A 72,089-nucleotide genomic window follows, 5' to 3' on the forward strand; every position below is an offset into this window, starting at 1 on the left:
AACAGGTTTTTAAGGCAACGGGGTCCCTGTGAGTTCAAACTTCTGCTTTCCAATGTTCTTACAAGATGCACAATTGGCACCGACTTACAGGAAATATTTAATTGGAATCGGAAGGCGCTGGCTCCATGGGCCTGGTTTTATATTGTCTACAGGCTTCTGCTGAAATGATTTTGGTGTGTAAGCACCAGTCCCTCACTTATTTATATTTGCCAAGGGGGAGTAAACCCAAAACATAGTCCAAGGGTGTTTCTGGGGCACAAGTGCAATCTGCACAGGGTTAGGAAAAGAGGCGGGGAGAAAAATTGCCATGCAAAAATTCCTCTTAAAAAAGAGAAGGGCTGGGACTGAACTCGGAGTGACATATTTATGAGCTCAGTATCAGTTGCTTGAGCTGATAAGCGTTGGTCATTAAAGGAAGGAAAAGTCACCTTTGTGTATATAAAATATACAAGATTCATAGTCTGAAAAGACTGAACAGGAAAGCATTGGGTAAATAGAGGATATCCCTTAAAGTATAATGTGAAAATCAAATTACTTCAAGAAGGAAGAATGTAGGTGTTTCTTTGTGAGAGGTTGAGAAAATGAATGACTCCCTAATTTGAAATCAGCATTAACTGGCTGCCAGCCTTTTGTGGCTCAATTCTGAGAATGTAGTTCAAAGAAATGCCTCCTTCCCAAAAAGCCCTTTCGTCCCCCTTTTATGTGTCCCCTGCCTGGACTCCACACTGGCTGAAAGGACAGGTTATAGAGTCAATTGCATGGAGGTCAGGCACTCAGATCTGCCTCTCACTGGCTCAGTGAGATTGGGCAAATTACCTGTTTCTTCAAGTCATCTTCTCTTTAAAAAAAAAAAAAAAACTATTTTATTTACTTGTTTGTTTATTATTTGTTTGTTTTAGACACAGAGTCTCACTCTGTCATCCAGGCTGACATGCAGTAACATGATCATAGCTGACTGCAGCCTCAAACTTCTGGGCTTAATCAATCCTCCCACCTCAGCCTCCCAAGTAGCTGGGACTACAGGGGCATGCCACTGTACCTGGTTCTCTATTTCTTTATTTGCAAAATATGGATAATAATAGTACTTGTCTCCTGAGATTGTGTGAGGATTACATTGGAAATGCACTTTCGCTGCTTGCCCTGAGCCTGGTCTATAACAAGCATTCTGTAAAGGTAGTTCTTTTTATCATTATACCAAAGACCACTGGTCTTCCCAGAGATTTCCAAACCTGAGGGGAGTTTTGCAATTATCCCAACAAAGTGTCAAGGAATGAATTCTTTCAATACCCTCAAAGAGGTTAATTTAATTTTAACAACAATATGACAGTCTAGAGCACCTTGGTAGGTGAGGGTGGGAGTGGGGACAGAAGAAGAGCATTTCCTGGAAATCCTATAATGATTCCATTTTCTAATCCCCAAACAACCTTGGTCCATAGGGATGCTGGCCCTCCCTCCCTCACCCCAGGCCTTGGTTTTTTGCAGTCTTCATCTGTGGTGTCATCAGTGGCCCTAGATTAGGCCTCCCAGAGTAGACAACAGTACCCCCCACCTCCTGTCCCCCTTCAGAGACCACCACTAACTCTTCCTTATCCCTTTATTTCTACTTCCTCTGGAAACCTGCAGGATTCCGGTCTGATAAGCATATCTGCATTAGAAGCCAGACTTTGCATATCTCAGGATCCACCCTCACCCTCGGAATATTCACTTCCATAATCCACTAACTGGCCTGTCCCCATTCAGTCACAATTGTAGGTTCCTACAGAATGATGATTTGTGACAAATGTTCTTCCCTCTGGCTAGGTTTTCTCAAGGCTAGGTTCTTCTCTGGCTAGATTTTCTCTGGCTCGATTCTTCCTCTGGCTAGATTTTCTCAAGAAGAAAACAGATGAGAAAAATACCTTATTTTTGTAGCATGTTCTATCACACAGGATAAACTTTTGTTCCTTTGCAGCCACCATGTACACTGTTGGACGTGTGCCTTCAGGAGCTCCTGCTTGTCAGGGAGTTGACTGCATGGGTAAAAGTTAAAAGTTGCTCAAGGAAGTCTCAGTTTTCATTTCTTTTTTAAAAAATTGACATATAAGAGTTGTACTGGCTGATCACACTGGTTCACTCCTGTAATCCCTGCACTTTGGGAGGCCAAGGCAGGTCGATTACTTGAGCCCAGGAGTTGGACACCATCCTGGGTAACATGGTGAAACCCCTCTCTACAAAAAATTAACCGAGCATAGTGGCCACACTTGTAGTCCCAGCTACTTGGGAGGCTGAGGTGGGAGGATCACCTGAGTCTGGGAAGTCGAGGCTGCAGTGAGCTGTGATGGCATCACTGCACTCCAGTCTGGTGAGAGAATGAGGCTCTGTCTCCAAAAAAAAAAAAAAAAAGAGCACATGGGGGGCACATGTGATATTTTGATACCTGCATACAATGCGTAATGAACATATTAAGGCAACTGGTATATCCATCACCTCAAACATTTATCTTTTCATCGTGTTGAGAATTTCCTAAAAGCTGATTTTTCAGACTGATTAGAAATAGAAGTGTGGGTGTTCTGTCTCCCCTGTTCCCTTCTCAAGCCTCTGTGATCTTTTCCTCAGTAAAATACATTCCTAGTTTGATTTTAAGTCATTCCTCATAACCCCTGTCCTAGATTCACCTAAAATGAAAACCTCAGAGACATTGTAATACCCCTCTCCACCTCACACCTCACAAATCCATTAGCAAATTTGAGGCTGCTTCTATTTATTTTCTGAACCCAACTACTCCTCATCCCTTGCAGCATTCCTGGTCTGGTCTAAGACCCACTAGCTCCTACCTGGTTTTCTGCAAGTCTCCTAACTGGCCTCCTGGCTTCTGCTCTGTCCCTCTGGTGTCCATCTCCACACAGCAGCCAGAGCGATCCTTTTAAAACTTAGGTTAGGCCAGGCACAGGGGCTCACACCTGTGATCCCAGCACTTTGGGAGGCCAAGGCAGATCACCTGAGGTCAGGAGTTCGAGACCAGCCTGGACAACATGGTGAAACCCCGACTTTAGTAAAAATACACAAATTAACTGGGCGTGGTGGTGCACACCTGTAATCCCAGTTACTAGGGAGGCTGAGGCAGGAGAATGGCTTGAACCCAGGAGTTGGAGGTTGCAGTGAGCCAAGATCGTGCCATTGCACTCCAGCCTGAGCAACAAGAGTGAAACTCCATCTCAGAAAAATAAATAAATAAATAAATAAATAAATAAATAAAACTTAGGCCAGATCATGTCACTTCTCTGCTCAAAACCCTCCAATCCCCCGACCCTATCCTGAGAAAAGGTGCAGCCTCTATAAGGCCTACAAGGCAAGGCTCTGTACTCTCAAGCCTCTCTCTGCTCATCTGTTGTGCTGCTCCTTGCTTGGTCCTTCTGCAGCCACCTGGTCTCCTCGTGGTTCCTCCAACACGCCAAGCATAGCTCTATCCCAGGGCCTTTGCATGTTCTATCTGCCCTGGATGGTTCTGCCCCCAGATAGCCATATGGCTCACTCCCTCACCTCCTTCAGTTCTTTCTTGGACTCTCACCTTCTTAATGAAGCCTCCCTGGACAGCCATATTTAAAATTGCAGCCCCTGCTCACATACCCTGTATGTTCACTTCTTTATTTTTCGCCATATCATCTCCACCATTCAGTTGATATTTAGTTGATTTTTGTTTTGTTGAGTTTAGATCTCATCTCACTAGACCTCACTAGAATGTAAGCTCCACCAGGGCAGGGGTTTTGTCTGCTTTCTCCCAGTATCTCCAGTGCTTAGAACAATACTCAATTCCAGTAGACGCTCTATTACATTTTATATTCAAGCTCAACAGATGAACGAATAAGACGGATGTGCTTCACAACTGAGTCACAATTGATGTATTCATTCAATCAAGGGAGTAAGAACTGTTTAAATCCCACCTTCCACTGTTTATCAGCTGTATGACCTGTAACAAGACACAACCTCAGAGTCTCAGGTTCTGATGAGTAAAATGAGAATGACAACGGTTCCTACCTCATAAGATTGTGTGGCTAAATAAGTTTATAAAGGCCAGGCTCAGTGGCTCATGCCTGTAATCCCAGCACTTTGGGAGGCCGAGGCAGGCAGATCACTTGACGCCAAGAGTTCAAGACCAGCCTTGCCAACATGGTGAATCCCCGTCTCTACTAAAAATACAGAAATTAGCCAGGCACGGTGGCAGGTGCCTGTAATCCCAGCTACTCAGAGGCTAGGCAGGAGAACTGCTTGAATCCAGGAGGCGGAGGTTTCAGTGAGCTGAGATGATGCCACTGCACTCCAGAGTGAGTCTCTGTCTTAAAAAAATAAAGTTTTAAAAAGTGCTTTCTCTGGCACGTCGATATGTATTAGATGTATTGGTTAGTATTATTGTTTTTGTTATTACTACCGTTGTTGTTATTCTCAGATATCGTAATACCCCAAATAAAACTCTTCAGCCACTGGGTAGAAGAAAAAAGAACACGGAATCCTTTTATAACCAGCTACCAAATAGGAGGGTGGCTGCAACCTAGGAATCTGTTGGATTTCTCATTAGAAGTTGCTGCATTCTAATACTGTAAAGTGCACCATTAACAACTTCCTTAGAGAAGCCAAAAAAGGGCAAGGTAGGAAGTAGGAAAATAGTTTCCAACCACTGCAAATTACAAAATAGACTCCCTGCATTCATCAAGTGTTTTCTTCTTCCAGCGGGGTAATCTCAAGTACATGACACAAGATAAACACAGAGCCATGCTCCATTAAATTTATGAAAGGATGTTGTTTATTTTTATCACATTTATTGGACTTGAAAGATATCCTTTAGTTCTCAAATCAACATCGGCGTGCGTGTTTATTTCTGGGTTGCTGAGTGCTTTAACACATCACAAAGGTCTGATCTTTCACCTCCTGAAACGCAGGCCAGTCACATGCCAGAGGGGCAGAGGGTTGAAGATGGTTTGGGTGGTTGTGAGCAGCAGTGATAGATCGAGGTTTTACAGCAGCTTTTTCTGGCAGTTCAAGGCAATCAGAAACTCTGAAAGATTCAGAAAATGGGAATGGGACTGGGCACTGTGGCTCATGCCTGTAATCCCAGCTCTTTGAGGCTGAGGCAGGAGGATTACTTAAAGTCAGGAGTTGGAGACCAGCCTGGGCAACAGAGAGAGATTCTCATCTCTGCAAAAAATAAAATAAAATACATTAGCCAGGCACGGTGACATGTGCCTGTGGTCCCAGCTACTCAGGAGGCTGAGGTGGGAGGATTGCTTGAGCCCGGGAATTTGAGGCTGCAGTGAGCTATGATCACGCCACTGCATTCCAGCCTGGGTGACAGAGTGAGTCCCCATCTCTCAAGAAAGAATGAAAAGAAAGAAAATTGGAGTGGTTCTATCTGCCAGGAGAGTCAATCAACTCCAGTTAGGCTATTTGGATCCTCACATAAGCCTCTAATGAATGGTAACAGCTCGATCCATACTTCAGAGCAATTTCATGCTCTTGCCACGGCCTGTGCTAGGAGTGTCCAAGAAATAGCCCTCATAACCCCTTCCCTAACTGCCCCTTGACCTCCCCTCAGCCCTTCCCACTACTGCTGTTTTCCTTTCTGGAGAAGTCTGAGGAATGAAGAGGTCAAGGCTAGGATGATGAACGGACAGTCACGCATGAGTCCCCTCCAGCTCTGTGATTCTGCCTGGCAGCGCCAGTACACACTCACCCATTTCCCTGTCTTGGGGTCCCTCTACTCTGCTTCTGAGGCAAAAGGGGGTCTGGGAATTGGGAGGAAGCATACTTCTCCATCTTTTATTCTTTACTATCCTCTTAATATCAAAAGTATCAAAATTATTTTTAACTGCAAATAAAAGTAAAATTGGGATCTCTGATATTTTATCATTTTTTGATGAGAGAGAATAGTAAAGAATAAAAGATGGGGAAGTCTTCATGGCCTAACAACCCCTGTACCCCTTTTATCTCAGAAACAGAGGAGAAGGACCCCGGGACAAGGAAATGCATAAGTGTGCACTGCCAGACAGAACAGTGAGAAGTAGATCAATGTTCTAGGAGGACTCAAGATATACTCCAAATCATGGGCAGCAAGCATGCTGTGACTAAAGTACTGAGGGCTGAGTGGGGCAGCCCTAGGGACTTGATTTCTGAGGCTTGTCAGCTCAAAGAACTCCCGCTATTAGGTAATTCTGCAAGCTCCCATGCATCCCACTAACATTTCCAATAAATGTCCTTCCCAAAGATTTAGTCTAGGGCCAGGCCAGTATCCTCCTCCCTACTCTCCACTAAACACACACACAATCACACAAACACACACACACACATACTGCACCCTCATTAGTATTATTAAGCCTCCCAATCAATTGCATATTCAAAAATTAACCTTGGCTGGGCACGGTGGCTCACGTCTATAGTTCTAGCACTTTGGGAGTCTGAAGTAGGAGGACCACTTGAGCCCAGGAGCCTGAGAACAGCTTGGGCTACATTAAGAGACCTTGTCTCTGCAAAAAATACAAAAATTAGCTGGGTATGGTGGCACATACCTGTAGTCCCAGCTACTTGGGAGGTTGAGGTAGGAGGATCACTTGAGTCCGGGAGTTCAAAGCTATGGTGAGCTATGATTGTACCACTGTACTCCAGCCTGGGCAACAGAGTGAGACTCCATTTCAAAAAAAAAAAAAACCAAACAAAACAAAAAAACCAACATTTCTGGACACTCACACACCATAGTGATAGTTGACACTGATGCCTACGGTCAGGTCCTCAGGAAAGCTGTTGCTCCCATTAAAATATCAATAGTGAGCAAAATATACCCAGTCTGTTTCCAGAAAAGGTTCCCTCTGCAGTGGGATGAGGACCAGCTTCCAGTTTTCCTTTTGGGTCACCTGCCCCCCAGTGCCCAGAATGATGAGAGGAGAACCATGGCCAGCAGAGAATCCTGAAGCCTGATTCTACCACTCCTTTGGAGGTGAGACCATAGCAAGGTGATAACCAAAGTCAGGAAAAGATGCTCTTCATCATTTACCCTTCTAAGAAAAGGCGAGGTCCTTGCATTTTACCTGAAAGAAAAGGTCACCCTAGAGGAGGAGGATGGTAAAATCGGCATTCCTCACTAGTACAAGGAAGACTCATTCCTCAGTGAAAGATGGGTCATGATTAAAACAACTTTGAAGACTGATAAAAGGATGCTTGGAACTTCCTGACCAGGCTAGGAACACAATGACTTGGGGAACTATGTGAGGCAGGGTTTCTAACTTTCCCTTTTATTTATTTACTTTTTTGAGACAGAGTCTCTCTCTGTCACCCAGACTGGAGTGCGGTGGCACAATCTTGGCTCACTGCAACCTCCACCCCCCAGGTTCAAGCAATTCTCCTGCCTCAGCCTCCCAAGTAGCTGGGGATTACAGGCACGCGCCACCACACCCAGCTAATTTTAGGATTTTTAGTAGAAACGGGGTTTCACCATGTTGACCAGGCTGATCTCGAACTCCTGATCTCAAGCGACCCACCCACCTCGGCCTCCCAAAGTGGTGGGATTACAGGCATGAGCCACTGAACCTGGCCTCTTTCCCTTTTGTTTTCTAACATTCCTGGGCCCTATAACACTTTTGTTTCTTCTGAGAAGGGGTCTCACTATGTTGTCCAAGCGAGCATCAAACTCCTGGGCTCAAGAGATCTTCCCACCTCAGCCTCCCAAAGTATCGGGAATACAGGCGTGAGCCGCTGTGCCTGGCCAGTGGAGCCTGCCACCTATGGGGACTTGCACTGTGGTGTGCTGCGAGGTGTATTAGACTCATTCAGCTGACTTGTGGTTCCACCTTGGGAAAGTCACTTAGGTGGCTCCAGCCTCAGCTTCCTCACCTGTAAAATGGAGACACTGGGCTTGACGAGCTTTGAGATCCTTCCCAGTTTCCAAGTTTAGTGATTCTGGAAAGCAATGACTTCCCTGTCTACTTTCTATCCTGCAGTAAGGGCATCGATGTGGTAGCTGGTGGCCTCCTGAATCTAAAAGATCTTCTGCAGAGTTTCATGTCTGCCCATGAGTCAATGCTGAGCAAGAGTCAGTGCTGAGGCCGGGCGTGGTGTCTCACACCTGTAATCCCAGCACTTTGGGAGTCTGAGGCAGGCCGATCACCTGAGGTCAGGAGTTCGAGACCAGCCTGGCCAACATGGTGAAACCCCATCTCTGCTAAAAACACAAAAATAAGCCGGGCGTGGTAGTGGTGCACACTTGTAATCCTACCTACTTGGAAGGCTGAGGCAGGAGAATCGCTTGAACCCGGGGAGCGGAAGTTGCAGTGAGCCAAGATCCTGCCATTGCACTCCAGCCTGGGTGAGAGAACAAGGTTCCATCTCAAAAAACAAACAAACAAACAAGCAACAAAAAGAGGCATTGCTGAGGGGCCCACCCGGGAATCCCTCAGGGACGGGCGGGAGCTTCTAGAGTGTTCACAACTCCAGCCTGGAATGAGAATCCTGTGAGGTCCCCATGGTATCACTGCTGGTTTTACTGATTACAGAATCCCTGAGATTGGTCCTCCCTTGTCTAACAGCTCAGTCATTTAATCACACACTTAAAAAAAATGCCAAGTTCTTTCCCCTGAAACTGAACGTGAGAAGTAGCTATGGGTCAGAGGCAAAAGAACAAAGGACACCCGCCCCCAGAGAGGAAATACAGAAAGGATTAACCTTTTTCAAAGGTGAAATAATGAAATACTTTTCTTCCCCTGGACAGGCAATTTTGTCAGGGCTCACTGCAAGGGGAACAAGATGCTATTGTCTTGACTTAATTGGCATAATATCTCCCCCTCCTCCAAATGATCAGTCAGACGGCTGCTAAATGCTTTTTGCTTAAGGATGAAATCCCTTTTGAACATCGGACCCTTCCTCTGGCAAATACCCCCAGAGCCTTCACAAGGCCCTACTTTTGCTAACAACTCCCTCCTTCACTGAGCTGCGAGCTGCTGTTTCCGAGGGCTCTGGGGGATTCTCTCCAGCCCTATTATCTTTGCCCCTCACCTCCACCCAGCACGGGTATTAGACTTGTCAACAAGGGAGGCAGTCTCTACAAGGGAGGCGGTCCCTAGAAAAGTCATAAACTTGGAATCCAGACGGAACATCTCTCGGGGTCTTCATGGAGACTCCACAGCTGTATAAAGGGGACCTGGGGGTAGAGACCAACTGGAGGGGAACATTGTGATGAAAAGCCTAAACTTTTTGTCCCTTGGAGTGGAAGAAAGGGAAGAGTTGAGCAATCAGTAAAGAGTTCTGCAGGTCAGAGCTTGCACGACCTGATTGATCTACCTCTTCCTTATTGTTCTTGCCAGACACCGGCCAGCTGTCCCCTCAGCCAACAAAGTCTGGCCGGCTCCACAAGGCAGGGCTGGGTGGGTGGCCACTGCTCTTATCTCCACCACCTTCTGGTAGGGAGAACGTGGAGGCAAGCAATCCAGACATGGTAGCTGCTGCCTGCCTGTTCCTCCGGGAACCTCATTTCCAGAGGAATTTGAGAACAGAGAAACTTAAAAGTGATCTGGGATGGGCAACAAGGTGTAATCTCACAAGGAGAACAATAGAAAGTCCAAATGTCAGGCAGACAGATAGCAGAAGACACTTACATACAGAGCCCCATTCTGTTCCCTGCCCAATTCTGAGCTTTCTTGATAACTGAATCGGATGACTAATGGAGCTCCCACCTCACCCGCCTCCAAATCATGCATGTTATTGAAGAAGACTCTTAGATCTCAGGTTAGAACTTCAACCCAATAACAAGTTAATAAATTCCCAAAGGTCAAATTAAACTTACTCGTTAGATACCCACACATTCCTCACTATTATACCTTTTTCCCACCCATAGGCCCACACCTTTCCATGAAAAAAAGAGAATTTAAATCTCAAGCATTTTTTGTTGTTCGCTTTTTTTAACCAGGACTTGCTGCTCCACAGCTTCTCCAACCCAACTTGTCTACAATTGTGTTTCAGCACATGGTTTTCCATAGCCCCTTTCCTGGTATGCATGAAACTCAGAAAAGCCAGGGATCCAAATCACACTATTAAATCTCAATATGAATTACTCCCAAAGAGACAACAGGCTTAAATGTCAAGAAACAAGAGGTTCCTAGGTGTTTTCTTATTGTAGTGTTGGTTTTTTGAAAGGCTAGAACGTTCAAAAAGACTCGGCCAAAAATAACTATAGAAGTGAGAGGATTTCTAACATTATCTTCCCCTTTTTTAATTGGATAGCATCTTTCATTGGAACTGAATTTCAGACTGGGTGTGGTGTCTCATGCCTGTAATCCCAGCACTTTGGGAGGCCAAGGTGGGTGGATCACTTGAGCCAGGAGTTCAGGACCAGCCTGGCCAACATGGTGAAACCTCATCTCTACTAAAAATACAAAAACCAGCCAGACATGGTTATGCATGCCTGTAATCCCAGCTACTTGGGAGGCTGAGATAGGAGAATTGCTTGAATCCAGGAAGCAGAGGTTGCAATGAGCCAAGATCATGCCACTGCACTCCAGCCTGGGAGACAGAACAAGACTCCACCTTGGTGGGGGGCGGGGGAGCAGTGTGGGGAGGGGTGAAGAACTGAATTTCACACACAATACTTCATATCTCCAGACACAAAATAAGATTAAAGAAAAGGTAAAAATAACTCCAGAAAAGAAGCCAGTTTTCCTCAGTAGGTTGGAAGAATATGATGAACTTTCATTTTTAAGTTTTAATTCTGGAACATAAGATTCCATCATAAGCTGTCCAGGATAAAAATCAGTGGTGTCGACCTGTGTATAAGTTAGTCTGCCACATTGCTGGTGGTTTGGTCTAAAGGGATTATTACAAAGCTCAAGTGAGTCAAAGAAAGTTTGTATAGAGTCGGTTTGGTCTAAAGGGTTTATTACAAAAGCTCAAGTGAGTCAAAGAAAAGTTGTATAGAGTCAGTTTGGTCTAAAGAGATTATTACAAAAGCTCAAGTGAGTCAAAGAAAAGTTGTATAGTCATGCCCATCAAAGCTGTCATACTCTTCATTGAAAAGGGAAGTCTCATCCCTTGAAGCCTTCTCCAGTCTGTATGAAAATCTCAGAAAGTAAAGCGATGGTGACCTCATCATACGAAGTCTCCTGAACCAAGAATGACTAGCCTAAAGAGGCTTCCTGTTCCCCCCTGCCAGCGCCAGCTAGCCCCCATCCACGTTTCAATGCACAAACACACACAGAGGCATCAACAGCCCTTAGGACTTTTGAGAAGAGATACAAACTTAGAATGGAAATAGGTTTTAGTTGTAAAATATCAGCTTAGAGCTGAGCTTCATTTCATGGGAGCCATGTTGCCCTTAGTCTTTCCCTGATAGCATTCCCGGGGCGGGAGCAGCATGGGAAAGAGTTAGCTTCCCCCAGCCCAACCCCACTGAGAAAAGTGTTCACATCCACTCCAGACACAGCTCAAGTTGATAAAGCAAAGAAAAGACCAAGCCTCCTCTGCTTTGACCACCATGAAGAATCCTCTTTGCAAACCTGTGTCTCCTATACTAGAGTGTTGGCTATTGACCCAACTGACTAGTTCTCAGGCAGCAGAACTTCTGAGAGAAAAGAAAAAGAGCAGACTTAAGGGCAGAAGTGAAAGGTTTGCCTTCAAAACCACAGCGCAAAGCTTCTCGGCCTTTCGGTATTATAATCCCCATTTTGAAAGTTCATTTTGCAGCCCCTCCCACAAAAAAGATATTAAACATTTTTTTTCCCACAAAAAGCACAACTATTAGATCTGACAGCCAGAACCAATTGAAAAATGGGGGCCATAATGCTACCTGATAATAAAAAGGGCAAACAGTGATGAGGTCCCCACGGCCACATGGCTGCTGGCTCCCCTTGGAATCATTTCCAGCATGGGGAAATGATGGGGAGCAAATGAACACCTCAGCTGTTCTAGGCAACTGGCTATGCATTGTCTACCAGACATGGGGATGCTTCCTGATTATTGTCCAAAATTCTGAGTCATTCATATGTATGGGTCTTTCTATTGCCACTTACTTCTATACTATGAAACAAACAAAAAAATTTCCATATATAATATAATAATATACAATATTAACATAATATATTTTATATATTGTAAGACATAATATAGCATAATATGTATCATATCTATCTTATAATGTTAACATCTTATAATATATATATATTGTATTGTTAACATATATAACATATAATAATATGGTTGTATAGAGTCTTGTCCATCAAAGCTATCATACTCCTGACTGAAAAGGAAGCCTCATCCCTTGAAGCCTTCTCCAGCCTGTATGAGAAGCTCAGAAAGTATGGTGATGGTGACCTCATTATATGAAGTCCCCTGAACCAAGAATGACAGCCTAAAGAGGCTTCCCATTTCCTCACAGCACTGTCTAGCCATCCACATGCCAGTGCTCAAACACACACAACCTGGTTGGCAAGTTCATATATAACTTATATTATATAAGATGTATATAATATAAGATATAATATACATCTTATATAATATAAGATATATAATATATATATCTTATATTATATAAGATGTATATATATCTTATATTACATGTTATATGTTATACATGATATTATAAATAATTTATATATTAGTGGTATTACTTATACAGATGGGGTCTCACTACGTTGCCGAGGCTGTTCTCAGACTCCCGGCTTCAAGTGATCCTCCTGCCTCAGCCTCTCAAAGTACTGGGATTACAGGCATGAGCCACTGTCCCCAGCCTTTTTAAAAAAAATTTTAAGATCAGCCTGACCAACATGATGAAACCCCGTCTCTATTAAAAATACAAAAATTAGTCAGGTGTGGTGGCACGTGCCTACAATCTCAGCTACTCAGGAGGCTGAGACAGGAGAATCGCTTGAACCCAGGAGACGGAGGTTGCAGTGAGCCGAGATCACGCCACTGCACTTCAGCCTGGGCAACAGAGCGAGACTCATCTCAAAAAAAAAAAAAAAAATTATAGAGACAGATTTTTATTCTTTTCTCTCTCTTTTGCCACCAGTGCACTTTTCTAAGTCCTAGGACAACTGGTTTATTCTGCTCACTCTGCTTTTTTATAAGCTCTGGCCTTTTGGCTGCCCTCTGGGGCACAGTCACAACTTGATTCTCCTTTTGCTTTTCCTTATACAAGGAAATATTAGTTCCCCTTCTGTAGAGACCTAGAACTACCACTGACCTCTTTCCTCATGAAGTTAACACTTCTATTTCCTCAAACTATCTTCCAGGTTTTTTTTTTTTTTTTAAATGCTTCTTTTATCATGGAAAATTGACTTACTAATCCTAGACATATTGCTACTGGTATTTATGTGTTGTTCATCAAAAAAAGAAAAGTGGAGAGGGGCAGTTACTAAGAGAAGCTTTAATACCTAAGCACAGATTGCATATCAGCTGGTTTTTCTTCTCTCTAGCCACCGAGGGTTTTAACATCTTGTTTCCAAAAATGAGGTTCTCAAGAGAGGTTAACAGTAAAGTGTCAAATACTTTTAATGCTACTCTTAGTTGGCAAGTTCGATAATTAACCAAATATAGTCAGAGAATTTATAGCCAACATTTGTTACTTTGGTTATTTAACCAAAGATAGTGGCTCTGGTCAAGGTGAGGAGACTGAGCCCACAACCTGACTCCCTCTCAATTTGCTGTGAAGTGGGCAATCCATTTAGCTTACTTAGTAAGGTCTCTGTTTCTTCATGCAAAAACCCACTTTCTGTCTGCTTGCCCACAATTCAAGGCCATCACAAGATTAATAGAAGAGTGGTTGCAAAGCTGCTTGCAAGAAAGAATGGGAATCATTAATGCACCTATTCAATCAGATGCCATGTGGACCTAGCACATGGGTCAAGGACCTAGCCCAGCACGAGGATTAGGAGATGGGATGAGACCTGGAGCCTTATTCTGATTCTATCTACATATCTGCCACCCCCACTAGACTATTTCCTGAGGGCAGATATTTTATGCATTTATTCATTCGTTAATTTATTCATTGGCATTTACCCAGCACTTTAAGAGGCTGAGGTGGGAGGTTTGCTTGAACCCAGGAATTCAAGACCAGCCTGGGCAACATAGTGAGACCCTATCTCAAATTTTTTTAAAAAGCATCAGCAGGCAGGGCACGGAGGCTCACGCCTGCACTCCCAGCACTTTGGGAGGCCGAGACGGGCGGATCACGAGGTCAGGAGATCGAGACCATCCTGGCTAATACGGTGAAGCCCCGTCTCTACTAAAAAAAATACAAAAAACTAGCAGGGCGCGGTGGCGGGCGCCTGTAGTCCCAGCTACTCGGGAGGCTGAGGCAGGAGAATGGCGGGAACCCGGGAGGCGGAGCTTGCAGTGAGCTGAGATCCGGCCACTGCACTCCAGCCTGGGCGACAGAGCGAGACGCCGTCTCAAAAAAAAAAAAGAAACCCCGTCTCTATGAAAAATACAAAAAATAAGCCAGGCGTGGTGGCGGGCGCCTGTAGTCCCAGCTACTCGGGCAGCTGAGGCAGGAGAACTGCATGAACCCGGGAGGCGGAGCTTGCAGTGAGCCGAAATCGAGCCACTGCACTCCAGCCTGGGCGACAGAGCAAGACTCCATCTCAAAAACAAAAAAAAGAAAGAAACCATGAGCAATTTACAAAATATTTTGAAATCTCTGGTCTCATTTTACATTTCCACAACCCGTTTTTCAAGTGCAGAAATGAAAGCTTCTGTAACTCTCCCATCTGTCAGAGAGAACTGAGGCCCACGGCAGCGGTACATCTTTCCCAAGGTGACGCAGAAGCATAAAATCTACAGGCCCACATTTTCAGAGAGTTGCTTAGCAACCTCCAATTTTCAAAAAACATATTCTCACAAGATGTATAGAGATAAGAAGGCAGTGTCTGTAAAGCCGCGTAAGAGCAATCATGTAAGAGTTGTGGACTAAGCTGGAGATTTCCAGAATCAGCCATGTTCTCATACCCAGAGCATCACCACAACCTAGCATGTACCATGTGGAGCCAAACAAGGGAGCCTCTTAGTTATTGAGGCATGTAAGAGGCACATTTCTCCATGACCCCTGGGAGAATTCATAGCCTGCTAATCCCAGCCCAGAGCATTCTTGGAAATGCCACCCAGAGCATTCTTGGAAGTGCCATTCTTTCATTTCAGAGAAAGGAGCAGTAGGCCACAGCTATTGGTGCGACAGCCCCAGAGTTATTTAGGGATGAGCGGTGCTGTGAGAACAGTGAGGCCTGCCGGGCACCCCCACACCGGAGGGTAGCTCTGACTGTGCTGTGCACAGGCCATTTATGCCCTTTTCTTTGCAGAATCCCGGCCTTCTCCCCTCCTACTACTGCTTTCTGGTTTTCAGAGAAAGAAAGAAGAGCAGGCTTCTAAGCACCAGGGGGAACCAAAAAAACCTCCTCACCACTCCTTGCTATTTGGGGAGTGAGTAGCCGCCCCTGCAGGCTATTTCCCAGGACTTGTATCAATGGCTTCTGTCCAGATGTAGCAATGTCCAATGGTGGGAGATGGGGAGGAGAAAGAGGAACCGTTCTCCCCACTCTGTCTCCACTGTAGAGGATGCATCTTGTCCAGGGCTCGAGCTGCTGAGAGATGGACCCCTGGTGGTCCCAGCCTCTGCTAGGTGACCCTAGCGCCTACACCCAAGTAGTACCACCTCCTCCTCTGTCCCTCCAGCCTGGCGTGGCAGTGGCTTCCTACAGTAGCCAACCTCTCTGTTGTCTCACTGTCCCGTTTGTCTTCTCAGCCATTCCTTCACCCACATAGCCAGTTCCTGGCATGGAAGTCCTTCTGTTGGAAATACTCAGAGTGGATCCTGTTTTGCCTGGTTGGACAGTGACCCTGGCAGAAATAGCGGATACCATCCCAGTAGCCTTCTTTCCTGTGTTCAGTTCACAGGTCCGAAAGTAGGAAGAAATCAGTCTGGACTGAAAGAAACCACTTTGTGAACAAGGAGACCTCCCAGTAAAAATCAGCGGTGCAGCTGGCCGCAGGTCCTCCTGACTGGAGCATTGAAAACAGCACGAGGCTGTGGCACACCCTTGTCACGCTGAGCCACCACACACATGGAGCCTCTTTATAACCTGCCTGCAAAGATTGGGCAAGATTTGGCAAGAAACCCTGGAAAAATCAATTCTGTAGCTGACTGTATGGAGACTTTCCTCAGCATTCAATGCCACACAACCACCCGTGAAGTTCCCCTTGGGAAACCACCTTTAGCATCTTCCAATGTGGTTGGGTTAGAGGTTTTTCAGAAAAAGCTCAATGTGAGCTCATGGAGGAGGCAGGGAGACCGGATGTCAGGGAACCACTCGTGATGGCCAAGTATACTTCGGAGAAAGGAGCCAGGGATGGCCTCCATCAGTCTCTGGCTTTGCAGTCCCAAGAGCAAGACTTTAGAGAAGCAGGCATGGCCCATCCCTGGCCCAGCCACACTGGCTCTGGGCTGTGCGACAGGAAGACAAGGGGAGTTCTATTCTGTGACTTTGAATCTCGCAGATTGCAGGGAGCAGCAAGTGCAGGATCAAATGAGTTTTCCGTCAAGTAAAGTGCTCTGCTGACTGAAGATGTTTGACGCCAAGGCACAGAGGGCACATTTGTCAAACTCTCAAAAAAGTAGAGACCAGGATCAAAGCAGAAACACTTTCCAAATATAAACATTTGTCACCTACATTTACTTTTGATGTGCCCCATTTCGAATACATTTCTGCTTTATAAAAAGGGCAGCTTAATCTTTCCACACACACACTTGGGTCCTTCAGACGGAGACCAGGGACAATTTGGGGTGGGTGGGGGGGTGGGGGGGAGTGAGAAAGGAAGTTCCAGCTAGGAGAAGTGAAGGTTTAGAGGAGGAAAAAATCCCTCCAGAAAAGTGAAACGGGAAGAAAAAAGGAAACCAGCATTTATGGGCCCCTGGAATTTTATATATTACCTTGTATTTTCCCACAAATTTACTCTGGAAAGAGGGCATCATTATTCCGATTTTGCAAAGCGTTTAAATTGGTCACGTATCTAAGATAGCACAAGCTTGTAAGAGTAGAGTTAGAATTTCCTCCCAGCTGTGTCTGACTCTGAAATCCTCGCCGTCCTCTGTAACAAACAGCTTCATCAGCTAAGAAAGGTAAGTAACCTCAGGTCAGCAGAATGTCCATAGGGCACCCAGGGTCCACTCACACTCATGGCTATGCATGTTGAAGCTTCTAGAGCTGGAAGACCCCTCTGTGGTCCTCAGATCTAGCTTCTCCCTGAGACTGGCTGCCCAATTCTAGAAGCACAGCGTTTTGATTCTACTTTTCTCCTTCTTCTTCTTTGCTTTTTTTAATTTTTTGAGGCAGGGTCCAGCTCTGTTGCCCAGGCTGGAGTGCAGTGGTGTAATTATAGCTCACTGCAGCCTCAAACTCCTGGGTTCAAGTGATCTTCCTGCCTCAGCCGCCTGTGTAGCTGGGACAGCAGGTGTGCACCACCATGCCCAGCTGATTTTGAAGAGATGAGGTCTCCCTATATTGCTCAGGCTGGTCTCAAACTCCCAGCCTCAAGCAATCCTCCCACCTTGGCCTCCCAAAGTGTTGGAATTACAGGCATGAGCCATCACACCTGGCCTGATTCTACATTTATTTATTTATTTATTTATTTATTTTTGAGATGGAGTTTTGCTCTTGTTGCCTAGGCTGGAGTGCAGTGGTGCGATCTCAGCTCACTGCAACCTCCACCTCCCGGATTCAAGCGATTCTCCTGCCTCAGCCTCCAGAGTAGCTGGGATTACAGGCATGCACTACCACACTCAGCTAATTTTGTATTTTTTTTTTTTTTTTTTTTTTTTTTTGAGACGGAGTCTCGCTCTGTCGCCCAGGCTGGAGTGCAGTGGCCGGATCTCAGCTCACTGCAAGCTCTGCCTCCCGGGTTTACGCCATTCTCTCGCCTCAGCCTCCCGAGTAGCTGGGACTACAGGCGCCGCCATCTCGCCCGGCTAATTTTTTGTATATTTAGTAGAGACGGGGTTCATCGTGTTAGCCAGGATGGTCTCGATCTCCTGACCTCGTGATCCGCCCGTCTCGGCCTCCCAAGTGCTGGGATTACAGGCTGAGCCACCGCGCCCGGCCTAATTTTGTATTTTTAGTAGAGATGGGGTTTCTCCATGTTGGTCAGGCTGGTCTCAAACTGCCAACCTCAAGTGATCTACCCGCCTCCATAGTGCTGGGATTACAGTTGTGAGCCACTGCACCTGGCCTTTTATTTTATTATATAAATATAAATTTTTTTGAGACAGAGTCTCCCTCTGTTACCCAGGCTAGAGTGCAGTGGTGCAATCTTGGCTCACTGCAACCTCCACCTCCCTGGTTCAAGCGATTCTCCTCCCTCAGCCTCTCGAGTAGCTGGGATTACAGGCATGCACCACCAGATTCGGCTAATATTTTGTATTTTTAGTAAAGAGAGGGTTCCACTATGTTGGCTAGGCTGGTTTCAAACTCTGGACTCAAGTGATCTGTCGGCTTCGGCCTCCCAAAGTGCTGGAATTATAGGAGTGAGCCACCGTGCCCAACCCTTACTTTTAAACCACCCAGCTCTGGCACAAGTTTCAACAAAACAGCACAGAAGATCGAGGCCTATAAAACCAGCATGTACCTGCCACCTATCTATGGCATGACATGTTCCTCATCTAAAACACCTTCTCTTTGCCTGTCCAAGCCATACTCACTGCTGGAGTCTCAAAGATTACCTTCTGTACAGTCTTTCAGAATGTGTCAGCACCCTGCCTCCTGCCCTCTTTTGAACTCTGTTGTCTTCTATGGGTTCACGAATGGTTTCCATGGATTAGCCCCTATCCTTTAACAGGATTGTAAGTGCCCTGGAGCAATTAGAGCAAAGGGAAGAAATTTCAGCAAGGGTTGTGGGCCATTCTCCTCTCAGAACCAGGCTGTATGTTTGGAAGCCATTGGGGACTGAGCAAAGAGAGTAAGGAAGACGGAGCCGGGGAGGGCTCTGGCCGCTCTAAGAGGTCAGTGCAGTTGCTGCCCACAGTGACTGGCTTCTCCTACTGGCCTAGAAAAGGGAGAAGGGGGGCCGGGCGTAGTGGCTCACGTCTGTAATCCCAGCACTTTGGGAGGCCGAGGCAAATGGATCACGAGGTCAGGAGTTCAAGACCAGCCTTGCCAACATGATGAAACCCCATCTCTACTAAACATACAAAAATAAGCTGGACTTGGTGGTGCGTGCCTGTAGTCCCAGCTACTTGGGAGGCTGAGGCAGAACTGCTTGAACCTGGGAGGCAGAGATTGCAGTGAGCCAAGATGGTGCCACTGCACTCCAGCCTGGGCAATGGAGTGAGGAAAAAAAAAAAAAGGCAGAAAGGGGTGCTAATGTTCTCTATCACAAATCATGAACCCTTGAAAGCCTCACTTCCCAAAAGATAAAGAGACAAAAATTTAGGACCTAGAGGGAGAAAGATGAAGCAGAGTTTGGGAGGGAGCTTCCGTCAACCTGTCTCTCTGACAGGCACTGCTTTCTGCTTGTCCCCACTGAGAAACCCTCCTGTCTTTGCTTCTGCCCAACTGGGAATCAGCCTTCCAATTCACTGAAAGGCCATCCCAGAGAGATTTACACTTCCCTAGCTGATCTATTCCTCTCGATGAGATTGTGAGATTCAGAGTTATAACACGAGGATCAGGTTTAATTTAGGACATTTGGTCATTGTCGAGCATGGTAAATCATCTTTCAAGCAAACACACTTAACAGGCTTCAAGATAAAGTTCATTCCCCTGTGATGAGGTCGTTTCATGGAATGCCACGAGGTCCCCGGCAGGGTTTCAAAGCCATTCAGTTACACTAGGTGAGAGAGCTGCTTATAGCTGCTGGGATTTATGGGAATGTTGGCACCCAGGTGACGCGTTGGATAATCTTTAACAGAGGAAGTCTGGCTGGTGCCTGCTCTTTGTTCCAACTCGACTTTCGTATTTGAGAACCCTTGTGATAGACTTGCTATTCACAGTCGCGTTTGGGGCTGTCACGGGCATGGCCTGGCGTGCGGTGCTGAGCAAATAAAGATCTCCCTGCCTGCATCTCCCTCCTGAAAGCTGGCAAGGCATGGACAGAATTTGCTCTCCACTCTACTATTTTGCAGAGGCAGCAGGGTGCATTCTCCAACACATTTCATATGATCGCTTATTTTCTCAGGTAAAACATGATACATTTTGAGCTTCGAACACGTTTTACAAGTTTAGCTCCTGGTGTCACAAAATGCATCTCTTGTCAAGGGCAGTCTATTCGGGAGGACATAAACTCACGTGCCCCCCAGCCATCACACCCACATCCCAGGCAACTCGTTTAGATAATTTCTTGAAGATTGTCAACAGAGGAGGACTCAGGAGACAAGAAGTTGTCTTCATAACCAAGGGGAGACATTGGAAAAGTGTCTGAGATGCCAAGTTCTTTGATTTGAAAGCTCTGAGTCTTTTTCTCCCCTATATGAAAAATGCTTTGAGATACATAAAGGATATAACACAATTAGGCACTGAATGGCTATACCAACCATTATTTTTCACCTGCACTGTACCTAATGCTAACCATACTTTATCAATGGCCACAACATCCAACATGACTTTCATGGCATTGGTTTTCTCCCAATGTGCCTCTGATGAAGATGAGGGTCTAGTCCCCATCGTGAGGCCACCACTGGTCAGTACACTTTGATTAAGTTATCCGATTCTATTTGTCATATTAGTTAACTGGAAGTTCTTTGAGAGTGGAGACTGCATGTCTAGTACTACTCTGGCATCTGCCCACAGGATGGGCTCAATGACTGCTTCATTAATAAATGATTGACGTGAAAGGCAAGTGTTAACTGGGCGCGGTGGCTTACACCTGTAATCCCAGCATTTTGGGAGGCTGAGGTGGGTGGATCACCTGAGGTCAGGAGTTCAAGACCAGCCTGGCCAACATGGTGAAACCTCATTTCTACTAAAAATACAAAAATTTAGCCAGACGTGGTGGTGGGCGCCTGTAATCCCAGCTGAGGCTGAGGCACGAGAATCACTTGAACCCGAGAGGCAGAGGTTGAAATGAGCCAAGATAAGGCCACTGCACTCCAGTCTAGGCAATAAGAGTAAAATTCCATCTCAAAAAAAAAAAAGAAAGAAAGAAAGGCAAGCATTTTGTTTTGTTTTTTTACAGATGCAAATGGCCACTGAGCATCACTTCACGCAACAAACCTCTTTTAAACACTCACCCTTGGTTAAATACAAGGATGCAGAAACAAATCAGACACAGGCCGGGCGCAGTGGCTCACCCCTGTAATCCCAGCACTTTGAGAGACCTAGGCGGGCAGATAACTTGAGGTCAGGAATTCGAGACCAGGCTGGCCAACATGGTGAAACCCCATCTCTACTAAAAACGCAAAATTTTCTACCAAACTGGTGTCCTAATTAAAACCTCCTATGGGCTGGTAGTGGTGGTTTATGCCTATAATCCCAGCACTTTGGGAGGCCGAGGCTGGCAGATCACCTGAGATCAGGAGTTCGAGACCAGTCTGGCCAACATGGCAAAACCGCATCTCTACTAAAAACACAAAAATTAGCCAGGCATGGTGGCATGCGCCTGTAATCCCAGCTACTCAGGAGGCTGAGGCAAGATAATTGCCTGAAGCCAGGAGGCAGAGGTTACAGTGAGCCCAGATCGAGCTACTGCACTCTAGCCTGGACGACAGACTAAAACTCTGTCTCAAAAAAAAAGCCCCCAAACCAACAAAAACAACAAGATAAAAATAAACAAATAAATAAATAAGATCCAATCACTGCCCTCAAGAGCTCTGCGGGTTGGGGGAATGGCGGGTGAGCAGCTAGGAAAGAATTGCTGCATTCAGTCCGCGCAAGGAGTAGCGAGCGTGGCTGCGCATCTCCTCCCTGGAAGGAGAGCGCTGCTGATTCACTGCTGGGCCTGCTGGGCCTGCTGGGCCTGCGGTGGCTCACGCGTCTCATAAAGGACACCCCAACGGTGTTAGCGACCGCTGAGGCCGGAGCTGGCGCCAGGGGACAGAGCTTCTCAGCAGCCACAGAGCCTAGTGGAGCAGTGAGAAGTCTGACTGTGGAACGGAGCCTGAGCCTGTAGACCTGTGCCCTGCGCACAGAGAAAACCCACGGTTCCGCAGCCCTGCCCCACATAACTGCTTACCAAGTGCTTTCCTATGGAGGCAGTGAGAGCTTGGGGCAATGCAATGAACTGAATGTTTGTGTCTCCCCAAAGTTTGTATGTTGAAATCCTAATCCCCAATATGATGGTATTAGGAAGTGGGGACTTTGGGAGGTAATTTGGTCATGAATGGGATCAGGGATCAGTGCCCTTAGAAAAGGGGCCCAGTGGCTGGGTGTGGTGGGTCACGCCTGTAAACTGGAGACTTTGGGAGGCCAAGGGGGGTGGATTGCCTGAGCTCAGGAGTTTGAGACCAACCTGGGCAACATGGTGAAACTTGGTCTCTACTAAAATACAAAAAATTAGCCAGGCGTGGCGGCGGGGGCCTGCAATCCCAGCTACAGCAGCAGAATCGCTTGAAACCAAGAGGCAGAGGTTGCAGTGAGTCCAGGCCGTGCCACTTCACTCCAGCCTGGGTGACACAGCAAGACTCCCTCTCAACAAAAAAAAAAAAAAAAGAAAAGGGGCCCAGAGAGTACCTCCTACCGTGTGAGAATCCAGTGAGAAGAAGGCCAGATGTGAGCCAGGAAGCAGGCCCTCCCCAGACCCCAGATCTGCTGGCACCTTGATCTCAGATTTTCCAGTGGCAAGAACTGTGAGAAATAAATTTCTGTAGTTTATAACCCACCCAGTGTATGGGATAACTTAGTCAGTTTCATTCAGCTGAAACTGACTAAGACAAAGTTCTAGGGGTTGGGAGCAAAACCTAAAGGCACAGAAACCTCTCAAGGATCAACAAGAGTGAGAACCAGCATAGTCAAAATTCACTAAACATGAAATTAGATGCCCAGGGCAATAATGACCTTCCCTGAATAACAGATTTTCTATTGGCAAATAGAAAACCTGTTATTTTTATTTATTTATTTATTTATTTTTATCATTTTTTTTGAAATGGAGTCTTATTATTATTATTATTATTATTATGAGATGGAGTTTTGCTCTTGTTGCCCAGGCTGGAGTGCAGTGGCACGATCTCGGCTCACTGCAACCTCCACCTCCCGGATTCAAGCGATTCTCCTGCCTCAGCCTCCAGAGTAGCTGGGATCACAGGCATGCACCACCATGCCCAGCTAATTTTGTATTTTTAGTAGAGATGGGGTTTCTCCATGTTGGTCAGGCTGGTCTCAAAGAGAATAGAAGTCATTATGGAAGTAATTCAAGGATTTCTTCCCTAGGAGGGTATTTTTTGGGGGAGGGTGGGTTTTGTTTGTTTGTTTGTTTTTGTTTTTGTTTTGAGACAGAGTCTCTCTCTATCACCCAGACTGGAGTGCAGTGGTGCCATCTCGGCTCACTGAAACCTCTGCTTCCCAGGTTCAAGCGATTCTCCTGCCTCAGCCTCCCAAGTAGCTGGGATTACAGGCACCTGCTACCATGCCTGGCTAATTTTTGTATTTTTAGTAGAGATGGGGTTTTGCCATGTTGGCCAGGCTGGTTTTGAACTCCTGACCTCAGGTGATCTACCAGCCTTGGCCTCCCAAAGTCCTGGGATTATAGGCATAAACCACCACACCCAGCCAATAGAAGGTTTTAATTAGGACATCAGTTTGGTAGAAAAATAAGTGTATTTCTTATGTGTCATATAGGACAGAGGTGGGTCCTGAAATGTCGTGAGATGAGGCTTTGTGCCTCCTCAAATCACACCTGCCTGGATTCAGTGCTCTTATGTGTAAAATGAAGGATTGAACCGGGTGATCTCTGAGGTTTCACATTTCATCTATTAGCTTCTCTGCCCTGACAAATCATTTCCCCAAAACCCTCTATCAGCAAAGCCCAACATTGGCTTTTCATTCAACCACTATTTATCTTCATCACCAAAGGCCTTTCTCAAAGAAAGAAAACTCCTTAGGAAAGAACAAGTAAGGAAAAAGAAAAAAGACTCAATAATCTCCTCACCCAGATATTTATTCATCACGATGTCTTATGTATAGAGTGATTTTCTTGTTATATTTAGATTACAATCAAACTGTAAAAGAGCTGTTATCTCTCTGTTCCTGCATTTTTTACTTTAAGCTCTGAGACCTTTGTCCTCCTATATTAGAGAAGCTGTAAATACTACAAGGGAATGTTTACATTTTAAAAATCCATTTTCCTTGATCATTTGTAAAAGAAAAAAAAATCTCTGTACTAACACACCAATTCATCTTGACTTTGTAAAAACCGTTTCCCACAGCAATTACATTGTGCACAAAGCCACCTTCCCTTCAGCAACATTCCGTTTCTCCCAGCTTTTGTTACAGTTTCATACTATGTCTCTCACTCAATCTTTCATTCTCTTCACCTTGACAAGTCCCTGATAGGGCTGAAAGTGCTATCCAAGTGGCCAAGGAAAAAGACGGACAGAACTTGCTCTTGCAAATGTTAGACAGACCTTGTGAAAGGTGTGGAGCTTGGGAATTTGTTGTGTTCTGAATTTGAAATCAGTGTTAGTGAGAGATTTCTGTTTAGCCTTTCAGAAAAAATGGGCTTAGGAGTCCTTTCTAAAAGTTAGAAAAATCCTAATCTAGTTCTCAGGAAACCAAATAGCGCTCTCAGTTGGTCACAGAGAAAGCAAACACCTTGTCAGAAAACCCTTTGATGACTAGCAAAAGGTCAAGAGAAAGACAAGCAGAGGGAATCCACGGGAGATGTCTGGCAAGAGAGTCTGGGGGGATTTCAGCCATCCCTGGAACAGACTTGTGGAGGGCTGCACCCATGCTCCACACGTACACACGAGCCCAGTAGGGAACACTCCAGCGACTCAAATCAGAACATCAGCCAATATGGCCAGGCACGGTGGCTCACGCCTGGAATCCCAGCACTTTGGAACACCAAGGAGGGTGGATCACCTGAGGTTAGGAGTTTGAGACCAGCCTGGCCAACAGTCGAAACCCCATCTCTACTAAAAATACAAAAATCAGCCAGGCGTGGTGGTACATGCCTGTAGTCCCAGCTACTCTGGAGACTGAGGCCGGAGAATCACTTGAACCCGGGAGGCGGAGATTGCAGTGAGCCAAGATTGCAACACTGCCCTCCAGCCTGGGCAACAGAGCAAGTCTCTGTCAAAAAAAAAAAAAAAAGAACATCAGCTAATGTGTGTTCAGGTAGAACATTGACCTTGGCAGGAAGAGCCACACACAATTCGCATGAGGTAAGTGGAGAGTGGAGGCAGGACGGTGGTGAAGCCATCGTGATTGGTGACCAAACAACTCAGATCTTCACGTCTGAGGTGGACTCTGGAGAAAGCGTTTCTCATCCACTGTAAGAGCAGCTGGAAGGATTTGGAGGGTGGCACTCTGTGTCCTTACTGGAGGTTCCCTTCATTCTGAAGTCACTTCCCAAAGTTCTGTAGATGTCATACCTTACAGAGCCTTGATAGGTCAAAATAAATACCATTACTCATATACAGAAAAAAACATGTGTGTAGTTCACACTGCCAAGACCATGTTCAACAACACTCAATTCAGTCAACCACATTGTTGCACACAACCATATGAAAAGCACTGCTCTTAGGAAGAAGGACTGGAGGGAAGCACATAGAAAAAGAAACAAGATTTGACCTGGTGCTGTGGCTCATGCCTGTAATCCCAGCTCTTTGGGAGGCCGAGGCAGGTGGACCACGAGGTCAGGAGATTGAGACCATCCTGGCTAACACAGTGAAACCCTGTCTCTACTAAAATACAAAAAAATTAGCCGGGTGTGGTGGTGGGTGCCTGTAGGCTCAGCTACTCTGGAGGCTGAGGCAGGAGAATGATGTGAACCCTGGAGGCGGAGCTTACAGTGAGCCAAGATCGTGCCACTCCGCTGCACTCCAGCCTGGGCAACAGAGTGAGACACCGAAGGAAGGAAGGAAGAAAGGAAGGAAGGAAGGAAGGAAGGAAGGAAGGAAGGAAGGAAGGCAGGCAGGAAGGCGGGAGGGAGGGAGGGAGGGAAGGCGGGCGGGCAGGCAGGCAAGGTTCAGCTTCTGCCCTCATATAAGAGCCAAGTAATTATAGTACCATATGTACTGGCCAGGCACGGTGGCTCACACTACAATCCCAGCACTTTGGGAGGCCAAGGTGGGCTGATCACCTGAGGTCAGGAGTTTGAGACCAGCCTGGCCAACATGGTGAAACCTCGTCTCTACCAAAAATACAAAAGTTAGCCAGGCATGGTAGCACGTGCCTATAGTCCCAGCTACTCCGGAGGCTGAGACAAGAGAACTGCTTGAACCCGGGAGGCAGAAGTTGCAGTGAGCCGATATTGTGCCATTGCACTCCAGTCTGGGCAACAAGAATGAAACTCTGTCTCAAAAAAAAAAAAAAGAAAAAAAAATAGCATATGGAGTGAGAGGATGGATAAGTGAACTTGGCACATATTTGGTGCTCAATAAATGTTTACTGAGTGAAGAATAATTAAATGGTAAGAAAATAGTTATCTTAAAAGCACAAATAAGAAGGGAATCATTTCTGGCTGGGGACACCCAGGAGCTGACATTTGAATTTGACCTTGAACAGTGGATAGGATGCTTTCAGTGATTAAAAAAACCCATTCTAGGTAAGGGAGGATCACCAGGAAAGAGTAGGGACTTAAGAGTGCGCAAGTATGCCGGGCGCGGTGGCTCACGCCTGTAATCCCAGCGCTTTAGGAGGTTGAGGCGGGCGGATCATCTGAGTTCAGGAGTTCGAGACCTGACTGACCCACATAGTGAAACCCTGTCTCTACTAAAAATAGAAAATTAGCTGGGTGTAGTGGCGCATGCCTGTAATCGCAGCTACTCGGGAGACTGAGACAGGAGAATCGCTTGAAGCTGGGACGCAGAGGTTGCAGTGAGTCGCGATTGGGCCATTGCACTCTAGCCTGGGCGACAGAGAAAAACTCCACCTCAAAACAAAACAAAACAAAAAAAGAATGAGCAAGTTTATAGTAGAAGGGCTGGTGGCCTGTTGGGATGGAAAATTTAAAGACAAGCAGTAGGAACCGGTCGGGGTTATGACAGGCAGCTTTGGGTTTGAAAAAGGAAGTTCCAGATAACAAAGCAGTTCAGACTGAGGGGAATTAAATTTTTAGGGTAACATCTATAAGTTTCAATATATGGAAAAAATATCTGCACTCCCATCTTTATCGCAGCACTATTCACAGTAGCTAAAATATGAAATCAATCTAAGTATCCATCAACGGATGAGTGAATAAAGAAAAGCTGAGGTATACACAACGGAATATTATTCAGCAATCAAAAAGAATGAGATCCTATCATTTGCAGCAACACGCATGGAACTGGAGGTTGCTGTGTTGTGAAATAAGCCAATCATGGAAAAGCGAATATCACATGTTCTCACTCATACTTGGGAGCTAAAAATGTAAATCTCATGAAGTTAGAGAATAGACTGGTGGTTACTAGAGGCTGAAAGGGGAGGAGGAGGGCGGATGAAGAGAGGTTGATTAACGGGTACAAATATACAGTTTGATAGAAGAAATAAGACCTGGTGTTTGATAGATCAGTAAGATGACTATGGTTTACAATAATCTATGGTATATTTTGAAATAGCTAGAAGGGAATAAAGCAAATATTTTAGCTTAAAGAAAAGTATTCAAGGTGATGAATATCCTAATTACACTGATTTGATCTTTGCAAATTCTATGAAGGTATTAAGTTATCATATGTACTCCCCAAAATAGGTACATCTATTATGTATCAATAAAAAAATTTAAAACAAAACCTGTGAGGTCCATCAATTGATCAGTCTATTTGCAAAGCAGTGTTCACTTCATGGCTTTTGTATTCTCAGCTATGTTGGCCTGAACCACTCCAAGTGCATTCATAGGCCCCCAAAACAATCTTGCAATTAATGGTTGAGCCAAACTGGACCTACTGCAGCTGGTACAGCTCACCTCATGAGGGGTGAACTATCAGGGCAAAAGAGAAAAGGTGCCCAGCATGGAGGAGGAAAGGATGGGTTCAACTCCTGGACAACCCAGGAGAATCCAGAAGCAGCTGAGGTTTCCATTGAATTCAATCTAATAGTTACTAAGAACAACGCTGAAGCCATTTTGGTCTATGCTACAGACGTCCTTCAGAGGCAGACAGTCTACTAGGGGACGTACATCACCAATAACCATAAAGAGCTACCATGAGGGGCCAGGCTCAGTGATTCACGTCTGTAATCCCAGGCGTGAGCCTGGGCAACATGGCAAGACCTCATCTCTACAAAAAAAATTTTAAAATTACCTGGGCATGGTGGCCCATGCCTGTAGTACCAGCTACTTGGGAGGCTGAGGTGGGAGGATCGCTTGAGCCCAGGTTGTAGAGGTTGCACTGAGCTATAATGGCACCACTGCACTCCAGCCTGGGCAACAGAGCAAGATTCTTTCACAAAACAAACAGCAACAACAAATGAACAACAACAACAACAAAACCCTGCAAAACTCCCAGATGATTCTAAAGCACAGCCTGAGTTGAGTTGATAACTACTTCTACAGAGCAGGAGCTGACTGGGGACTTTTGGGGAGGAATGAGCTGTACCTTTTGGAAATTTGGGGCATAGGAGGTGGGGAAGGAGAGGCAGAACCTGCAGAGTTGGGGGACACCTAGGACTTAGCAGGCCTTGGTGCCTATGATTCAATCCACAAGTACTGAAGGCCTTGTTCTCCTTAAATGAATCTCCCTGCTGTTTAGGACAGGCAACAAAGGAGAAGGGGTTTTACACATCGTAAACCTAGAGAGAGTCCTGTGTTGGGACTGCATGGGGCATTTCAGTGCTTTCTCTAATAAATCCTTCCAACCAGCGCTCATAGGTAATAAGAGTAGAGAGAAGGCAGAGGTTTCATTTTATCTTAGCAAGAGGAGAAATAGCATGAATTAGAGGAAAGTTGGGCAGGTGGGTATCTTTAAAAAACATTCTTTCTTCTGATCCACCACCCTGGCAACTCTCCACCAACAAATAATACATGATGGAGCATATATCCCCCGTTTGGAGTGACTGTTAATCGATATTCTAGAGGAACCAGTTAATTTCTCTGATATTAAAGGCCAACCATTCAGATTACATCAGGCTTAACTTTCAAGCCACGGACTGTACAAAGCAGGTAAGTCTCCATTTAGTAAAATGTATTGCCCATCTGTCCTGGGTGCCCGGCACTGTGCTCTAGGGGCTTGAGAACACAGGGCTGAGCAAGTCTTGGCCCTGCTCCCAAGGCCATCCAGTAGAGGAGACAGCTTCTCATGTGATTAAGGACTGGGATTGTGGTAGCACACGGTTTTTGCTGGGGCACAGAGGAGACACATCCCAGCTGGGCCAAGGTGACCAGGTAGCCAGACAAATGGTCGTGGGTGGGCTGGAGGGTGGGGGCTTATTCATTCCAGGCAGAGGAGGCAGCAAGAGCCAAAGCATAGGAAACCTGACTGAGGACGGAGGGAGTGACCCATTTCAGTTACTTGTGAGATGGAACTGAGAATTCCAAGGATAAGTTCGTTTTTGAAATGAGACTGGAGATGCAAGGCGCCTGAGGGCAGGGGCCTCAGGGCCATGTTGACTGAGGACTGTGGTCTTGAGGCTAAAAGCCAAGGGTGGTTTCACAGAGCAGGGAAATGACATCATCAAATCTGAAGACTACTCCAGCAGCTGAGTGAAGAGAATGTGGCAAGTTGCAAAAATACTAAGAACAAGGAAGGTGCCATAGAGGGACAGAAGCCCATGAAAGACACAGAGAAGCACCTGGGGAAGCAGGACGAAAACCCTAGAAGTGAAGGGAAGAATGCTCAATAAGCTAGGAACTGAAAAGCGTCTGCTCAGCTCAGATTTGCCTGGAGCGAACTATAGGTGACCTTGGCCAGACCTTGGCCCACGGAGTGGTGGGTTCAAGCCAGATTCCTGCGGTTTGAGGTGTAAATGGAAGCCAGGAAACAGGGTTGAATGTAAACAACTCTTGCCCCAAGCAGGGCAATTAAAGAGAGTAGAGAGATAGCTTGATGGCTTATGGTGAGGGTCAAATGAGATAATGCATGCACAAGGACCTGGTGACTGGTGCTCTAGGACACTCTCGCTCATGATTATTAGAGCATGAAGTCCTGTCCACATCCCCACCACCAGCAGCTAGCATCCTAAGTGCCAAGGAGGGCTTCCTGCCTGCCATACACCAACTCCTTTATTCTTCATCACTGCTCTGTGAGATAGGGATCATCACTCCACTTTATAGATGACAACATTAAAGCTCAGGGAGGCAATTTGCCCTGGGTCATTACCAAGTCACAGAATGGGGATTAAACCAGACATCAGTCTTCGAGGTCTGTCTTCTTTTCAACATGTGACACTGTCCCTTTGTGTTCTTTAAATAGGGGTTCCTAGAAAATGGGCAAGGTTTTCCAGAAACCTAAGTCATGGCTTGCCAATGGTGAAGGGTGGCCAGTGTGGGTCTGAGTTTGAACACCTCTTGGTTGAAGTGCGGTGGACCTGGGAGCAGCGCTTTGCTCTGGTTATGCTGTTGGAGGCATCTTCAAATATGAGTCTCCCGTGTGATGTGACTATAGTAACTAGACTGTTTGCTCACTCTCCACTCCCTGGGTTCAAATCCTGCCCTCATCACTTACCATCTGCAAGCTTAAAGTTTCAAGTCAGGGGAAAAAATAAAGAGAATAAAATAAACCTATAGTTTATACAGAGATAACTTAATCATCAGTCACATGTGGGAATGTTTGTAAAGTACTTTGCCCAGTGCTGACACAATAAACACTGAGTAAATGGTGGCTATTAGCATTTATATTGTTCCTCCACCTCCTCCCCATTGCACATCTGCACTTGAACCCTAACCCAGGCTTACTTTCCAACGGCATAATCGATGGGGCAAAGTGCTGCTGCTGCAGGACTCACCATACCTCAGCTGAGAGCTGTGGAAACTCGGACCCATGCGGGCCCAACCCCATGGGCAATTTCAGGGAAGTCGCTTGACCAAAAGAGTCTCCTTCACCACTGGCAAGTCATGACCTGGGTTCTTGGGAAAACTTGTCCATGTCCCAGGATCCCCTATTTAAACGCAAGTAGCCCTAAGAAGGGTCTGTAGAAGCCCGAACATTGGCCTCTGGCAAACAGAAAACAGGCAGAAGGCGGAAAGAAAAACCAACCATGCCAGTGCTAATAATGTTAGAGCTTTGGCCTGGCGTGGTGGCTCATGCCTGTAATCCCAGCCCTTTGGGAGGCCAAGGCAGGTGGATCACCTGAGGTCAGGCGTTCGAGACCAGCCTGACCAACATGGTGAAACCTCATCTCTACTAAATACAAGATCTTTATCTTGGTGGCACATGCCTGTAATCCCAGCCACTTGGGAGGCTATGGCAGGAGAATCACTTGAACCTGGGAGGTGGAAGTTGCAGTGAGCTGAGACTGTACCACTGCACTCCAACCTGGGTGACAAAGCAAGACGGAAGAAAGAAAGAGAAAGAAAGAAAGAAAGAAAGAAAGAAAGAAAGGAGGGAGGGAGGGAGGGAGGGAAGGAAGGAAGGAAGGAAGGAAGGAAGGAAGGAAGGGAAGGGAAGGGAAGGGAAGGGAAAGGAAGGGAAGGGAAGGGAAGGGAAGGGAAGGAAGGAGAGAAAGAAAGAAAGAGAAAAAAAAATGTTAAAGCTTTGAGGTCACTGACCCTAATCCTATGCTCCCCTCATTGAACCTCATTGTAATTCAGCACTGAGGCCACTCCAGAAAAATATGTAAAAATCAACAATTCCTCCCACTCTTTTCTATAACCCAGTCCCAGGAATGGACATGGCCTTCCATTTCATGCATAACCTTCCAAATATTTCTCTATACATACAAAAAAAATTGCGTGTGAATGTTTGAGGACGCTACTGTTCAATTTTTCTCCAATTCACTTTCTTCACCACTTGATACCATAGACATCCTACATGACAAAAACCCAAATTGGCCAAGCATGCCATGGCAGCTCATACCTGTAATCCCAGCACTGTAGCAGGCCAAGGCAGAAGGATGGCTTGAGCCCAGAAGTTTGAGACAAGCCTGGGCAGCAAAGCGAGATGCTATCTCTACAAAAATTAAAATAATTAGCTGGGGATGATGGCTCATGGCTGTAGTCCCAGCTACTTGGGAGGCTCAAGCGGAGGATCCCCTGAGCCCAGGATTTCAAGGCTACAGTGAGCTAGAATTGCACCACTGCACTCCAGCCTGGCCAACAAGAAAGACCCTGTCTCTTAAAAAAAAAAAAGAAAGAAAGAAAGAAAAGAAAAGAAAGAAAGAAAAAGAAAAAGAAAAGAAATACAAATCTACTCTCCCCTTGATAACAGCTGTATAGTTTTGGGCGTTATCAATGTGGCTGGGCCTTTTAACCGTTAGTTCCAGTATTTTGATCTCAAACATTTCATTTCCATAATATAGGGCCTAGAAGTGGAAACATTTGGTCCAACTCATTTGTAAAAGCTGTTAGTTAATACAAAATCACCCTCTAAATATGTGTTCCTTTCCTTCCCAAGTCTGGAACATGAGGACTACACGGTATTCGGATACAATTGTAATCTAGCACAGTCTATGCAGGAAAACAACTGAGCCGGCCAAACAAATTACATTTTGTTGAGTTCACTTTGTTTAAAAAGGTACATAATACATATTAGGAAAGATTCCAGTTAAAAATGACACAGCAAACAATTTCCAAGCCCCTGTATTTTGTCACCTGTATTTGGTGAAGTTCCGGGGATAGGAAGTCAAATAAGACATCCCCCTGCTTGTTCACAGCCTGGAAGAAGAGGCAGAGACTGGGCACAGTAGGACACTTGTGCAGGGCCCAGGGAGAGTGGAAAGCCAGCCAGAAACATGGAGCAGATCTGGCTGGAAGAAACTTGGTGTGCACACGATAAGGAAAGAGAGAGAGAGGGAAGAAGGTGCCAGATCTTCAAGGACTCTGAATGCCACACAAAGGGCTTTATACTTTTTCTCATAAACTCTACAAAACTATTAAAATCCTTTAAGCTGGGGAATGACAGGCAGATTTTCATTTTAGAAAACTCGCTCTGGCTACAGGGTGGAGAATGCTTTGAAAGGAAGCTGACTAGAGAAAAGGATGTAGCCTAAGTTGTCCCAGGGTTCTGCGTATAGGGACTCAGCAAGAGTTTCTGAAGCCAAATTGGAGAATGTTCAAGGCAGAAGGATGGTGTGGATTCTGTGCCTTATTCTACCAGGAAGTGAGGCTGGAGCAGGTAGAGATGTGGGGATAAAGAGGCATGGTGTCTCATGCCTGTAATCCCAGCATTTGGGGAGGCCAAGGTGGGCGGATTGCTTGAGCCCAAGAGTTCAAGACCAGCCTGGACAACATAGCAAGACCCTATCTCTATTTAAAAAAAAAAAAAAAAGTTTATTGAAGGTCACTTGAGAATAGACTGATTTTGCTAATGTCATGTACTGGTGAAGCCAGGTCAGGGAAGAGTTACAGTAGATCCCTCAGTCTGCTGAGAAGAAAGTATTGTAAGAAGGTGACAGGGAGCACACGCTACGGCTCTGCCTTGGGGTGAGGATGATCCCTAGGAGACACAAGTCTGACTTGGCAATTCAGGCCCTGCAGGGCATTTGCTCCCAAGGCCCTCTCTGTCCTGGGCCCTGTTTCCTGATCTAGCAGACGGCCCTCTCTGCTTTCCTTTACTCAGTTCATAACCTCTTTAACAGGACACAGGGCCCAAAATGCCCACAGTCTTTCTGAAGGGGAAAAACAAAAGCTACAGCAAAATGACAGCTGAAGTGTTTCAAAATAAGAGATCATAACTATGATTTAAAGGATTTGGGGAAAAGATATATTTAAACCCCACAGATTTCACTGTTAAGTAGATTTCAAAATTTTTTTCTAACATATCCCTGGAGACATTTCATGTATATTTTAAATGAGCCTGTGGACTTCCCCGTTTTGCAGAGACCCAACTCTGAGAAAACAGTGCCCTCAACTCACTTCAAGGAGACAATGGGCTTCTCAAAGAACCCGATACCTGGAGATTTTCCTCTACCCCAATCCTCGTCAGAAGCTTGTTTTCTGAGCCCAGGAATGAGCTCACCCTCCAGGGGTGTAATTCAGTATCACACCAACCAAGACGGATCACAGGACACCCTCTGGGGTGGGCCGAGCACTTCCAGCATGCTCCAGAGACTCACAGAGGCCAGCATTGTCGTTCCCCTCCCCCAGAAGGATCAATACGAGCCAGTCGGCTTAAACAGATCCTCCTCTGCGCCAGTGAAGCCACACAGGAACATCTAAAGGAGAGGTAACAACGCCACTTTGTGAGGCTGCTGGCATGGCGCCATCTTGCTTCTCTCTCCCAAGAGGGCAGGGCCATGGTGCCACCTGCATATTTGTGCAATAAGCCTCACTACACATTTTGGAAACATCCACGAGCTATTTGAGTTGTTCGTGTGGGGCTGCAGATTCACCCCAGGCAGAGGCCAAAGCCTCCCACATAGTGGCACAAGTGCTATCTCTTCTCTCTACAGGGGCCAGAGATACTTTGTAATGTGGGTAAGGCAGGGTCTGGTCTCAGACAAATGAATGGAAGTGGGGGAGATATGGGCCAGCATTGTGTGTTCTTTTCCACCATACAAGTAGAGAGCCTCACACAAAGACCCTCCTTCAGGCAGCCAGTCTGTGCCAAGTCGGTTCTGTTTTCACACCTCTGTTTTGAGATAAGAGGTAATGCTTGGGAATCACATAACCGAGTTGCGAAATGAACCTGATCAGCTAAAATTGACTATTTTAGGTGCCAAAGCAGGAGCAAGCTTGGGAGGTGCTCAATGGGGCCCCTGTTTTCCTTCCTGCTCACCCAAGAGCAGCACATGTCTATAGGCCTCCGGTTGGCTGGCCCATTGGCTAAGGCTGAGAGAACCCAGGGAGTTGTGCTCAGTCAAGTACACTTACTTTCACTCACTGCCTCCTAGAAAGCACTGAGGTTAGCTGACACCAGGAACCCCACCTCTGACTATCCCAGCAGCCCAGGCAACTGCTCCGTTGGCAGGCAGCACCTGTCAGGAGCTCAATTTCCCAGACGCTGGGGGTTGTAGGGGATGAAGGCTAAATGTTGAAGGGCCCTTGGATCTCTGGCCCCCAAATATGACCAGCTGAGACATCCACAGCACAGAAAACCAAAGTGCATAAGGATGCCATGCACTCCTGATCCATGCTTGATCCATTTCTTGAAAGGAGATGGGAGGATACCCCTATTCAGGTGTATAAGCAGAAGCTGTAGGAAGGTCCACCCCTTGGAGTAGCTGAGCATGATCATGTTGCTTCTCCTTCTCCTTCTTCTTCCTCTTTTTGAGACAGGGTCTGGCTCTGTCACCCCGGCTGGAGTACAGTGGCACGATCTCAGCTCACTGCAACCTCTGCCTCCTGGACTCAAACAGTTCTCCCACCTCAGCCTCCCTAGTAGCTGCGACCACAGATGTGTACCACCATGCCCAGCTCATTTTTGTATTTTGGGGGTTTTACAGGATGAAGGCTAAGTGTTGAAGGGCCCTTGGATTCCTGGGCTCAAGTGATCCTCCTGCCTTGGCCTCCTAAAGTGCTAGGACTGTAGGCATGAGCCATCACACCCAGGCATACTGCTTCTTTACTCTGTCCTGGTTACAGCCCTGCTCAGCCTTTGTCTCCTTTGAGCACCATACCTGCCTGGCTCCTCTCCTAGCCGACAGACTCAGGAGGCTTCTAACCACCAGCCTCCCCCAAACAATGGCTAATTACAGTTCATCATTGAAACTGTCATGGTGTCAATCATTATCCCCACTACTCTCGGTGGCCTGGTATTGCTAACTTCAACTTCATAGACCTTGGGCTCAGAGACGGAAGCCCACACATTCTCCACAATACCTTGCACAATGGAGATGTGTTGAATGAATGGATGGGAAACTGGGTGGATGAAGAAAGTCTTTCCTATCATTGAAATTTAATGAGATTAAAGGCTAACTCCTGCACAGGGCTAAGCTGAATGTGGTTTCTCTGAGTTGGGAGAGGAGTAGGGGGCAGGGATAGGGAAGTGGGTTTCACGCTCCTTGTAAACACAGTACTGCTTGTGTATCAGCAGACAGGTACCAACTAATGCCAAATTTGGATAGAAAGCCTGATGGAGACACAGGATGTGTTCCAAAGGTTAACTGTAACTGATGGCTGCCACTCAGCAACAATTAGAGACAAGTGACAGAGCACCACTGCCTCGCCTTCTTTTCTCCCAGACTCCATGACCTTGACAGTGGTGCTTCCCTGGGTAGAAGGCAGCTTTGCCAGGCTTATGCCACTCTCCCATGTGAACTTGGTTCTCCTCTTAATCAAGCCTTTTAGAAAAGGGGACTGACTACTTATCATTATTATTATCAATATTATTGTTAATCCGTGGACTTAATGTACCGAAAGATCCTGTCCACTAAACAAACTATTTTTTATTGTTTTTTAAATAAAAAAAAAAAATTTAGAGATGGGGTCTTACTGTGTTGCCCAGGCTGGTTTGAACTCCTGGCCTCAAGGCAATTCCCCTACTTCAGCTTCCCAAGTAGCTGGAACCATAGGCGGGAGCCACTGTGCCCAGTATAAACTGAATTTAAGTAATACATCTTTGAAATCAGCATAGATGACCAGTGTCACTATATTGGGTAGATACAATTCAAACCCAAAGCAAATAACCAAGTTTTGTTTCCTTCTTTCTTTCTTTCTTTCTCTCTCTCTTTCTCTTTCTTTTTCTTTCCTCTCTGTCTCTTTCTTTCTTTCTTTCTCCTCTCTCTTTCTTTTCTCTTCTTTTCTTTCTTTCTCTATCTCTCTTTTCTTTCTTTTTTTTGAGACAGAGTCTCACTCATCACCCAGGGACTAGAGTGCAGTGACGTGATCTCGGCTCACTGCAACCTCCACCTCACAGATTCAAGCAATTCTCCCACCTCAGCCTCCTGAGTAGCTGGGATTACAGGTGTGCACCACCACCACCTGAGTAGCTGGGAATACAGGCACTTGCCACCACACTCGGCTAATTTTTGTATTTTTAGTAGACACAGAGTTTTGCCATGTTGGCCAGGCTGGTCTTGAACTCCTGACCTCAGGTGATCTGCCCGCCTCGGCCTCCCAAAGTGCTGGGATTACAGGTGTGAGCCACTGCACCCAGCCCTGAGTTTCTATAACTCATGCATTCTTTTTTTTTTTTTTTGAGGCGGAGTCTCGCTCTGTCTCCCGGACTGGAGTGCAGTGGCCAGATCTCAGCTCACTGCAAGCTCCACCTCCCGGGTTTACGCCATTCTCCTGCCTCAGCCTCCCGAGTAGCTGGGACTACAGGCGCCCGCCACCTCGCCCAGCTAGTTTTTGTATTTTTAGTAGAGACGGGGTTTCACGGTGTTAGCCAGGATGGTCTCGATCTCCTGACCTCGTGATCCACCCGTCTCGGCCTCCCAAAGTGCTGGGATTACAGGCTTGAGCCACCGCGCCCGGCCAACTCATGCATTCTTATTTCAGGTCAATGCATTAATTTTGTTTTGCCATTTGTAATATGAAAATGGCTTACAGAGGTACTCCCACCTCTGTCCCCCCAGCACTACCTGCAGATACCAAGTTAGAACTAAAAACCATGTATCAGCTCCTCCTACAGGAGTGAAATTGAGGGAGCCTGCAGTATGGGAAAGATCCTTTTCTCCTGGTTTTTCTAGGGTAAGAAAAGCCACTGGGCTCACAGACAGATCTCATGGAAAACCCATCTCTTCAGTCTCTGGGTTGACCAAAGCAAGTTTTTTCCTAAATCAGACCACCTTTTCCCCACCCAACAAGAACCGAGCTGCAAAGGGTCCCCTGGAGGTGTGCTCACTTCACTCCTGTGCCATCCTAAATGACCCTCCTTTACCCACCTCATATAAGAAGAATGTGTGCCTCAGGTGAGGGTGGTTACCATGGCAACATTTTATTTATTTATTTATTTATTTATTTATTTTTTATTTTTTTTTTTTGAGACAGGGTTTTGCTCTGTCACCCAGGCTGGAGTGCAGTGGCACAAACATGGCTCACTGCAGCCTCAACCTTCTGGGCTCAAGTGATCCTCCCACCCTGCCCTCCCAAACTGTTGTGAATATAGGCTCGCGCCACCACGCCCAGCCACTGAGGCAACATTTAAGGCCCTCTGTTATCTGGCTCTAACCTACCTCCCAGAGGATCTTATCTCCTCCACCCACCCATCCATACTACTTATTTTGCAACCAATGGTCCAGGGGAAATCAGGACCCACAGCTGGGGGTAGGTGGGGTGGGGTTGAGGAGGTTCAGAATTTCCGGGGAGGGGTGGGTGTAGCTTGAAAAATACAGTATGATCGTTTTATATGTGGAAAATGAAAGCAAACTCCTATTTCGGTCCAATATAAATTACAGGAAGAAAATTTTGATAACATCTTGGCTAATGGAGATCCACTGAAAATAACCAGGGACCACCTCAGTCTGGGGCAGTAGAGCAGTATCTCTAGCAGTGAGTGTGGAGGTGGGGGATGAGACGGCCATGTTTATCGGAAAGTGGGGCATGGGCGTAGCGGGATGCCTGAATCCCAGCTGCCTGGGAGCTTGAGGCAAGAAGATCACTTGAGGCCAGGAGTCTGAGACCAGACTGGGCAAAACTCCTGTCGAGAAGGAACTATCAAGAAGGGAGGAAGGGAGGAAGAGGAGAAAGAAAAGGGAGGGAGCAAGGGAGAGAGAGAAGAAATGGGGCAAGCCTGGGCACCCCATAGACCTCTTTCTCTGTGGACCCAGGACAGATCCTTTGTATTCCTGTGTTGGGCACTCCAGCCCTGCACCCCGCTTACTTCTTCACCTCCATCAGCTCTCTGTTCAGAGACCTCTGACCTGGCCGCCTCTCAGCGCGCATTTGCTTCCTGGTATCCTCACTCCCACTGTTAAGGACGCCACTGCTACTTAAGTGTTCATGGTTGGGCTCCCTAACTTAACTTTCAGTTATTTAGTAGCTTAACAGCTGTAAAGGCTCCAGAGTAACAGAGTAAGCTCAGAACTTCTTTTTGTTTTTTGTGATGGAGTCTTCCTCTGTCACCCAGGCTGGAGTGCAGTGGCGCGATCTGCAACCTCCACCTCCTTCAGGCGATTCTCCTGCCTCAGCCTCCTGAGTAGCTGGGACTACAGGCACATGCCATCACTCCCGGCTAATTTTTGTATGTTTAGTAGACACGGGGTTTCACCATATTGGCCAGGATGGTCTCGATCTCCTGACTTCATGATCTACCCAGCTTGGCCTCCCAAAGTGTTGGGATTACAGGCATGAACCACCATGCCTGACCAGAACTTCTTAAATGATTTCATAGTACCCTATACTTTTTCCTTTGCTGCACTTTTTTTTTTTTTTTTAAACAGGGTCTTGCTCTCAGTCTGCACTCTGGAGTGCAGTGGCATGATCTTGGTTCACTGTAGCCTCAACCTCCTGGGGTCAAGCTATCCTCCCACCTCAGCCTTCTGAGTAGCTGGGACTACAGGCATGCACCACCAGGCCTGGCTAATTTTTTTTTTTTTTTTTTTTTTTGTAGAAACAGGGTTTCACCATGTTGCCCAAGCTGGTCTGGGACACCTGGGCTCAAGCCATCCTCCAGCCTTGGTCTCCCAAAGTGCTGGGATTACAGGCATGAGCCACCACACCTGGCTCCCCTTTTTTTTTTTTTTTTTTCCTTTTCAATTTAGAGACAGGGTCTCACTCTGCAGCCCAGGAGAGAGTGCACTGGAGCAATCATGGCTCACAGCTGCCTTAAACTCCTGGGCTCTACCAATCTTCTCACCTCAGAATCCCAAGTAGCTAGGACTACGATCATGTACCAGGACACCCAGCTAACTTCTTAAAAAATTTTTTTGTTGAGACGAGATTTTGCTATGTTGCCCAGCCTGGCCTCAAACTCCTGACCTCAAGCGATCCTCCCACCTTGGCCTCTCAAAGTGCTAGGATTACAGGCATGATTCATTGCACCCAGCCATATGCTTTTTGAATATATGCTGGTGTATCTATTTCAAATTCCTTGCTTCTAAACGCTGGACAGAATTCCATAGCTTATGCCAACCAGTGCTGGCTTATCTCTTCTGAGAGCATTTGACACCTCAGTTGCCTCTACTCCCCACCACCACACAACACCCCTGTGCCCTTTCAGTCCCTCTCGGAGTAGGCTCCATTCTTCCATGACTGTGCCAAGCAAGTTGCAACTGGGATCATGAGGTTGGGAGAACAGACTGCCCTCTTCCCTCTGAGATCTTGGATGGTGACAGGCAGGATCAGAACTGGCCCACTAATCTATTTTGGCTTTGTGTCCTCAGAATCTGAGTATCCAAGTATAGCTTCAGAAAGAATTGTCTACTGCATGGTTTAGTTTTCTCTTTGTTATGCATAAGAAACTGCCCCAGCTGTGCTGTTGAGAGCCATCAGAACTTAGAGGTTACGTTGGCAGATTCTGGAGACATGAACTTGGGTTCAAATCTCAACTTCACTGCTTACCAGCTGTATTCAATTTCTCTTTGTCTCAGTTTTCCCATCTATAAAATGGGAATTGCAATAGTCATAATAATAGTGCCCACCTCCACAGTTGTTGCATTTAGAACAGTGCTTGGCAGTAATAAGCGTTTAGTAAATGCTGGCTGTCACTGTTTAAAATACATATAAGGGCAGAGCCTGCAGAACCATACAAGCAATTTCTGACACTGTTCAAATAGAAAAGTTAAGACATTCAACAGAAAATAAAGAAAAACAGAAGATGTGTCTGGCTACACCAAAGTAATTCTCTTTATAATCTCTAATGACAAGGCCTTTATGGGCCGATTGTGGTCTTCTAAGTACAAACACTTAAGTATAAACAACAGAACCCCAAAGAAATCTGGTCCCTTCCCTCTGTCTGGCTCTGAGAGTTTTACAACTAACAGTTCTGGCTCCAAGAGGACCCCATTCCCCCTGGCTTGTAAGGTGCTCTTGGCTGCCTCTGCAAATTTTCTACTTTGTCACTTTCCGATGCTGGAGCCCTGAGAGTTTAAGTTGGATTGGGAGAGACAGGACCAGCCCTTGGGAGCTTGAGGGCTGATACTGGCTGCAGAGATCTCCTCTTTCATGTTGTGTGACTTGCGAGTGACTCAGTCCTGACAGCCTTGATTTGGGCCGTATTTAGGAGGCAGCTCTGTTGGGGCTCAAGCCTGAAATTTATAGCTTGTTTGTCTTGGACCATGCCATATTTTTCTCGCCTTGAAGATGAAAGGGTTACTATGCCACACACTTCCTTGTCTCCTGCATTTTGTAACATGTAAGCTTCTGCAGTGTCCCTTTTATTTATCTGGAGAATTAACTTCTAAAGATTATGCTCATCTCCCTAACCAGCCATAGTTGAGGGTCTTGAAATAGAAGGCTCTAAATGGACAATTTGATGGCGTTCTGCAAACCTTCTTCGTGTGCACTCTCATGGTTCTTCTCAACCCATGACTATTATTTGTACTCTAAACTCCACGGAAAGACCTTTGAGTGGATAAAGAATAGTCAGTCCTGCCATAAAGCTGTAAATTATTCAAGAGAAGGGTTCACCTCTTGTGTTTCTTTGATTTGTCTGCAGAGCCTAGCACAGTGCCTTGAACATGGTAGATACTCAAATATTTGTTCATTGATAAGATTCTGAGACTTAGATGGGAGTGAATGGACAACATTGTCTAAGGAAATATGAATGGTTTTAATTCTCCTTATCAGGAATAGTCAAAATGCTAATTTATACCAAAACATTTAAATACAAAAATTGTAGTATCTGTAAAATATTTTATAAGCTTTGGAATCTGCCTAGTGAGGTGAACTTATTGATTTGCTCATTGACAAACACTTACCAAGTGCCTATACGTGTCAGGCACTATTCTGGGCATTAGAGAAGCAAAGAGGGAGGCAGTCCCTGCCCTTGAGTTCACAAACTTAGAGGGGAGACTGGCAGGCAAGCAAGCTGATGAAATATTCTAAGGTGAGCTCTTTGGCAGGGTGTGAGGAAATGTACAGTAGAGAGTACAGTTGAGGTCCAGAGGCTCAGAAGCAGATCGCTGGTAGAGTTGGCGTCATGTGGAGCCAGAACTACTTGGGATCATCCTGTGAGCTGGGGTTGAGCAGTGGGTCCACAGTGGGCAGACCTTAGCCGGCAGGAAGCCTCAGGGAAGCCACTGAAACAGCAAATCTCCAAGTATTCTTTTTTTTTTTTCTTTTTTTGAGACAGGGTGTTACTCTGTTGCTCAGGTTGGAGTGCAGTGGCAAAATCATGGCTCACTACAGCTTCAACACCTGGGCTCAAGTGGGAGCTGTGTTCAATTTTTTTTTCTTTTGGTAGAGACAGGGTCTCGCTATGTGGCCCAGGCTGGTCTCCAACTCTAGGCCTCAAGCAATTTTCCTGCCTTGAGTTGCCAAAGCGCTGGGATTATAGGCGTGAGCCACCACACCCAGCCTATTCTTTTTTAAATCATGAGGATAACACTAAAATTACAAATTTGCTGGGAGAATTAAAATTGCAGTTTGAAAATTATAAAGCACCCACAAATAAGTTGTCAGAAAAAGAAGTGTGAGCCGGGTGTGGTGCCACACACCTGTAGTCGCAGTTACTCAGGAGGCTGAGGCAGGAGGATCGTTTGAGCCCAGGAGTTCAAGGCTGCAGTGAGCCATGATGGTGCCCCTGCATTCCAGAGCCTGGGTGACAGAGTGAGACCCCGGCTCAAAAAAAATAAAACAAGAAGGATGCTCACAGGACAGGCCTCAGAGAACTGTCACAAGAATACATTTAGTTTGTGGCTGCGAGGGTGCTTCAACATTATGAGGGGCTACACAGATGTCTGTACCATTGTAAAATTAATTAACGCCCTACCTCCTCAAATTCTCCAAGGTTAAAACAAAAAGTGGAAGATGAAAACCTAGACATTGTGCCTTTCAAAATCCCTTACTATCATACAGGAGAACCTGACCCCGAGTTGGGCCAAATCTGAAGGCAGAGATTTGATTTTATAACAGACAACAGCACGGTTTAATATACTTAATCTGCTCAATCTAGGAGAACAGAAGTCAAAAGAACTCCTCTACATGCTAATCAAATTGAGTGGAATTCCAGCCGGGCGTGGTGACTCACGCCTGTAATCCCAGCACTTTGGGAGGCCTAGGCAGGTGGATCACCTGAGGTAGTTGAGACCAGCCTGGCCAACATGGTGAAACCCCGTCTCTACTAAAAATACGAAAAAAAAAAAAAAAGATTAAAAAAATCAGTCAGGAGTGGTGGCACATGCCTGTAACCCCTGCTACTCTGGACGCTGAGGCAGGAGAATCACTCGAACCAGGGAGACAAAGTTACAGTGAGCCAAGATCATGCCAATGCACTCCAGCCTGGGCGACAGAGTAAAACTCCATCAAAAAAAAAAAAAAAAAAAAAGACTGAGTGGAATTTCATTTGACACAGTTCAATTATTTGGAACTAGCCGTAATCTACAAAAATAAAACAAGACAGCAAAGCAGAAAACAGCTTTAACTATCAAGCCCATAGCTTCTACTGCAAGTCCAAGTGACACGTGTCCTTTCTCTGGACTGAGACTGAAAGAGTCTTTGTGTCCTGCCCTAACTTAGGTTTTTCTTGTTGTTGAAACATCAAGCGAGGCCACACCTAAAGAGATTCTTTATTTATGTTCCTTCAGTATTATGACCAAAGCAATGAGCCCCTTAAAAGCAGGTCAGTTACACAGCCAGCCTTGAATAGAGAAACCTAAAATACAAGCCTGAGAGCCAGTGAATTGTTTGTGCTCTCCACCCTCTTAGGTTAAAAAAAAAAGTAAAGGATGAAGGGAAATGGGCTTAAATTTAATCAAATGAGTTTGCTAACATATCCCTCTTTTTTCCATTTCCTAATCCTTTTATAAATTCCATTGAGATGGGATTTGCTTTTAGACTGATTATGTGACTGAAAATCAGCATAATAACAAGATATTTGTTGAAAGGGAATTTCTTATCTCAGCTCTGTTTGGTTTCCTTTCTGGTAGTGAATGGATGGATGACCTGGCTGAAACCAGTTCCAACTGAGGACTTCCCCAAGCATCTCAGAGGTAAAGAGGATCTTCAAGGTAACCTCTCCATTTTTACTTTCTTTTTTCAATTGTTTTCTTGCCTGTAAACATTATATCATAAGATCCATTTTTAAATGAGGAAACCAGGACCCAAAAGAAGGCAGATAATTTTCCCAGTGACTCCAGGGGAGAACCAAAAATGGGACTCTTGACCAAAGAAGTTTTTGGATATGGAAAGTTCAGACTTCCTCCAATTCTCTTTTTCGGCCTCAAAATGTATCTTCTGGAATATTCCAGGCCAAGATTTTTCTTGTTATGTCTTTAGTCCTCCAAAAAACTTCCAGAAATGTTGGGGTTAATTGCTGTTACATTATCAATGACTATCACTTGCTGATTGTCATGGTGACATTTGTAGGAGCCAGATAAAATCCTCACTTTCCTAGGGCCTTAGTCTGGATAATATGATCTGGGATCAGGGGAAATATTTTTAATAATAACAATAGAAATAATTTTTTTTGAGACAGGGTCTCACTCTGTCACCCAGGCTGGAGTGCAGTGGCACGATCATGGCTCACTGCAGCCTTGACCTCCTAGGCTCAAACAATCCTCCTGCCTCGGCCTCCCGAGTTAGCTGGGACCACAGGCACCAGCCACCACATCCAGCCAATTTTTGTATTTTTTGTAAAGACAAGGCCTTGCTATGTTTCCCAGACTGGTCTTGGACTCCTGGGCTCAAGTGATCCACCCTCCTCAGCCTTCCAAAGAGCTGAAATGACAGGCATGATCCACCACCCCCCACCAATAATCTTGATTCATCCAAGTGCCAAGTGCTTCTCGCTCTGTCGCCCAGGCTGGAGTGCAGTGGCCGGATCTCAGCTCACTGCAAGCTCCACCTCCCGGGTTCACGCCATTCTCCTGCCTCAGCCTCCCGGGTAGCTGGGACTACAGGCGCCACCACGTCGCCCAGCTAGTTTTTTGTAGTTTTTAGTAGAGACGGGGTTTCACAGTGTTAGCCAGGATGGTCTGGATCTCCTGACCTCGTGATCCGCCTGTCTCGGCCTCCCCAAGTGCTGGGATTACAGGCTTGAGCCACCGTGCCCGGCCCCCACACCCATTTTAAAGATGAAGAAACTGAAACCCACTCAAAAGTCACAGAGCTTTACCTCCCTCCAAAGTCCACGAGCTTCAGCACTAAATAAAACTGTCTCTCACGCAGGAGTGGGGTAGGAGGGTAGGAATGCCTGAGGAAAAAGAGGAATAGAGACTTTCCTCAAAGAGCGTCCTAAAATACTGTATATTACAAATAATACTGCATAATTACTATAATGGTTATATAGTCCTATCTTAAGCCTCAGAAAACAAGGGTTTTTTTTTTTTTTTTCTCATTAAGGACACTGAAAAGACAGAGCTTCTCCTTACAACACCCCTTCAAGTTCATGGAATATTTTAATGCATTAATATTCTTTTTGTATGCACAGAGCCATCAATAAGTTTGTTATTTATTCTTTTTTTTTTTTTTTTTTTTTTTTGAGACAGAGTTTTACTCTGTCTCCCAGGCTGGAATAGAGTGGCACGATTTCAGCTCACAGCAACCTCTGCCTCTGAGGTTCAAGTATTCTCCGGCCTCAACCTCCCTAGTAGCTAGGATTACAGGCTCGCGCCACCATACCCAGCTGATATTTGTATTTTTAGTAGAGATGGAGTTTCACTATGTTGGCCAGGCTGGTCTTGAACTCCTGAGCTCAAGTGATCTGCCCACCTTGGCCTCCCAAAGTGCTGGGATTACAGGCTTGAGACACCAGGCCAGGCCTGTTTTAAATTATTTCTTCTTCTTCCTTCTTCCTTCTTTCTTCTTTCTTCTTTCTTCTTCTTCTCCTTCTCCTTCTCCTTCTCCTCCTCCTCCTCCTCCTTCTCCTTCTTCTTCTTTCTTCTTTCTTCTTCTTCTTCTTCTCTTCTCCTTCTCCTTCTCCTCCTCCTCCTCCTCCTCTCCTTCTCCTTCTTCTTCTTCTTTCTTCTTTCTTCTCCTTCTCCTTCTTCTTCTTCTCCTTTTTTTTTTTTTTTTTGTAGAGATGAGCTCTCACCGTGTTGCCCAGGCTGGTCTCGAACTGCTGGCTCACGCAATTCTCCTGCCTCTGCCTCCCAAAGTGCTGCATAAGCCATTGCACCCAGCCTTATTCTTAATTTCTTAAACACATATAACATTTCTGAGTAGCAAGCAGGCTTCTAATCAGTTAGTCCTCACAATATCCCAAAGCGGGAGGGTGTATTATTATTCCCATTTTACAAATGAAGAAACTGAGACCTAGGAGAAGTTAGGTAACTTGCCCAAAGTTACACAGCTGGCAAGTGGTGATGCCAGATTCAAACCCAGGCATTTAGGCTCCTGAGTCCAGACTTGACTCATTCACTGCGTTGCGTCTTACACATCATACACACAGGAGAGCTGCAGCCCAGGAATGTTAGATGCAAACTCAACAACTACCAAGAATAAAGTTGCTTTGCTTTGTACAGTTGTAAGACTGCTTGTTTAAAGTGGCACAGGGCTGTTCCCAGATGATTCTCGCTCCTGTTGCCTCCTCCACAGCCCTTTACAGAGTTTGAGTATCCAGTTGGTTCTTAAGGAGAGGACGAAATAAATGAGCCAAAATGTTCACTGAAGGTCAATGTTGAAAGAGGCGCCCTTCAGTGTTTCCTTTTGTTTCTGCTGGAAGTAAACAGACATTTGGGACATAAAAAGCAGCTGGGAATGTGGACCAAGGACAGCCAGGGTGCAAAGAAAAATAGCATTACTGAAGTTGTTTGGGGTGGAAAGTATTTTGGGGGGGGTTGTTTTTGTTTCGGGGGAAAATTGCAAAACAGTTTAATTTATAGTCAAATTGGACAACTTCTTCATTGTTCCCTCACAATGTTCCAAATTTCCTAGTTAATTTCTGGTCACTTCTAAGGTTTGAGGTATTTAATCTGTATGAAAAAGGACTTTTAAATACATATTTTTAATGATAATAATTAGTTTGTTTTCACACCTTAAGAAAATGGCTTCACAGTGTCAACCAGCAATACGAAAAGTTGCTTGGCTGAGCAACTTCATAATTATCAGAATACCCCTGAAATGCTGAAGCAGTTCTGTTCTGTTCTTTTTTTTTTTTTTTTTTTGAGACGGAGTCTCGCTCTGTCGCCAGGCTGGAGTGCAGTGGCACGATCTTGGCTCACTGCAACCTCCGCCTCCCGGGTTCAAGCAATTCTCCTGCTTCAGCCTCCCAAGTAGCTGGGATCACAGGCGCCCGCCACCACGCCTGGCTAATTTTTGTATTTTTAGTAGAGACAGGGTTTCTCCATGTTGGCCAGGATGGTCTCGATCTCCTCACCTTGTGATCCATCCACCTTGGCCTCCCAAAGTGCTGGGATTATAGGCGTGAGCCACCGCACCTGGCCTGAAGCAGTTCTTGAGTACAACATAGTCTAACTCAAATGGAAGAGACACTGAGCAGTGAGAGAATGGCTGGTTTTCTTTATAACTAAGCCACAGGCTTGGGAGTATGTCAGGGATAATAATTCTTACCTGCTCTCAACTTTATTCCCAGGATGCTGGAAATGACTAAGACATCAGACAGTAAAATATAATACCCAGGAAGTTAAACAGTGACTTGTGTGTTTAGAGTCTTAGGAAAAATGGCAGGAGTCTCTATGGGAGAATTTACTACAGCAAACCTCGCCTTTTTCCTGGCTTTTCATGAGAAAGGCGTGGAATAAGGAGAGATGCAGAAGGGTTTTCACTTTAAGTTGATGCCTGAATGCTTTTAGCCTTGGCAACCAATGGATAATTGACTAAGGGAGTGGGATGGAAGAAGCTCAGATAGCGGTATACTCACCATTTACCAATGGTGTGCATTAATTACACTAATAATGCATTAGTAGTTTAATAACTATGAAGAGGTATGGTACATTTTGTTACATTTATATTACCACAATTTTTAAAATGGAAAAAATGTGAGGAGGAATAATATTTCATGTGACAGAATAGAATAGACAGGCTTTGAACATCATGTTCAAGACTATGGTTGCAGTAGATTGTTTGAAAACTTGACTGAGATAATCTCTCCCATTCCTGTTCATATGCCCCTTTTTAAAATGACCTTACCCCTCCTCCCATTGAGAGGTAAGTCTATTTCCCTGTCTCTACCTGTGGACCACACTTGTGTCTAACTTTGACCAATAGAATGTAGCAAAAATTGCATTGTATGGCTTCTGAGCCTAGGCCTCAAGACACTGTACAGGTTCTACTCCTACCCTTTTACAATGCTGCTGTTCTGAAGAAGTCCAGGCTAGCCTCTTTGAGAACGAGAGACGATACGAAGAGAGAGGCCTAGCTGATAGCCAACACCAGTCCCAGGCATGTGAGTGAGGCCATAGGCTTAGCTGGTCCCAGCCTACCTGACACCTGACTACAGTCACATGAGTGACCCCAGGTGACAGCAAAAGGAGAACTGCCCAGCTGAGGCCATCCCCATCCCCAATTGCTGACCCACTGAACTATGAGCAAATCAATGGTATTTATTTATTTACTTACTTATTTTTACAACTGGAGTCTCACCATGCTGCCCAGGCTGGTCCCTAACTCCTGGGCTCAAGGGATCTTCCTATCTCAGTCTCCCAAGTAGCTGGGACTATAGGTGCGGGCCACCACCCCCAGCTAAATCATTGTCATTTAAGGCCACTGCATTTGGGGAAGGTTTGTTACACAGCAGTAAACAACTGATATATAAATTGGTACTAGAAGGTACCATAAATAACCTAAAACAAGTGGCATTGGCTTTAGGACCAGGTGGAGGGCATAAGCTGAAAAAATGATAAGGAAATTGTTTTTTTTTTTTTTTTTTTTGAGTCAGAGTCTCGCCCTGTTGCCCAGGCTGGAGTGCAGTGGTGCAATCTTGGCTCACTGCAGCCTCCACCTCCCGGGTTCAAGCAATTCTCCTGCCTCAGGCTCCCTAGTAGCTGGGATGACAGGCATGCACCACCACACCCAGCTAATTATTGTATTTTTAGTAGAGATGCAGTTTCACTATGTTGGCCAGAGGGGTCTCGAACTCCTCACCTCAGGTGATCTGCCAGCTTAGGCCTCCCAAAGTGCTGGGATTATAGGCATGAGCCACTGCGCCCAGCCAATGATAAGGACGTTGTTAGTGGATGCTGGAAATGCTATGAGGAAGCTGCAATAGGAGACTGGGGGAAAAGGCAATCTGGTTTTTTCAGATTTTGTTTTGTTTTCTGTTTGTTTTTTGAGACGCAGTTTCCCTCTTGTTGCCTAGGCTGGAGTGCAATGGTGCAATCTCGGCTCACTGCAACCTCCGCCTCCTGGGTTCAAGCGGTTCTCCTGCCTCAGCCTCCCGAGTAGCCGAGATTACAGGCACCTGACACCACGCCCAGCTAATGTTTGTATTTTTAGTAGAGACGGGGTTTCACCGTGTTGGCCAGGCTGGTCTAGAACTCCTGACCTCAGGTGATCAGTTCGCCTTGGCCTCCCAATGTGCTGGGATTACAGGTGTGAGCCACCGAGCCCAGCTGCAATCTGTTTTATGTAATGACAGAACAACTGGCAAAATGTCATCTGCAGTAGTTTGGAAGACAGAAAATGTACCTAATGAACTATGGATCTGAGTAAGAAAATTTCTGTTTGGAGAGAGAAAGATAAGCTAAAGAAGGGACTATTCCGTTTGCAAGCAGAATTTGGAGAAACTCTAGAAGGTCTGGTATGTGCTTGATTGAAAAATAAAACCATTTTTCGTCTCCAAGTCTCTTGAGTTAGCAAAATATTATTAGAGAAAGAAATGACTTCAGAAAAAGATAAAATCAAAGGTGTGGCTTTAAAACCCTCTGATCAATACCTCAGAAAGCCTAGTAGGTCCTCATTGGATAAGAGCTCCACAAATCTTAAAGGCATTTTCCTGTAGCTGCTTGACTCATTGCTCAAACTAAAATGAGGTCTACCTACTAGAGGTGACTATAATTTGATTTACTAGAAATCCATACAGTTTTAAGGGAGATATATTATATGAGACTAAAAGCGACAGAGTTCGTTCAAAATGAAAAAGCATTTCTGGGTCCCCAATTTTTTATGGGCAGGAAGCAGGTTGAGAAAGCTATTTAGATGAAAACGTGGGCTGTTCCTAGAGAAAAGTATAGGACGTCTTAGACAGTGGAGCGAAGGGCCCAGAGGGCAGAAGCAAGAGTCAAGGAGAGCAATGGACTAGGAAACCACTTCCAGTTAGCAAATCTGAGCCCTAATCAAGGAAAATTCCCTTCCCTTAGAGCAGAGATCTAAAAACATGCACCAGCCGGGCGCAGTGGCTCACGCCTGTAATCCCAGCACTTTGAGAGGCCGAGGCAGGCAGATCACCCGAGCTCAGGAGTTTGGGACCAGTCTGGCCAACATGGTGAAACCCCATCTCTACTAATAATACAAAAAAATTAGCTGGGCATCATGGCGCATGCCTGTAATCCCAGCTACTCAGGAGGCTGAGACAGGAGACAAGGTGAAACTTCGTCTTAAAAAAAAAAAAAAAAATGCACCCAGCTGGATTTCAGAATTGTCATGGACCAGTGACTGCTGTGAGTCTCTGAATGGGAATGTCCACAGTGGTTTCTGGTCCTTCTAGTGCCACAGTATGTTTAGGGGCAGAATGGTGCAGATTCTTTTCTTTTCCTTCTTTTTTTATCTATTTATTGATTGATTGATTGATCGATTGATTGAGACAGAGTGTTGCTCCATCACCCAGGCTGGAGTGCAGTGGTGTGATGTGGGCTCACTGCAACCTCCACCTCCCAGGTTCAAACGATTCTCCTGCCTCAGCCTCCTCAGTGGCTGGGATTACAGGTGCCCGCCCACCACAACCAGCCAATTTTTTATATTTTTAGTAGAGACGGGGTTTCACCATGTTGGCCAGGCTGGTCTTGAACTCCTGACCTCAAGCAATCTGCCTGGCTCGGCCTCCCAAAGTACTAGAATTACAAGTGTGAGCCACCGCACCCAGCTAGAACGGTGCAGATTCCTGTGAACTAAAAATGCAAGTTCTCTTCACCATTCTGGCTCTAAACCTACTATGGTACTTTTCACGATTTACCAGAAAAGCCTCATCCAGATCTGGATCTAATATTAATGACCACATCCTGGACTTCAAGCCTGATGCCCTAATGGGATAAGCTTTTGGGGAATAAGTATTGCTCATGAAAGAAGGGTGTGATTTATTATGGCCAGAGGTGGACTTTTGTTGATTATTTGCAAAGATGGGTATAATCATTTCCCCCATTCCTACATGCATGTCCATTTGCAGTATGACTTTGCTGTGTTTCCCATCAAAAGGTAGACTCTATTTGCCTACGCTTTGAGGCTGAGGGGTCCTGCAGTGGATTGTGGCTAAGGTGACACTGTGCAATACACAAGTCTAGGCTTCAAGAGGCCAGACCTTCTGTGTGTGTCTTCTTGGAATGCCACCACCTTGTGAAAAGCCCAGACTGGCTGGCTTCCTGGAGGATAAGAGACCAGATACAGAGAGAGAGAGACGGCCCCGACAGACAGCACCAAATGCCAGATATGTGAGTGAGGCCACCGAGAGCCGCTGTCCCAGCCGGCCCACCAACTGACCCAGGTAAGACAGGCAGAACTGTTCAGCTGAGCCCAACGCAAATTGCTGACCCACAGAGGTATGGGTAAATAAAAATGGTTGTTGTAGCCAAATGTTGTAGCCAGCTCACACCTATATTCCCAGCTCTTTGGGCAGCCAAGGCAGGAGGATGGATTGAGCTCAGGAGGTTGAGGCTGCAGTGAGACCTCTGATTGCATCACAGCACTCCAGCCTGGGAGACAGAGTAAGATGCTGTCTCGGCCCGGCGTGGTGGCTCACGCCTGTAATCCCAGCATTTTGGGAGGCTGAGGCGGGTGGATCATGAAGTCAGGAGTTCAAGACCAGCCTGGCCAAGATGGTGAAACCCTGTCTCTACTAAAAATACGAAAATTAGTCCGGCACGGTGGCAGGCACCTAGAATCCCAGCTACTCAGGAGGTTGAGGCAGGAGAATTGCTTGAACCCAGGGAGCGGAGGTTGCAGTGAGCCGAGCTTATGCCACTGCACTCCAGCCTGAGCAACAGAGTAAGTCTCCGTTTGGAAAAAAAAAAAAAAAATGCTGTCTCAAAAAAAAAGTTGTTGTTTGAAGTCATTACATTTTATGGTTAATTTGTTACACCGTAGTAGATAAGTAGATAACTGATATTAGAGGGAAATGTTTATTACAACAGTAAAATATTTTTTCTCACCTTCCTTTAAAATAGTTTCTGGCTCACTATGAAGTAGGTGAAGTTAGGAGGAGCTGGGCCTGGTGGCAGGGCACTTGCTGTGCGCTGGTGTAGGGTTTGAGTTTCCTGCCTCTCCCGGCGGGAGGGAGGACTATGTGCACATGTAGCTGTCCCTTAAGTCTTTTTGAGGCTTGGGACTTCCTCAATAGTGGGCAAGGGTAAGAGTAAGAACTTGAGTACTTATTAGCGTCAGACTTCATGCCAACTGTTTCACTTGGATCATCTAGTTTAACAACGGGTCCTATTGTACCTATTTTCAGTCAAGGTAACTGAGCCTTCGGGAGGTTATTTTTGCTGGAATTCAAACCTAGTCTCATTCCAGAGGCCTTAACCACTGTGCCAGAGCCCCTGTTTTACTGGGAACAGTAATACATGTATGGGGGCAAATAGGGAACTGGGGTGGGCTTCAGAGGTGCCGAAGGTTGAATATGGGAAAAACGTTCAGACAATTCTTAGATTAGGTCTCCTCTTTTCTCCAGACTCTCGTACCGCCAGCCTGGGGGTTATTTCATTAGTTTCCTGCAGCTATGGCATCTTTGCAAATTGCTTCTAAAGGCTCACTTCTAGTTTAGAAACTCTGGGAATCTCTGTTATAACCACCAGGTAAAGAGAACGCAAGTCAGCCTGAATTGTGGAAGGGAAGACAAATGCTTGCTTATTTCTCCAGCACAACCTCCTCACCAGCTGCTTGTCAGGCATTTGGTTGTTTTGCTCTTTGCCAGCTTACCAACAACTAGAAAGCCTCTTTCTTTGATTAGCAGCTATTAAAATCACAATGTGAATACAGAATTGCGAACAAAAGCAGAACTCTGGGTACATGTACTATGGCAAACTCTACAAGCCTCTTGTGCTGGCAGGCTACCTACATTATTTTAAAGAAACATAAATTAAACACAAATTAAAGAAACAGAAAGCTGATGTGTCTGGCCATGCTCTGGGTCAAGTTCAAGTTCTCTGACTTATAGCCCCTGGGGAGAGTAGGAAGAGAAAAACAAATAAGAGGGGAAAGTTTAATAATAGGATTAAAATAAATAGGTAAAAAGTAAAATTAGGAAATAGAGAAGAAGGAGATGATATTAGAAAAATAAGGAAGATGAGAGCAGAAGGGATTCATTTAAAGAAAAAAGTAAAATAAATGACAGACAACACGGAATGTTAGAAGGTGAGAGAAGGAGGCAGAAAGATAAGGTTTTATTTTATTTATTTTATTGTTATTATTTTGAGACGGAGTCTTGCTCTGTTGCCCAGGTTGAAGTACAGTGGTGCAATCTCAGCTCACTGCAACTTCCGCCTCCAGGGTTCAAGTGATTCTCCTGTCTCGGACTCCCTACCAGGGATTACAGGCATCTGCCACCACGCCCGGCTAATTTTTGTATTTTTAGTAGAGACAGGGCTTTGCTGTGTTGGCCAAGCTGGCCTCAAACTCCTCACGTCAGGTGATTCACCCACGTTGGCCTCCCAAAGTCTGGGATTACAGGCATGAGCCACTGTGCCTGGCCAGATTAGGTTTTAGAAATGAGACAATGAAAATACATATTTGCTTTGTTTTGTTCTGTTTTGTTTTAGAGATGGGGATCTCACTATGTTCCCTAGGCTGGAGTGCAGTGGCTATTCATAGGCTCAATCATATCAAACTGCAGCTCAAACTCCTAAGCTCAAACAATCCTCCTGCCTCAGCCTCCCAGGTAGCTGGAGACAAGCGGCAGACACACACCACCAGGCACAGGGATTGATTAGAGCATCTCATATGCTATGAAAATATATATTTTTAAAAACCTTGTTCTCCACATTCCTCCCGCCTACCACAAGGCACAAGACTAAATGGAAATACTGTGGGATCCCTGTGGAATCAGCGTCCCCACCCCGACATTCACACACACATGCATTCACACACGGAATGATGGTCAGAGGGTCAGGGATGCTAGACTCTGTGCAGGCCTATTTTCTGTTCTATAATTCTCTGGCTCTCCCTTTTCTCTCCAAAAGACCTGTAGCCTCCCGGGTTGCCTTAGCAAAGGGCAGACATGCTGGTCTGTGCTGAGTGCTGGTCTGATGCTGTCATCTCCCAAACATTTTCATAAGATAGCAAGTTAGGGACCAGTGTATTCAAAGGGAGGATTTAATCTATTTACAGATTCATATCAGTGGGTGGCCAACTGAGTTTGGATCTTGATAGAGGACAGGAAAACAGGAAGGCTGGCTTGCTTAATCAAAGGCTTTCAAATATCCATTTGAAAAATACATGGACTTTTGAGGAAAATCCCAAACATGTTTTCAGAGGAGTCTCGTCCTCCATTCTAATTCCACATGACCAATAATTAACACACTGTTTACTTGGGGTTTTAATTCTTTGAGGCTTAGAACCAATGAGAGAAGATTCTACAATAGCTTCAAAGGACCTTCTAACAAATACGTTCTGGTAGTTTAAGGAGCTATTTTTGCCTTTCTCCTTGGGGAAAAAAAAAAAAAAAGCCAGCATCTTTTCCCAAAATGTATGAAAAAGAAGAGTTACGTACTAAAAGAACTATATTCTAAATTAGAGCGCTAAATACCAGTTCTTTCATCTTCCAACCTTCAACTTTGGCAAAATTTATGTGTATTTATATGTATATGTTTGTGTGTGTGTGTGTATGTATGTGTGTGTGTGTGTATATCTATCTATCTATCTATCTATCTATCTATCTATCTATCTATATATCCTATTTCTCCCCTCAAGAAATGGGGTCTCACTATGTTGCCTAGGCTGGGCTTAAACTCTTGGGCTGATGCAATCCTCCCTCCTCAGCCTCCCAAAGTGCTGGGATTACAGGTGTGAGCCACTGCACTATACACTTATAATTGAGGTATAACTTGCAAGATACTGAAGTTACATAACTCTTTACAACTTTCCAATGTCCAGAAATCACAGCTAACAACATATGAAACACCAATGAAAAACGAACAACTATCTTGGTGTCTTTATTTTCTCTACCACACCGCCATCATCCCCCGACCCCCGTCCATAATCCTGGCTTCATTATAATGGGACAAAGCAAAGGAACTGGGCATTGAATGAGATTCTGTCTTTGTAATGAGAGCAAATAGAGAACACTGCCACCATCTGGGTGCTACCCAGAGTCAGAGCACAGGTGCTTACATGATGTCTAGGTTCCCATTGGCCTTCAGCAAACACCAGCACATTCATCACCATAGCCAGGTAAGCAAAGGAAGTGGAACCATTATGATCCTCTTTTCCACAGGTGGAAAAACAAAAATCAGAGTGGTAAGGAGCTGTGTCAAAGTCACACACACAGCCAGAAACCCAAACTGGTGGCAGTGATACACATAGCTGTGGATCTGGCACCCCAGGGCACCTGGCACTGAAATGAACAGTTGGGAGCAGCACTAAGCTCTCCTGGTAGGTTATAGCAGGGTCTATGCCTTGGTCCTCATTGCCTGCTCCATTTCCTCAACAATGAGGCAACCTCAGAGTGTCCCTTTAACTCAAAAGTATAGGAAAAGGAGGACACTGGCATTTTCCTGCAAGACTTTTAAACTTTCCCATGCTGTATGGAGCAAACGTTTTGTGTAGTTTTCCGGTGGCCTTGATGAAAGATGTTATGCAATTCAATATAATTGTAGCATGAAGAAATTAAAGGCCATGCCAGGCTTATCAAATGTTTGGACCCAGTTAAAGATCCAGAAACATTAAGCATTCAAGACATAGCCAGCTTATTTCTGTGGAGTCTGTTCCTTCAGGGTCTCTCCTCCTTTGCTGGGCACTCAAGGCCTCTTATAATCTGTCCTTGATCTATCATTCTCACTGTCCCAGCTTGTTTGTACATATCGCTTACTTCAGCCAGCCTGCTGGCATGTGCTTCTTGCCAAGGCTCCTGTGCAGCCTTCACACTCAAGTTCCATCTCTCTCCCACACTTCTTGCTTACCCAAATCCAATCCCTTCATAATCCAGTGGACACACTGCTTCTTGGAAAAGACTTCCTTCACCACCCCAGTCCTCTGAGCTCCAAACTTGTCCCAGTCCAAGTCAGCCTACCATTGGTTTATAAATCATTCAGGAAGGCTTTTTTTAAATTTTTTTTATTTTTGGTGAGACAGAGTCTCACTCCATCACCCAGGCTGGAGTGCAGTGGTGCAGTCTCAGCGACTGCAACCTCCGCCTCCTGGGTTTAAGCAATTCTCTGCCCCAGCCACCCAAGAAGCTGAGATTACAGGCATGTGGCACTACGCCCAGCTAATCTTTTGTATTTTTAATAGACACAGCATTTTTTCATGTTGGCCAGGCTGGTCTCGAACTCCTGGCCTCAAGTGATCCACCCACCTCGGCCTCCCAAAGTGCTAGGATTACAGGTATGAGCCACCACACATGGCCCCGGAAGCATTTTTTGCCAGCCTGTACCCTGCATACATCCTTGGCCTCTCAGAACCCCCTTCCTCCTTAATATGAACATTGTGGTCCCTACCTCAATGGAGTTGGTAAAGATGAAGTGAGAAGGCCCACGTTAAGTGCCTAGCAGTGTCTGGAACATTGGCAGGTTCCCCATAAATGCATTTTCCCATCCCCTGTGCCAGGTACAGCACTAGGCACTGGAGGGGGCAAGTGGGGAAAGAGTGACCAGTATGTGCAATGGACACTGCAGAGTGGTAACAGGTGTTCCCACGTGGCTTTGAGCAAGTTTTTGCATTTCTCTCTCACCCACTCTTCCCATCCTGAAAATGCGCTGATGATAGTATCTACATCATAGCCTACATGATAAGCTTAAAAGAGCTAATGCCTATGAAGCACTGAGAATGGTGCCTGGGCCAAAGTAAGTATTCAGGAAGCCTCAGCAATAATGCAGATGTGTGCAGAGGGCATATCATGAGCAAGACAGATGTGGTTTCTGTCTTCAGCCAGTGAGTAGAAGAGATAAGACACAAATACGTTTGCTCTACAATACAACTCATTTGGCATTTGACATATGTTATCTTGAGTTGTTAGCTATCTATTTACATGTATGTCTTGTCCCCCTATCAAGATGGTAAATTTATTGAGGGAGGAGGGCCTGGATCCAATTCTGCTAGGTCCCCTGCACTGACCAGAGTGTCTTGTGTATAGACATCCAATACTATTTATTGCTAATTACCTAAAGGATCGATCTTGCCTCTGCCATAAAAACTTTATTATGAAGATCCTACTCATTGATGGGGTTCTGTGGCTTTCTTGGTGTGATCAGATTAATATGTGAAAAATTAATGTGTAACCACCATCCTGTGGACACCAGCATCCCCAAGTCTCTGCTATACATAAATCTGTCATCATTCCGGTTAAGATGCATCGAACCCAGACACCATCGACCCACAGCTAAAGCTATCTCTGAGTCCCCTGAATTGCATTTTTCCATGAAATAATAATAATGACACTTTATCTCATTTAACCCCAACAATATTCTATAAGGCAAGTACTACTACCATGCCCATTATATAACGGGAAAACCAAGGCATAGAGAGCGGAGACTATTTGCCCGAAGCCACAGGTGAGTGGTGGAGCTGAGATTTGAACCCAGGGAGCCTGACACGAGGTGGAAGCATGTAACTGCTGTGCCAGTCTGCCTGATTTGGTGACAAAAAGACAGCCTGGTCTCAGAGCTCTAACAAGAAGGCAAAGATATAAAAGAACCAGTCACATGGCACAGTGTCCCTACAAGCCCCCCGGGGAAGATCTTCATGGCAAAGACTTCTTTCTCCACAGCCATGGTGAGAAAGACAACCCTGGCCCACAGGGGGACATTTTTTCATGGGATTTGTGGCAATTGTGCTGTTCATGCTGGCGTGGGGAACACTGGCTCCGTCTCTCATCAAAGGCTCCCATCCAGGACCCTCATCCATGGCTCCCCACCCAGGGGTCGCACCTAGGGGTTAAACCTAGGGGTTCCTCCTCTAGAGCAAGGACACAGAGCCATTTTTCTCCTCCTTCCCGTTGTACTATCTCTTGTTTTTTTTTTTTTTTTTTTTTTTTTTTTTAAATTTATGATTTTCGGCCCAGCCGGTTGTTAGCCTGCTGTGTTTGGAAATGGTAGATGATTAAACCTCCTGGCCAGGTGTAAATGCAACCTTTGTCATCTGGAGGCTGGGAGAATTACCTTGTTGAGCTGCAGCCTCCCTGTGGCTCCACACTTTCTGCTTCAAGCAGAACCTCTCCCAGGCTAAGGTCTACAAGGCTTAGGCCTACCATTGGATTCCCCTGCTCTGAGTGAGCACAGCCCAGAAGCCAGAGATCACAGATGTACCCACACGGCCACAAAAGCTCTGAACAGACCCTAAAATTTGGAGGTGGAGAATCAAGCACCTGTGTCTCTCTCTCTCTCTCTCCTCTCTCTTTCTCTCAAGGGAATTTTTACTAGGTAAATAATAAAAATATGTAATCATTGACTAGGCCTTTAAACCTGAACTGAAGGTACGTTTGCATTTCTGTTGCCAATAGAGATTCCCACTAGTCCCTTACTCTGCCTCAATAGCCACCTCTCAGAGTCTACTTGTCCACTTGGCTACTGGGATGTCATTTCCATGTTCAGCCCCAGGGAGCTACAGTCACACAGAGAGCTGAGAACCAGCCCCAAGGCTGCAGCTCGAAGAGGTCACTTAGAGAAATGGATTTACAAATCCCTTCCCTTAAGGAAGCCCTAGTTGGCCACAAACCCTGACCACAGGCCTGTGAGAGGGAGAGGCCAAGCCAGGACTGACTCCCTGTGCTGTGAAATTGTGAACCCAGAGGACGAGAAGTTCTGGATCTGCATGGAAGGCATCAGCAGCCCAGTGTCCTGAAGCATCAGCCAAAAGCCTTGTGTTGACTTTGTAAGGCTGAGTTCTCACCAATAGACTTATGCTTCAGGAAGCTATTTCTGAGCAAACAGCATGCAGCAAGTGAGCTCTCTGTGCCTGTTCCCAACACACTGAGCTTGGCCCCTGCTCAAGGTGAGCTGAAGGCAGTGAAACCTGTTCTCGGGTTGCTTGCATTGGTCAAAGTCCTTTTCGAGGTGTTGGGTGGCTCTTGTTGAATTTTGGTGCCATTTGGGAAGATATGTAAAAGTCTACTTGAGCCTTCTCTGTGGGCAGTAAATAAATGTTTGTCAAAGACCAAAGGACTAACTCAAAAAGTCAATTAGCGTGTGTGTAGTGAGCGTCCCTTGAGCCCAGCCCTAAATAACACGCGGTGAGAGACTCACAGACACCCCAGCAGCAGCAGCAAATTGGGAGGTGGGGGGACAAAACCAACACCCCGGGATCGTTCAAAAACAACCCTATGCTAAACGACTAAATTTGCCTTAACTTTGACCCATTTTGCTCTTTGCAATGTATGTGACAGATAACATGGCTCTGCGAAGTTTTCAAAGGCTTTTTGGCTGAAAGCAATGCCATTTTAACCAGCAAGAGGATAGAGACACGCCCAGCAATGGCAGGCTCATTCAATATGCAAGCAAAGAAGGAGACTTCAGCCTGGGTTGGAGTCCTTTCATGGATGGCAGGATGCAGATTAAGTGGCAGAGTAAGTGGGGAGGAGAAAGGTTTATCTCAACCAGTGCAGGAATGCAGGGTCAGGAAGAGACTGGGGACTGGAGACAGCTCCAAAAACGGCATTGAGGGTTTCCTTTCAGGTGCAGTGAGAAATAAGTATGCTGAGTCAGAAGGAAGAACTCCCTGCAGGGCCTCGAGGTCGCTCACGTTTCTCTAACTCAGGACAGGCATCCCTGAAGAGGTGCATTTGGAAGACTGGACCACACAGGACCATCTGCAGAACCCATCGCAGAGGAACGGGATCAGCCCGGGGGATGGAACTTGATGGAGAGCAGAAAGGAAGAGTCCATCTTAGAGATATTTTGAAGAAGCAAAAGATAGAATACATGACAGGCGGGATGCTGGAGCCAGCGGCAAGAGAACAGGGGAAGCTGCCCTGACTATCCTGAAAGATATGAGGCAGGATAAACAGAACCAGAATGATGGGAAGGGAGAACCACAAGCAGCAGCAGCACTTCATCAGAGGCTCCTCAACTCAGAGCTGGGTGTCCTCTGAGCAGCCAGAATTCCCACGCCCTCCTTTCTCTTTTATTGTTTAAATCTTTCTTTTTTATTTATTTGTTTTTATTTTTATTTTTGGGGGGGTTGGGGGGGCAGTTTCCAGTAAAAAGCAGAAAGCCTGCTAGACAAATTGGAAAAGCTGTAACACTCAAGTCCTCCTGATCTGAGGCCTTAGCGTCTTCTTTTCTCCTCGTTCTCAATGTGGCTTCATTTTGCCCCAGATTCTTCCCCAACCCAGTCTTTCCTCCTCTTCAAATGACTGCTGACTCATCTTTGAGGAAGAGATGCTACTGCAGAATAAAAGATAGAGCCAATGAGACTTTTTTCTTAATATGGAGACCATAGTCCTGGACACCATCAGGAGGCTCATCTTGGAGAGTTTTGATTATCCTTCTCCAAAAGACCACCCTCAGAGCACACCAGGTTTCTATACACGGGTAATCCAAATAGAAAGATAGACAAGGGCTGTGTTCTAAAGAAGGAAAGAGGGAAAAAGAAATAACTTTGTTCAGGAAGGAATGTAGGAGTTGATGGCAAGCCAGGAGAGATAACACTTTAGGCCTGGCACAGACCTCAGAAAGGGTTTCTGTTTGTTGACCAGACACGGTGGTTCACGCCTGTAATCCCAGCACTTTGGGAGGCTAAGGCGGGAGGATCACTTGAGTTTAGGAGTTCAAGTGTAGCCTGGCCAACATGGTGAAACCCCGTCTCTACTAAAAATACAAAAAATTAGCCAAGCGTGGTGGCATGTGCCTGTAATCCCAATTACTCAGGAGGCTGAGGCAGGAGAAACACTTGAACCCACGAGGCAGAGGTTGCAGTGAGCTGAGATTGTACCACTGCCCTGCAGCCTGGGCAACAGAGTGAGACTCCATCTTTAAAAAAAAGTTAAAAAGAGCTGGGCACGGTGGCTCCTGCCTGTAATCCAGCACTTTGGGAGGCTGAGGCGGGCAGATCACGAGGTCAAGAGATCGAGACCATCCTGGCTAACACAGTGAAACCCTGTCTCTATTAAAAATACAAAAAAATTAGCCGGATGTGATGGCGGGCGCCTGCAGTCCCAGCTACTTGGGAGGCTGAGGCAGGAGAATGGCGTGAACCCGAGAGGCAGAGCTTGCAGTAAGCCTAGATCGCACCACTGCGCTCCAGCCTGGGCAATAGAGCGAGACTCCGTCTCAAAATAAATAAATAAATAAATACATAAAAAGAAAGAAAAGGAAGGGTTTCTGTCTGCAAAGTCCTTGCACTGGATGGGGAGGGAGGTTAGGAAAAATGGATGCCAGCCTGGTAGTGGCTGATCAAATGAAGGAGCAGAGTGAGCGAGTGAGTGAGTGACTTTAGCACTAACATTTATGTAGCGATTCAGGAATACTCTGTGCCAAGCACTGTGCTAGGGTGGGGGGCACCTTTCAAGAAAAAGTGAACACAGCCCCTATGCAGTGGGGACCCACAGTACATACAAACACAAATAATCAGCATGTGAACTGTCTCAACAAGGTACAGTAACAAGGGACTGAGTCTTCCCGGAGGAGGTGAGAAAACTCCATGGATGAGGAGGTAGTTGATCCGGATCAAGGAGGGTAAAAACACAGATATGCACACACACACACAGTAAAGAGGAATGCAGAACCCAGAACCCACCAAGTCAAGGGCCAATGGAAGAACACCGTTGACCCGTACCAAAGCAAGGACATATGATGGTGTCCAGGGAGCTCTCACGAACTCAGGAAAGTTCTGAGGGGCTGGCACACAGGGTGTGAGGGGAGAAAGCCGGGAGAAGACTGGCCTTCCCATGATGCCGTTAACTGACAAGGGGCCCATGGGTGGGTCAAGAAGATGGTGGCAAAACCATGAATTCTGTTTTGGACAGGCTTTCCTCTCACTGCCGGTCTCTTTGTCCTCCTCGCATAGCAGCCTAAACGACCCCCAAAGCCTTGTCACTTGATCTAGCTCATGTTCCAAGAGCAAAATGAACAACTGAGCATGAAACAGGATTACTTGCATGTAAGCGTTTCAGATGCCAGCATTTCTCTTTTGGTTTTGTTTTGTTTTGTTGAGATGGAGTCTTGCGTTGTCCCCCAGGCCGGAGTGCAGTGGTGCGATCTAGGCTCACTGCAACCTCACCCTACCAGGTTCAAGAGATTCTCATGCCTTAGCCTCCCAAGTAGCTGGGATTACAGGCATGCGCCACCACACCTGGCTAATTTTCGTATTTTTAGTAGAGACAGGGTTTTCACCATGTTGGCCAGGGTGGTCTCAAACTCATGACCTCAGGTGATTCACCCACCTCATCTCCCAAAGTGCGGGATTACAGGAGTGAGCCACCGTGCTCAGCCAAATGCCGGCATTTTAATTTACAGTCATTCTTCACTTGAAAAGCAACTCCCAGGTGGTCAGCATTCAGTATTGTCCTAAAATGTGGTACTCTTGATCTCCAGTTTAAAATTACTAAGAGATTCCAACAAAGGAACTTGACGTTTTAATATATGCAAGAATGTTGGCACATGATGGGAGATATTCCCATTTATCTTTATGTTTATGAAATGAATGACTGTACGGACTTCACGCCAGGCCCTGTGTGAAAGGCCGCAACAAGCTAAACAGAGTCCCTGCCCTCAAGTGCTTCACAGTTTAGCGAGGAAGGCAGGTGTGTAAACAAACTGTTACAATGAGATTGCCATCATATAGGAGAAAAAGCCGGACATAAAATAAGAGCTCTTTATTGCTAAAGTACAAAGGGCAAAGGGGCATGTGGCCCAAGCCAACACAGGACCTGGTGCCAAGTCGGAGAGTCTGATCTTTATCTAGAAAGTAATGTTGAGCCACTAAAGAGTTTTGAAGCTGAGGAGTGACATTATCAAGACCGCATTCTGGAAATATCTATTTGGCAGCTGTGCAGATGATAGCTTAGTTAAAGAAGATTTGGGAAACAGTAGACCAGCCAAAAGGACATTTCAAACATCTAGATCTGGGGTGTCCAGTCTTTTGGCTTCCCTGGGTCACAGCGGAAGAAGAACTGTCTTGGGTCACACATAAAATACACTAACACTAGAGATAGTTGGTAAGCTTTAAAAAAACCGCAAAATAATATCTCTCTCTCTCTTTTTTTTTTTTTTTTTGAGATGGAGTCTCTGTCACCGAGGCTGGAATGCAGTGGTGCAATCTTGGCTCACTGCAACCTCCACCTCCCAGTTCAAGTGATTCTCCTGTCTCAGCCTCCCAAGTAGCTGGGATTACAGGCGCCTGCCACCGTGCCTGGCAAATTTATAATGTTTTAAAAAAGTGTGCGAATTTGTGTTGGGCCACATTCAAAACTGTCCTGAGCTGCATGTGGCCCGCAGGCCACAGGTTGGACAAGCTTTATCTAGATCTAGCTTTATCATAGATGTTGACATTCTGAACCAAAGGGGTACCAGGAAGGGACAGAAAGCAAAGCACAAATCTAGGAGCTATTTGAAAGCTCGAATCCACAGAGCTTCGGGACTGATCTGATACTGGAGATGCAGGAGAGGCACATGTTGAGATGCTTCCCTGGTTCCTGGTTTGGGTAGTGGGGCGGTTGGTGAAATATTACCGAGAAGAGATCAAGATGAAAAGCAGGTTGAGGTGGGGAGATGAAGAGCAAAAAGGAGAAGAATGAATTCTAATTTGGATATGATAAATTTGAGAAGCTGAGAGTCCCATCAATGGAAGGCCTGGGAGGCAGCTGGATATTCAAGCCTGCAAGAAACAAAATTGGGGCCAGAGGACTAAATTACTGCATTACCTTCAGCAAGTGTCTCAGTCTCAGAGAAAAACGTAACAGCTGATTTGTGTATGACTCTAGAGTGCACAGAAACTGGGGAGGACCAGGGAATGCCTAGTCCTGCGGTTTCCATCATGTAAGAGAGGGTCTCAGGCCCACCAAAAGCTCCAGCCATATCTTTCACCAGAAAGAGCTGCAAATGCTTGTTGCAAGGCCCCCAAAGTGGGACTGAAGATAACTCACCAAAGCAGTGCTCACTCAGTCCTGACGGTATTGCTGAATCTCAAAGTCAGCTCCTGCTCAGGCACCATCTTTAAAGAGCCAAACCATGAGACCCGGGCTTGCGGGGAGGCATTGCTCTCAGCAGCCCGCAGTGGGCACCATTTAGAGGAGGAATGGGGGTGGGCTCTCAAGACAACTTCTGTGGAGCCAGAGCCTCTCAGCAGCCCCCACGCCTCATCCCCTCCTGGCTAACACGGTCAAACCCCGTCTCTACTAAAAATACAAAACACTACCCGGGCGAGGTGGCGGGCGCCTGTAGTCCCGGCTACTCCGGAGGCTGAGGCAGGAGAATGGCGGGAACCCGGGAGGCGGAGCTTGCAGTGAGCTGAGATTGCGCCACTGCACTCCAGCCTGGGCGACAGAGCGAGACTCCGTATCAAAAAAAAAAAAAGTATTGGAAGTTTTACGGTGACTTTATGTTTCAAGTAACAGTATTAGAATAATTGAATATTCATATGCCAAGAAATAAAATAAAGTTAACTTTGACTTATACCTTACGTCATATAAAACAATTAACTTGGAAAGAATCACAAACCTAAATGTAAGTCTTACAACTACAAAACTTCAAAAATAAAACACTGGGGAAAATCTCTGTGATCTTGGGATAGGCAAAAAATTCTAAGGTAGAAACAAAAGGCACAAACCTTTTTTTCTTAGACAGGGTCTCACTCTGTCATCCAGGCTCTAGAGTGCAATGACGCAATCAGAACTCACTGCAGCCTCAGTCTCCCAGGCTCACACAATTCTCTCACCTCCCCCTCCCAAGTAGCTAGTACTACAGACATGAGCCACCATATCTGACTAATTTTTTTTGTTAGTCAGAAAAAAATTGCCTAGGTTGCCTAGGTTGGTCTCAAACTCCTGGGCTTAAGCAATCCTCCTGCCTCAGCTTTCCAAAGTGCTGGAATTACAGACATGAGCCACCATGCCCAGCCATATTTTTTAAAGTTCATAAATTGAACTTTATCAAAATTGAAAACATTTGCTGTCTCAAAGATGCACTTAAGAAAATAAAAAGTCAAGTCATAGACTGGAATAAAGTATTTGTAAAAGTTTACCTGATAAAGGATAATATCCAAAATCTATAAAGAATTCTCACACTTAGAAATTAGAAAGTAAAAAATGAACAAAAAGAAAATAAATCTGGCCAGTGAGGTGGCTCACACCTGTAATCCCAGCACTTTGGGAGGCTGAGGTGGGTGGATCACTTGAGGTCAGGAGTTCAAGACCAGCCTGGCCAACGTGGCGAAACCCTGTCTCTACTAAAAATATAAAAATTAGCCTGACTTGGTGGCAGGTGCCTGTAATCCCAGCTACTTAGGAGCCTGAGGCAGGAGAATGGCTTGAACCCGGGAAGCGGAGGTTGCAGTGAGCCGAGATCGCACCACTGCACTCCAGCCTGGGGGACAGAGCAAGATTCCATCTCAAAAAAAAAAAAAGAATTCTCACACTTAATAGTAAGGAAACAAACAACTCAATTAAAAATTGTGGCCGGGCGCGGTGGCTCACGCCTGTAATCCCAACACTTTGGGAGGCCGAGGTGGGTGGATCACGAGGTCAGGAGATCCAGACCATCCTGGTTAACACGGTGAAACCCCGTCTCTACTAAAAATGCAAAAAATTAGCCGGGCGTGGCGGCGGGCGCCTGTAGTCCCGGCTACTCGGGAGGCTGAGGCAGGAGAATGGCATGAACCCTGGAAGCGGAGCTTGCAGTGAGCCGAGATTGCGCCACTGCACTCCAGCCTGAGCGACAGAGCGAGACTCCGTCTCAAAAAAAAAAAAAAAAAAAAAAGGTAAATATTTGAATAGACATTTCACCAAGGAAAATATATGGATGTCAAGTGAGCACATTAAAAGAAGTTCAGCATCAGTAGTCAGTAGTCACCGCACACTTATATGGGTGACTAAACCAAAGAAAGAAAAGAAAATCAACCCTGTCAATATCGAGTGCCGGTGAGAATGCAAAGCCCTGGAATTCTCATGCATCGATGGTGGGAATGCAAAATGGCCTAGCCACTTTCAAAAATCGTTAGTTATTTTCTTCTTCTTTTTTTTTTTCTTTTAATCATTTTTTTGCAGACTGATGCCCCTTTCTCTTTCCCATTGAGCACCCTTCTAGCTTCAGCAGGGCAGAACTCTTCTCCAGATGTGTGTAACTTATGTCTGAATATCGGGAAGTGGCTGAAGGATACAAAATTTCTTCCAAACATCATGCCTCTGGATTCTAGGAGCAAGCAGAAAGCCAGTAACCTCACTCTGTTTGTTATAGGTGGAGGATCTTCCTATGGTTCCCCTCATTTCCTGATGTGTGTTTTGGAATGGATTAAATATTCTCCCGTTTTTTATTTATTTATTTATTTATTTATTTATTTTGAGACAGAGTTTGGCTCTGTCGCCCACGCAGAAGTGCAGTGGCATGATGTTGGCTTGTATATCTCGGCTCAGTGCAACCTCCACCTCCCAGTTTCAAGTGATTCTCCTGCCTCAGCCTCCCAAGTAGCTGGAATTACAGGCGTGTGCCACCATACCCAGCTAATTTTTATATTTTTAATAGAGACAGGGTTTCACCATGTTGGCCGGGCTGGTCTTTTAACTCTTGACCTCAGGTGATCAACCCACCTTGGCCTCCCAAAGTGCTGGGATTACAGGTGTCAGCCAGCGCACCCGGCCACATTTTTTTTTTTTTTTTTGAAATGGAGTCTCACTGTGTCACTCAAACTGGAGTGCAGCTGCGCGATCTTGGCTCACTGCAACCTCCACTTCCCAGGTTGGAATGATTGTCCTGCCTCAGCCTCCCAAGTAGCTGAGACTACAGGCATGAACCACCACCCCTGGCTAATTTTTGTATTTTTAGTAGAGACAGGGTTTCACCATGTTGGCCAGGCTGGTCTCGAACTCGTGACCTTATGTGATCTGCCCACCTCAGCCTCCCAAAGTGCTGGGATTACAGGTGTGAGTCACCACACCCAGCCTTCTGTTGTTGTTGTTGAATTGAGAGGACCAGTGTGAAGACACTGGAGAAAATGGTTCTTCAACAAAAACTGATTAACTTTATGTAAAGTAAATGATATCTCAATAAACCTGTTTTAAGAAAAATAACACACGAAAAGAAAATCACTTGTATGGGATTTCTCTTTTCACTTCTAAGATAATGTGTTTATATGCATTCTTCACCAAACTGGCTCCATCATTTGGATCAGTCAGCTTTATGCTCTTCTTTGCATGACAGGATGGACAAAGTGAGAATGGAAGTCTAAGAGATGAACTCTACACAACCCTAATTAGAGTTCATTATTCTTAGGTGTGTCCTCACCTCAGTCAATCATTTTATCTCACACACACACATACACACTCAACACACACGCCACAGAGGCTTTGCATCCAACAGCCCCTCGTGCACTGTTGTTGGAGATATAAATGGGTATAGGCTCTGGTGGATGGGTAATTTGTATGAAAAACACTAAAAATGCTCAAATATACTTACCCAGAATTTTTTTTTTAATAGTCTTGCTCTGTTGCCCAGGCTGGAGTGCAGTGGTGCAATGTTGGCTCACTGCAGCCTCCACCTCCCAGGTTCAAGCAATTCTCCTGCCTAGGCCTCCCGAGTAGCTGGGACTACAGGCACACGACACCATGCTCAGCTAATTTTCTGTATTTTTAGTAAGGATGGGGTTTCATAATGTTGCCCAGGCTGGTCTCAAACTCCTGACCTCAAGTGATTCACCCGCCTTGGCCTCCCAAAGTGCTGAGATTATAGGCATGAGCCACCATGCTTGGCCTCACCCAGAAATTTAACTTTATCTTAGGGAACTAGCAAGTGCATAGGAAATAATAGTAAATATAGTAAAAACTGTGACTTATAACGGCATCCAAGTGCCTAAATGCAGACTCAAGCTAGACTGCCTGGTTTGGATCCAGCTCTACCACTTACTTGCTGTGTGCCCTTGAGGTAAGTTACTGCACCTCTCTGTGCCACAGTTTTGTTGGCCGTGAAATGGAGACAACAATTGTACCTACACCCTAGGTTTGTTAAGGAGTTAAATGAGATGCTTTATGTAAAGCAATCCACACAGTTCCTGGCCCATAGTAAGGCTTTAAAAAATATTCTCTATTGTTATGGGTGGAAATGTGTCCCCTGCCCAAAAAACTCATATTTGAAGCCCTGTCCCCAGTACCTCAGAATGTGACTGTATTTGAAGACCGGGTGATTAAAGAGGTAATTCAGGCTGGTTGCAGTGGCTCACACCTGTTATCCCAGCACTTTGGGAGGCCGAGGGGAGTGGATCACCTAAGGTCAGGAGTTCAAGACCAGCCTGGCCAACATGATGAACCCCGTCTGTACTACAAAAATTAGCCTGGTGTGGTGTCGGGCACCTGTAATCCCAGCTACTTGGGAGGCTGAGGTAGGAGAGTCCCTTGAAACTGGGAGGTAGAGGTTGCAGTGAACCAAGATTGAGCCACTGCACTCCAGTCTGGGAAACAAAGTAAGACTACATCTCAAAAAAAAAAAAGAGGTAATTCAGTCAAAATGAGGGCATTAAAGTGGGCTCAATCCGATACGACTGACGTCCTTATAAGAAGAAATGAGGACGCAGACAGGCACAGAGGGAAGACCGTGTGAGAACACAGGAGACGGCCATCTGTACACCCAGGAGAGAGGCCTCAGGAGAAACCAAATCTGCTGACACCTTAATCTTGGGCTTCCAGCATCCAGACTGTGAGGAAATAAATTTCTGTTAATTTAAGCCACCTCATATGTGGTATTTTGTTATGGCAGCCCTAGCAAACCAATACAGCCATTAAATTACCAAATAGGGCAATTGGTTAAATAGATTTTGGTACAATCACAATGGAATACGATATACAGCCACTCAAAACAATGCTCTTGGTACACATTTACTGATCCATAATGAATGAAATATTATTAGAGTGAGAAAAACAGGCTACTAATATGCATAGAATAACACTTTTTCGTTTATGTGTATGTGCATGTGAAATGTGGAAAGCATGACTATCTGCAAGAGAGAGGATTATTTCAGATTTCTTTTTTTATTATTTATTTTTATAGAGACAGGGTCTCACTATGTTGCCCAGGCTGGTTGCAAACTCCAGGACTGAAGTGATCTGCCTGCCTCTGCTTCCCAAAGGGCTGGGATTACAGGCGTGAGCCACCGCACCCGGCTGTGCAAGACATTTAGATTTGCCCCAAGGATTAATGACTTCACAAAGCGTTTGCCAGGAACTCTTCAAAGCTGGAAACAGAAGCCCTGGATCATTAAATAGAAGTAAATACTTAGTCCGTTGGTTTCTTCCTTGCTTTTCAAAGGGCAGTTTACTTCCTGGATTATCATTACAGTAGTCTGTTCTCCGGAAACCAGGATTGTTCAAGTGCCACAGATCAGGGTTGGGGCAAAAGAAAAACACAAAAAATCTAAAGATCACCTTGTTATAATTCCACTGTGCATGCTGTTTCCTCGTGTTGAGCCTGTGTCTGGAAAAGCCAAGGCATAAAGCATTCTTGTTGTGCGTGGTCCCCCAAAGGCACGCGGGTTTGGGCTGCAGACCCGGATTCTTCTCTCTTTGAGATTTACTGATTTTATTTGGAGAAGAAGTTCAGTTTCCTTACACTAAAAAGAAAGCAGTTGCACCGGTCACTAAGGTGGGGATTCACATCAACAAATATTTAATGAGCTTCTAGAATTTGCCAGAAACTGTGTCAATGCTAGGGAGAGGCCAGTGGCTCATGCCTGTAATCCCAGCACTTTGGGAGGCTGAGGTGGGACCACCACTTGAACCCAGGAGTTTGAGACCAGCCTAGGCAACATAGCGAGATCCTGTCTCTACAAAAGAAAATATTAGCTAGGCATGGTGGTGCACACCTGTAGTCCCAGCTACTTGGGAGGATTGCTTGAGCCCAGGAGGTCAAGGCTGCCGTGAGCCATGTTCATGCCACTGCACTCCAGCCCGGGCAACAGAGTGAGACCCTGTCAAAAAAAAAAAAAAAAAAAAAGCTAGGGAGAATACCAAAATCACTTAAGACCTGGTGCCACTGTCAACACATTTGCAATCTATTGTGCAGACAAACATGTAAACAACAATATAAGATAAAGGAAGTAGCTGTCTCAGCAGTGTGGGTTTTTAACTGAGGCCATGGGATGGGCCCCCGGTCTGTGACCTGCAAATATTACAGGCAAAGTGTGCATGGGCAGGCCTGGAGCTCTGCCTGGAGGTGGGGGCACACACATTTTTCAGTTCTCAAAGGGTGGTGGCACCCACAGGCAAGAGACTACAGAAACGGGTTGGGAGACATATTCTAATCATTTCCATTTCCCAGCAGCATCTTGCGAGTGAAGTGAAGAATCCTGCAGCAGGAGCGTAAGGACTGGGGGCCAGCGGGGCATTGTTCGATTCCGTCTGAAAAGGGTTCTTCCACGTCTTTTTCAGTTTCCTCACATTATCCCCTTCTACGGGAGGGCATTCCCCAGAGCGTTAGGTCTCAAGCTGCCGGCAAAGTGCCTGTGTTCATGTTGAAAGACTTGGGGGCTTTTTAAAAAGTGTTTCAGATTCCCCTGGCAACATGACTGCAGCTGGGAACAGGCTCATTTGCCTATCCTGGATTTGGTATTTCTCATGGAATTTTGACCAATAAAAAAAACATATTCCCAGAATCACAGGAAGTTTGTCTGCAATTTTAAGGTGTTTTTTCTTACCCCAAAAAGTATTGTGAAAACTCTGAGTAGACTTTAGGAAGTGATGCTGGAATTACCCTAACCATTTGAGAGGTCCATTCTCCCAACCCTAAATGGCAAATGTTGGTAACAGATTCATGTTATGATCCAATTGGCTAAGACAGGAGGCAAATCACAGCCCAGGAATATTCACTGGGGGCTCTAAGTACAAAGGAAAACTCCTGACCTTCAAAGTGTTGCAAAAACTGGTCTTCCCATCTCGTTAACTCTATTTTCATTCTCCCTTCAGCTTTTCTTGGAGATTTTCCATGCTTTTTCATCTACCAAGAATGGCTTTTCTCTTTTTTCAGCCAACCTGTAATCTGCTCTTCCTTCAAAATCTGACTCATAATGGTCACTCAGCAAACACCTCAATCACGCCTACCTGCCTCGGATCACTCCCCTGCGTACATTCCTGGAAGGCTTGCTCACTTCAAATTCACCATAGGTAGTGATTCACACGTGTCATTCATTCAAAACACATTTACTTAGCACACATCATGTGCTATGCATTGAAGCAAGAAATTTTATTTAAATTCTACCCCAGTCCTGTAAGGTAGGATTATTGTTACTGTTTGACAGATGAGAAAACTTTAACTCGCAGAGGGCAGAAAATGTGTCTATTTAATGAACTCCTAGAATTTGCCAGAAGCTGTATCAAAGCTAGAGTAGAAAAAATTGTCTAAAGTGCAGCCTCTGAAACCCACCTAAATCTAGTTGTAAATGTCAGCAATTGCACAGCAATTATTAGATGCTGTGCTGGTTAAGTGCTTCATCTGTATTCCTTTAAT

The 72,089-nt window shown here is 45.6% G+C and overlaps 1 long non-coding RNA gene and 1 other non-coding gene across 2 annotated transcripts; both read right to left on the reverse strand.

The window, feature by feature from the left end:
- Positions 1-4,793: 4,793 nt before the first annotated feature.
- On the reverse strand, positions 4,794-48,766 carry LOC117063858. Its single transcript, XR_004429127.1, has 3 exons — positions 48,712-48,766; positions 25,270-25,523; positions 4,794-5,169 (listed from the first exon to the last, which is right to left on the reverse strand). It is a non-coding gene; the product is annotated as an uncharacterized LOC117063858 (long non-coding RNA).
- An 11,865-nt stretch (positions 48,767-60,631) lies between these two features.
- LOC117064263 lies at positions 60,632-60,693 on the reverse strand. The gene has a single exon (XR_004429337.1). It is a non-coding gene; the product is annotated as a U7 small nuclear RNA (small nuclear RNA).
- Between the last annotated feature and the right edge of the window lie 11,396 nt (positions 60,694-72,089).

The sequence above is a fragment of the Trachypithecus francoisi genome, unplaced genomic scaffold (genome assembly GCF_009764315.1).
Source record: "Trachypithecus francoisi isolate TF-2019V2 unplaced genomic scaffold, Tfra_2.0 Lachesis_group19, whole genome shotgun sequence".
In the NCBI taxonomy this organism is placed as follows: Eukaryota; Metazoa; Chordata; class Mammalia; order Primates; family Cercopithecidae; genus Trachypithecus; species Trachypithecus francoisi.